General features: G+C 45.8%; 2 protein-coding genes and 1 pseudogene across 4 annotated transcripts; all 3 read right to left on the bottom strand.

Moving 5' to 3' along the window:
* Positions 1-2,922: 2,922 nt before the first annotated feature.
* On the bottom strand, positions 2,923-3,755 carry Gm11434 (predicted gene 11434; annotated as a pseudogene).
* Positions 20,458-50,575, bottom strand: Heatr6 (HEAT repeat containing 6). 3 transcript variants are annotated; one of them, NM_145432.3, is made up of 20 exons: positions 50,271-50,575; positions 48,395-48,502; positions 46,762-46,902; positions 45,808-45,923; positions 44,794-44,908; positions 43,212-43,313; positions 39,189-39,326; positions 38,052-38,359; positions 36,957-37,134; positions 34,950-35,156; positions 34,445-34,544; positions 31,612-31,967; positions 30,220-30,342; positions 29,704-29,790; positions 28,377-28,511; positions 27,476-27,598; positions 26,850-26,974; positions 25,271-25,367; positions 24,607-24,811; positions 20,458-23,061 (listed from the first exon to the last, which is right to left on the bottom strand). In NM_145432.3, the coding sequence occupies exons 1-20, from the start codon at positions 50,487-50,489 to the stop codon at positions 22,490-22,492; spliced, it is 3,555 nt and encodes a 1,184-aa protein (NP_663407.2). In that variant the 5' UTR covers positions 50,490-50,575; the 3' UTR covers positions 20,458-22,489. The 3 variants fall into 3 exon arrangements, with proteins under 3 accessions (NP_663407.2, XP_017169957.1, XP_030101703.1); XM_017314468.2 differs by having other exon boundaries at positions 38,049-39,326; positions 50,271-50,361; XM_030245843.1 differs by lacking the exon at positions 50,271-50,575 and adding an exon at positions 50,067-50,155 and having other exon boundaries at positions 38,052-39,326.
* Positions 50,576-51,565: 990 nt separating this feature from the next.
* On the bottom strand, positions 51,566-57,272 carry Wfdc21 (WAP four-disulfide core domain 21). The gene is made up of 3 exons (NM_183249.2): positions 57,089-57,272; positions 54,879-54,979; positions 51,566-51,718 (listed from the first exon to the last, which is right to left on the bottom strand). The coding sequence occupies exons 1-2, from the start codon at positions 57,183-57,185 to the stop codon at positions 54,885-54,887; spliced, it is 192 nt and encodes a 63-aa protein (NP_899072.1). The 5' UTR covers positions 57,186-57,272; the 3' UTR covers positions 51,566-51,718; positions 54,879-54,884.
* Between the last annotated feature and the right edge of the window lie 13,792 nt (positions 57,273-71,064).

The raw sequence follows: 71,064 nt of genomic DNA, 5'->3' as shown, positions 1-71,064 counted from the left end.
GAAATGCAAATACCTGTTTTCTGACTGTCTCAGGTGACACCTCTGTGAAGGGGTTGCGGCCCACAGGTTGAGAACCACTGACCTAAGGCCTTCAGACACTCACTGATCATTCTTTGATTTTTATTTTATTATTTTTTTAAAATTACATTTGTTTATTTGCCTTTGTGTATGGAGGGGGCCTGCCACAGAGTGTGTGTTAAGGTCAGAGGACAACTTGTTCTTGCCTTCCACCAGATAGGTCCTAGGGATTGACCTCGGGTCCTCAGGCTTGGCAGCAAAGACATCCTGCTGGCTCCCTCAGAGACCCTTCTTATAAGGCTGGTAAGCAACATATTCCTTTAAGTCCCAAAGTTTTCTAAGTGTGAGTCTAATTAATTATCAGCCCCTGAGAGGAGATGAGTATGTAGCTCAATGGGAGAGCATTTGTCCGGCATGTGAAAGGCCCTGGGTTTGGTTCCCAGCTCTATAAGGAAAGGGAAAGAAGGACCAGGGGAGGCACAGGAATGTGTGCCTGTTCCACAGACGGCAACCTCGTGATCTTCTCTAAAATCCTGAGAGCCCGAAACCTTAAACAGCTTGTCATCACTCGACCAAGAGGCCCCTGCGCCACCAGAGCCCCACTCCCTTGTCAAATGAAGCTTATCTTTCTTTTTGTCCCAATATTGAAAGCAGAGTCCTACAGGGCTGTTCTACTTTGAATGGGTTTCGGGACACAAGCAAGTGGATTCCTCTCAATGTGTCAGCAGATGTATGCGGTAAGGGATGGGTGTTCTGCCACGCATCCTGTAAGAAGGCAGACATAGAAGCTTAAGACTGAGGCTTCTGACCCTCCAGCTTTCCTCCTCTTTAAAGGAGAGTAGTCCTGTAGCAGAGCTGGCGTGACTAGGTGACTTCCCATGGGCCCCTTCCTGGTGAATTTTCTCAGCTTGCTTCTTCTGTCTTCTCCTCTCTCCTGCCACACAGTGTTCACACAGGTAGAGCCTGCTAGAGTCGCACCTGTGACACATGGTTGTGTGGGCAGTATAGTGTGAGTGACCCTGGGTTGGGGTGGGATGCTGTGCATCTGAGGCTGTGTTGTAGCGTTGGTCTTTTCTAATGACGCTGCAGAGATCCTGTGGTCAAGGAGGGAGAGTAGCCGATGCATGTGGAGAAAGAACCCAGGCTTCAGGTCAATTTCTTGCTTTATCTACTCCCCCCCTCCCCCCATGAAGTGTTAAACGTGAGGCTGGTCAAGAGGCTGGCTAAGGGCAGGTATGGGCTACAAGGATTTACTTCGGGTGCCATTTCCATTTTGATCAACATAGACTCTTTCTTACACAAGACCTATCTATGCTGCTCTCTGTCAGACTGAACTGCAAGGTTGTGGGCCTCACACTAGTGCAAGAGGTGTGAGGTAAACTACACCAAGATGTTGCCAAAGAAAGCAAAGGAGGTCAGTGGAGCATCCCAGACCTTTGCCTTGATTATACAAGAGATGTAGTCAGGGCGGGAGCACAGCGACAGGAGATGAGGCGGGAGTAGAGGGTTAGGGTGTGTTAAGGCTTTGGGACACTTGAGATGTCACACAATAGTTGTGACTATATTGTCATAGTTGCTGGCTTGCCCATGTCACTCTGAATGCTTTTTTTCAAGCACACCATCCTCAAATCCTAGCAGTAGGAGAAACCGATAGCGATGTACACGTAGCCATAGTTGTCAGCTGACTTCGAATTTCAGGTGAACATCTAGTACATTTTTTAGTATACGTAAGTTCCAAGTAACATTTTGCCTATTTGAGATTCTAGTTTAACTGGGAGCCGTATTCTTTAATTTGCTAAATCTGGTGCACAGCCCCCACCCCATTCCCTTGGATTGACTTCTAGTAGAGACAAAAGGAGTCCTACAAAAGGCTAACTTTTGGAACGTGCGCCACCTAGAGGTTATAGGAGCAAGGAGCTGACCAAGAGAGCAAAACCCAACTATAAACAGCAACAGAAAGATGACAGGAAAACAACAACAACAACAACAACAAACAAACAAAACAAAAACACTCCTTAATTGAAAACAAGTCTAAACACTTTTCCTTACTTTCTTCTTTGGATTTATATTTTTCTTTATTTATTTCATATGGCCTACAACTTTCTAGGTAGACCAGGCAGGGCTTGAATTCACAGAGGCCTCTGGCTCCTGAGAGAGCTGAGATTAAAGGCGTGCAACTCCTTATCTGGCTTTGGCTGATTAGATCAACATCTTAGCTCAAGCAGTGAATAAGTCAATCCCTTATGGGCCAAGTATTTGAACAGCCAAAGGCCTTGGGCTCTTCCGTTGGCATACAAAGGGTGGCACACAGTCTTGGGCCATGTTCTACTAGGGCTCTTAGCGATTATCTTGCAGGAAGTACAAGCCATCCCCGATGTAGCTGTCACATACAGTGTCAGGCAAGCGTGATTTTATTAAAGCTGTGGAGGTGAGGAGGAAGACAGAGAAGCAAGTCTATCCAGTACACTGTCTTTCTGTACTGTGCTGGGGTTTGGGGTCAAACGCCTTGTCTCTGGCTCCTAGTTATTGTCACCTGGAGTAGGAAACAAGTGCTGGCAATTAGCCCTAGTGTGTGGTGACGTCACTGATCTTCACACTGTAAGAGCAAAATTACTTTTTTTTTTTTTTCCAGAATCATCACTGTTATTTATTTCCAATCCTTTCTACTTTCTAGCCCGGGAATAGTGGCAAATGGTGTGTTCCAGTTTTCCGAACTGGAGCTGTGGCCCAGCAGGGCTGCAAGCTCAGAGAAGGGTCTGAGGGGACCGTGCTGCTATCTGTCTGCTGACTTCCCTCTGACAGGGAGCAGGCGCTGCAGGCCTCACCCCTAATCCCCTCCATGTATTCCAGGGCTGGAAGTGAGCTCACCCGAGCACTGCCACGGCTGGCGGTAGCTTAGCGTCACACAGGGCCTTCTCAGAGATGGAGGCTTCTGCTCATCTTCAGGAAAAACAGGAGGAAGAGAAGAGAGGAACAATGGGCGTGGGCTTCCGTTCCTCCACTGAGCCTTCTGAGTAGCGGCAGCCCCTCCATCCCACAGTATGCCCACCGTCAGCCTCTATGCGGACAACCACACCTTTGCAGGCCAATAGCTGGTTGCCTTATTTATTAGCTACAGCAGAAAGCTGGTCCCGAATGCGACCCAGACCATCTAACACAGACCATCTAACATGGTGTCCAGTGTCTCTTTGCTCAGCTCCATGGTCATAGCCGAGATGGAGGGTTTCTCTCCACACAGACTAGGATCCTCCTGGATCTTCATCTGGAGCAGGCAGGCGGGGACAACCTTGCGGCTGATGTTGTCGGAGGAGGTTTTGATATCCACTCTCCAGTCCAGGTCCACCAGGTGTGGCAGAGAGATCTGGTTTGCTTGGGCTTCAGCTCTCCAAGTCGATATGTGCCCTAGGATGATTTTTGTCAGCAGGTTTTTGAGATTTTGGTGGAACTTTTCTGGAAAGAGAGACAGAATCGCCTCAGCAGAGGTCAGGTCACGGAAGGCCACCAGCCTAGTGAAGTGGTGCAGAGCCTGGAGCAGTTGCTCTGCCTCCTGGGTCACAGACAAGCTGGAACATGTATTATCTAGGAGTTTTTTTTTTTTTTTTTTTTTTTTTTTTGAGTCAAGGGATGAACTAAAGAAGCTTTCTTGGCACAGTTGTCTGATGGCATCTTTTGAGGAGGCCTTCAGTAGGCTCTGGAGCGCCACGAAATGCTCCGCTGTCAAGGCCGCCATCTTTCTGGAGTCACGTGACAGCGAGAACTGCGAAATTGCTTTTTTTTCCTTCCTTTTTTCTCTTTTTGTTTTGTTTTGTTCCTTGAGGCAGCGTCTCCCTATGCAGCCCCAGTTGTCCTGAAACTCAACCGATAGATCAGAGCTAGCCTAAAATTCACAGAAATCTGCCTGCCTTGGCATGCTCCAGGAAGGCCATTCACCACCACGTCTCTGTCTTTCTCTTTAAACGGGTTTCCTAGAAGCCTTTAAAATGAAGCTGAGGTTGAAGTGTCACGGACTGGAAAAGAGGTGTGATCTTTGAACAGGGTGCTCAGCCTCCCTTGGTGTGATAACTGTGCTCACTGTTTAGCCGGAGCACAGGGCAAATTCTCAGAAAGTGTGGCTGTGCTCTTCACTCTCAAGAGTGGAGGGATAGATTCCTCCAGGAAGCCACCCCATGCTGAGGCGGAAGTGAGATCCGCCTTCCGGGCTGCGGCAGCAGCAGCAGCAGCAGCAGCAGCAGCAGCAGCAGCAGCAGCAGCAGCAGCGAGGTGGCTGAACTGGGACAGAGGGAAAGTAACATGGAAACTGAGTTTGCCTGCGTGTCTCTCCAGCCAACAACAGAATCTGCGGACTGTCTGCTAAGGAACCCATTCCCAGTTACCACGGGGCAGTTCAGCAGCAGACCACGGGCGGGGTGCGAATTCTGCAAAATACGAGGGTGGGTTAGAAACAACAACCAACCATCTACTCCCCGAGTTAGCCTCATGGTTTGTCGAGTGAGTTAGGCAAAGCCAAAGCATGCTGGGTATTCTGCCACTATAGAACCAGGAAAGGGAGGGTTTGTTCCTTAAGGATGGCTCAGATCCAGAAGGCAGGCAGAAGACAGCTTCAAACCTGTGGCGATTTGTGGAGAAGTGCATGCTAATTGGTTGACTTGGGTAAAACCAACCTGGCAAACCTGGTTCCTGGAATTCTGCCTGTGACGCATCACCCTTGATTTTTCTGGGAACATCCAATATTATATAGATGTTCTTCACAAAGGATGGCCAGGGCTTGCCCTCACTCATCTCTTTGCTTTCTCTTCCTGTTCAAACCATGTGCATTTCCACATATTTAAAGTGTTGTTTCATGCAACGTTGAAGACATAAGAAGTGGACATTGAGGAGCGGGAGAGATGGCTCAGTGATGAAGAGCACTGGCTGCTCTTCCAGGGACCACAGTTCAATTTCAGCACCCATATGGCAGCTCACAACTACCAGTAGCTTCAGTTCCGGGGCATCTGACACCTTCACACAGGCATACATGCAAGCAAAACACCGATGCAGATAAAATAAAAATAAATCAATCATTAAAAATAATTTTAAAAAGAAATGAACATAGATATCAGATTATGCTTTAAAACTTGAAATATTGAGGGTCAAAATCCCTCACTCCAACCATATCTACCAAGAGCAGCAGGGTTTGTTTTATTTGCTTAGTTATTTAATTTTTGAGACAGTCTCTTGTAGCCCTGGAACTGGCCATGTAGCGGAGGATCAGAAGTTCAAAGCCATCTTTAGCTACCCGGCTAGTTCACTCCTTCATTTATGAAGCGGTGGGAACCAACCCAGGTCTTCATGAATACTGAACAAACCCTTCCCGCTGAGCCACACTCCCAGTCTTCTTTTGTTTTATAGACAAGGGGAAAAGGCAGAGGGGTTTTAACACCTAAAATTCAGCTGATAGTTTTAGGCTTTTCTTTCAATGTATTCGGTACGAATAGTTCAGAAACTTCTTTGCCATTTAGTTTATAATTAAAAAAACAAAAAACAACAAAAAACAAAACACAACAACAACAACTCAATTGCTTCTATGAATAGTTTTTATTTTGTTTTGTTTTGGTTTGGTTTTTTGAGACAGGGTTTCTCTGTATGTGAATAGTATAATAAATTGGAGAGGGGAATTAATTTTTAAGCCATGTTTTCATTTAAGTTTTGTGTGTGTGGTTGTGCGTGAGCATGTGAGTGTGTGATGCACATGTCACAGTGCTTGTGTGGAGGGCAGAGGAGAACTTGGGGGAGTTGCTCTCTCCTGCGTGTGGGTCCTGGTGGTTGAACGCAGGCTTGGAGGCCAATGCCCTTGCCTGCTGAGCCGTCTCAACAGCCCCAGGGAGGGTTTTCTTTGATGAAGATTTATTTTTATTTTGGGTTTGGGTTTGGAAACAGGATTTTACTATGAGGCTGAGACAGACCTGGAACAGTCTATGCAGCCCAGGCTGATCTTGAATGCAGAATCTTTCTATAGGTGTGTACCACAACACCCAGCATGGACATGCGTTTTTAAGTGATCCAAACTTACAATGTGCCTTTTAATTTCAATAATGATGAGAAATATACCCTTAGCAGATTGAGTCTCCTACTTGGCTGACATCAATCAGGATGGTTTTTTATACATTCTCTCCCTCCCTCTGTCCCTCCCTCCCTCCGTCCTTCCCTCCCTCTGCCCATCTCTCTTTCTTGAGATGGGGTCTTTCTATGTAGTCCTAGCTGTGGACTAGATAAACAACTAAGCCTTTAGTTGACACACAAATGTGACTTGATATTCATTCTTGTTCCTCTCATTGTCTCTTTGGGGTGATATTAGGCCAGTCCAGGTCTCTCTCTTGTCTTCTATAGAACTGGGAAGTTGCCTTCATGGTAGGCCTATTCCCCTTCCATACCATGCAGCTTATGTACTACGAAATGTCCCCAGGTCCCCTCCATGTCTAGAGGCTACCACAGCGGGGTTCCCTTTCCTTCTGTGTTAACCCAGGCAATTGTATTCAGGTGACTCCAACTTCACCCTGCCCTCATTTCACAAGAGAAACAAACCCCAGAATGTGGCTCCCCACCTCCAGGGACCCAGTGAGCATCCCAGGGCAACAGCACCCAGATTAGGACCCATGTCTTGGCTGTCCCCACACCCCTGCTGACAGAGCACAAAGGGCAGTGTGCCTCGGGTCACAGACGGATCCACGCACATAGGGCACCACAGTGGAGACTCTTTCGCCCTAAGGGGCTGTTTTGGTTCAGCAACTCCTGGGGCTCAAGTAAGTTAATCACTGATGACACAAGATTAATTTATAACTGGACAGCAGACAAGATAGTTCAGGTCTCAGCGGGCGGCACTGAACTGTGGCGGGGCATGGCTCAGGAGACACCTGGGTGTGCAGCTCGGTGCTGAGGCTGGGAACTCCCAGGTCCTCACTGTTTCCTCACTGGCACCTGCTGAGGCCTCTCCCTTCCTCTCCCCAGTGTAGTTGTTTTGTCTTAGAAAACCTGTCCAGGCAGCAATCAGTACTGCTAGGTTGGCATGCTAGCCTAGCCAGACATAGGGGCCACCTGTGTGGGACTGAGTGTGGAGAGAAAGGAGGTGACTAGAAGATGTGGCGGGAGGGATGGGAGGCAGACAGCTTGCAGGTTCCCCAGGACAGCAGGTCTCTGAGGCCATGTGTCCCCTTCCACGGGTCTCCCTGCTCTCTCCCCCAGCCTCGGCTGTTTTATGCTGGCTTCCCCAAAGACAGAAGTGAGAACAGATGGGCAGGTCTGTCTGTGGCCTGCTCTCATGTTGAATAAAATGACTCTTCTTGCCACACTGGAGCTGTGAGGCTGTGGGTGTCAGGAATGGCTGCCACCATACTGCCAACTCTGGCCATCTCAGATTCATTACCGAACAGTCCAGGCTGGCCTCGAACTCACAGAGATCTTCCTGTCTCTGTCTGCCTTCTGAGTGCTGGGATTAAAAGGGCATGCCATCACGTCTGGTAGGTTTGGGATTTTTAAGTCAGGCTTGAACGGGTAATGAGGGCCCCAGGTTAGGCTGGGCCAGAGGGCCAGGCTGAGCTTTGAGTGAGAGGGACCCTTTTGGGGTCTAGTTTTTGGAGGCATCTGGGAAGAATAAGTATCTCAAGGCAACCAAGACTACCTTTACAACAGCATCTCGTATACACCTCACTTTGCCTGGGTTTCTGGTTTCAGCCTTTGGGAAACAGCACATACATTAGTAAGCAAAGATACATTTCTTCTTGCTGGAGCAGCCTGCTAGCACACACAAGCGCCCCTGCTGCGTTCCACCAGTACCTCCCTCCGAATGCACAGAACTAGATGCAGGGCTTGGCCGGTGGATCACACTCCCTCTTCATGGTCTCCCATTGGCCAGGCACCAGCTTCTGTGGTGGCCCTGCATAACATGTTGTCTCTTGGCCCTTTGCCACTACTGGAGAGTGCTTTTATCTTACACAGACATAATTATGTCTTCTATGGGCCTAAATTGGTTTGGCTATTTAGAGAGGCATTTATATGTATTTTTCCGAAGAACTAGTTTTTTTTTTTCTTCACTAAGTCGAAATGGTGATTCTTTTAAATGGGGTCCAACTAAGTTCTTTCATATGGTAATTCATACACTCGCTGGCTGATAAGCCTTAGATTTGGCATAAGGTTCAAAGTGGAAATTGAGTTCAGATGAGGAAGAGGGTTGCTTTTGGTCACTGGCATTAGGACCAATTTGGTCTCTGTGGTAGGTACAGGGTTGGGGAAGAAAGATCTTGTAAAACGAGATTTTGTTAAAAAGAACCTAAAACACGGTACCCAGAAAGCATAGAAGAGGCGTTGCTCTTTGGGAGGGATGGAGAAGGAAACACTTGCTGGAGAAAGATGGCACTCTTCAGATAGTCACCAAATCTGAGGCTTTGCTAAAGTGACTTCTTCCAGATCCATCCATCTAACAGTGGAGAATCTGTGGCCCAGAGAGACAGGGCTCGGCTTAGGTCACAGGGTGAGTGGCAGAACCAGGTTGGTGCCTAGCAGGTGTTTGCTTCTACTCCTGAACCAGGTGCTGGTGGTTTCTTCAGAGAGAGGCCATCATATCTGTCCATCAGATGGGGGTGGTGGGTGCTCAGACTGATGGCTTGTCAATCTCATTGTGACATCAGGGACAGAGTGCCCTCTGGGAAGGAGCGGGGGGTAAGACAGAGGCTACCCTCACAGACACAAGAGCGTCTGTGAGTTCTATGATATACCCAAACCCTTCTGTGAATTAAGCAATACAGCCATCCCCATTCTGTAAGTTCTATGATACACCCATCCCCATTTCCCAAGAGACTATAATGGTTGATTCTGGGATGCTGGAGGCTTGGAGGAGTCACGATGGCACCCAGCCATGAGCCCAATCATGTATGGAGAAGCATCTACAGTGATGAGCTAGCACCCAGCACCTGTGGGTGCTTTGTTATCCGCAGCCATAGAAACCCTGTTAAGGAAAGAGACAGAGGAGCTGCAGAAGCTACAAACAATAATCCTCCCAAAGGCGCTTTAGAAAGTATTATTTCCCGTATCTCACAGGGGAGCACACAGGATGTATCCCTTGTCCAAAGTCAACCTGCCCCTCCTGGTTCAGTGCCATTTCTTCAGGGACAAGCCAGTGTCTTTTAGACTCAGCTGCTGTTTCCCACTCCCCAGAGAAGCTGCATGCATTTGGATAGGAGTGTGGGTCAGGGAGACAGTTACCCAGGTGGCTCCAGTATTTGAGGATGCTGAACATGGGAATGGCTTTCTTAAAGCAGTGTGATCAGGGAGTATTGTCAGACAGCATCCAGGCAGGCATCTATTTTACACCAGTACCATCCTGTTTTTGTAGGTCTGAGCTCCATTAGTGAGCCAGGACCCTTTGTAAGCCATGCTTTGAAGTCAGTGCAGGGACTGGGGGAAGTGGCTTGGTGGTAGAGTTCTTGTCTGTATGCACAGGGTCCTGAGTCCAATCCAGCACCACACACAACAAACAACCACTGGGTCAGCATAGGCTCTTCTGTGAGGCCGCTTCCTGTCAGTGACACTGTCTCTTGTAGCCAGGGCCTCTTCTTTCCCTTGTCTCCTGGTTACTGTATGTCCCAGGGAGTGACAACTTCAAGTGAAGACCACTAACATTTTTTTTTTTCAGCAAAGCGGTCTGAGAGAAGAGGCAAGGCTCATTTCAGCAGGGAACCCTAAAGCCCAGCATGCAATATTTCCAGCCTATTTAAGTGTCTACATAGACATGGACATGCAGAGGTGTAACATTGAAGGGCACAGGCAGGAGCGTTCCAGCCTAGGACGGAGGAAACTTGCATTAGGGGTTTGATTCAGCAGGTTGCTTAACTTCTCTGGGCCCAAGTGCCTGTTAAAGATCCTTCTTATACAAACCTAGGCTACGAATGCTGATAGAATCTTTTCCATAGTCCAGTTCCTTTGTGATACCAAGCTTCATACATTTCAGGTATGCTTAGAATCTTTCTTAATTTTGTTTTGTTTTGTATGTTTTATTTGTTTGTTTGTTGTTTGTTTAGGGCAGGGTCTCACTATGTGCCCTGGATGCCCTGGAACTTGCTTTGTAGATCAGACAATAAAAGAACCCTAGGGCCTGCCTGAGTTCAATCCTCAGGACCCGCATGGTGGAAGGCAAGAACTGACTCCCAAAGGTTGCCTTCTGACATCCACGTGAGTGCTGTGTGTATGAACTCCTTATGTGTGTAACTGTAATTCAAAAAAAAGGAAAAACATTCAGTAAGGCAGAATCATGGCCATCTGTAGGATTTGGGTTAGGTCAGGCAAGAAAGCAATGACCACAGTAAGATCCTAACTGTCCAGAGAGGACCAAGAAAGTAAAGAATATTTGTCAATTGTTGTTTCTGGAAAAAGAAAAAACAAAAAACAAACAAGCAAACAAACAAAAATCAGTAAGAGAGAAGGCACCCCGGCCCCTGCCCTCACGTTCTCCATTTAAAAGAAAAGCCCAGGAAATTCCAAGCAGGAATGCCTTCCCAGATAAGACAGACGACGAAGACAACCAAACTTTTCAAAAGTAAGCATTTTGATCTTCATGCAAACATGGAGTTAACCCCGGGACAGCTAAGCACAATTGTGCAGATGAATTCGGTGTGCGGAATGGTCACTGAGCTCAGAGAATGCCAGTTCGGTCCAGAGTCCACCCTCCATAGGGGTCATACCTGAACCTGCTGAGCGAGGCACATGGAAGCCTCCGTGTGCAGTCAGCCTTGAGCATCCCGTCGGAATCTGTTCCGCAGCTGCTCACCTGGTGGTTTCAGGAAATGCAAATCAGGCATCCAGAGCGGTATTCAAAGATATGTGTTAAACTGAAAATGTAAACCAAACTCTTAGGGCCTCCATCTACAGCAGGGAGCGGGGCAGCGCTGGCTGTGTTGCCTCCCGCATCCTTTGCCCCTCCAGCCAGGGACATTCGGGTTATGCAGGGAAGCCACTGGCCTGCTATGTATATATTTCTGCTTCAACTGTGTCTTCACGTTCATAGCTAGCTGGTGAGATACCTGCTCTGGGCTTTCCCGATGGTAGGCACCATGTAGGGAGGAGGAGCCAGTAGACAATCCAAATGACATGGCCGTAGCACGATCCATATCAGCGGGGCCTACTCTGCAGGGTCTCACATCACCTGTACCCCAGTTGTTGGGGAATCCTGCAGGCCCACGGTCCTTGGATTCTCAGTGGTGCTCTGAGTGGGATAGAGTGTTTCCCACCTAATCCTAATCATTACATCAATGAAAAGTAAGGAATACACATCCTCTGCGGAGGGTCCACAATGAAAGAAGGCCAGATTCTGAGTAAGTGATGGGGCAGAGGCTGGGGAAGCAGTGTGGCGTGGCATGAATCGCAGCCTCGCCCGCAATCATCTTTCATGGTTAAAGGTTGCAAATGGCCCTGGCTATTTCAAAACCCCAGCAGGAAGCAGAAGCGTGCTTTTCACCATCCTAGAGGGTGAGAAGACTCAGGGTGGCCTTGAAAACAAACAAAACTTTTATCTAAATAGGAAGCTGGATATTTACTTATGCTCTGGATGCTATAAAAAGGCTGCATAAACGGAGACGTGGCTCTTGAGCCTTGGACTGACCCCGGACACGTTCCAGAGGCTCCTTCTGGAGGAAGGAGGAGTCTAGGCTCTTGTGTTGAGTGCTGGCTCAACAGCATGTTAAGAGGACACAGCCTAGCAAAGGTCACAAAGACAGCTTTCTTGCACGAGTGATGGTCACATGTGAACACCTGCAAAACTACGGAATTACTAGGCCTGTGCCAGTTCTGAGTCTAAAACTGCTCAAGTGAAGAAGAGGTCACTATAACCTGACTTCAAAATTTATTTTCTGACATGTTAAAAATTGGACAAGGGGGCTGGAGAGATGGCGCAGTGGTTAAGAGCATTGGTTGCTCTTCCAGAGGACCCAGGTTCGATTCCCAGCCACCCACATGGTGGCTCACAATAGTCTATAACTCCAGGTCCAGGAGAGTCAATGCCTTCTGCTAGACTCTGCAGGCACCAGCATGACTGAGTGCACACACATACATGCAGGAAAAACACCCAAACACATAAAGTAAAAAAATTAAAATGGACTGGGCAGTGGTGGCACATGCCTTTAATCCCAGTACGTGGAAGGCAGAGGTAGGCAGATTTCGAGGCCAGCCTAGTTTATAGGTGTCCTGAATTCCAGGACAGCTACGACTATATAGAGAAACCCTGTCCCAAAAAAGAAGAAAAAGAAAAAACAAAAAGGGAAAAAAGAAAGAAAGAAAAGAAAAGAAAAGAAAAGAAAAGAAAAAACTTGCTGCCAAGCCCCCCAAACCAAACCAAACCAAACCAAAACCAACCAACCAACCAAACAAACAAACAAAACCAAAACCAACCAACCAACCAACCAACCAAACAAACAAACAAACAAAAACCCTGAAGACTCTATATAAAAATATTAATGATGTGGGTTCTGCACAGTGTCGGTAATATCCTGCAGATGCTTCCTGAATTTAGAAGACACCAGTGGTGCCCCTCCCGACATGGGTAGTGCAGTGAGACCCACCGGGCTCTGACCCTTCCCAGTAACTCAGCTCTTGCTCTTTTAAGATAATTACCTTTTCCTTATCACTTAGGAATTCAGAAAAACATTAGTGTAAGGGAAAAAATGCAGGGGCTGGTGCGTTGGCTCGGAGGTTAAGAAGCCTGAAATAAGTCACCACATAGAGTTCCAGGCCAGCCAAGGCTGTGTAGTGAGACCCTGTCTGGACAAACAGACAAACAAGAGCATCGGCTGCTCTTGCAGAGGATCCAGCTTCCACATGGTGGTTCACAGCCCAGGGGACCTGATGCCCTCTTCTGGCCTTCCTGGCCTCGCACATAGTACATAGATACACATTCAGAACACTCAGACATGTAAAAATTAAAAAGAAAAAAAAGACAAAATTACCCATTGTCTCAGCTTGCAGAAATAACCTTCTAATACAATGGAAAAAAAACTCTTTGCAAACTGTCAATTGTTGTTATAATATATATGTATATAAATGTGTGTATATACATTATTATATTACATTAATACACACACACACACACACACACACACACACATATATATATATATATATATATATATATATATATATATATATATATATATATTACTTTTTTCCTTAACACTATAGTCCAAGCATAGTCCCCCCTTTTTAAAGTTTATAAACGGCATCTCACTGAATAGTCCTGGAACCCTCTATGTAAATCAGGCTAGCCTTGAACTCACAGAGATCCTGCCTGCTCCTGCTTACAGAGTACTGGGATTAAAGGTGTGCACTATCATGCCTGGCAATTTAAAAATTTTCTATATCTAAACCATTCTCTAACATTGTTAAAGTAGAGAAACCTATATAAAGAGTTTAACCCAGCTGTTGGTCTGCCTTTGATTTCATCTTGTCAAACACAATGAAGTGTGTGTTCACCCACATGTCTTGGTCTCCATTCCTGGAGAAGGCTGGACAAAGTATTTCTGGGTTGGAGGCTTTTTTTTTTTTTTTAATTTATTTTTTTGCATTGGGATGCTGGCAGGCTTTTCTCAGAAGGATGGAACCTGAGTTTCTTCAGATCTAAAGGTCGTGGCAGGATACATTCTGTATGCACGTGGGGCTGGGGCTGGGGCTGGAAATGGCTCAGACTCCGAGGCTTTGGCCAGTCCATCACCTTCATCATTTCATGCTGACACAAAGCAAAACAACGCAACAACACAAAACCAACCTTCTCAGAAGTCCTATCCTGTCTCCTGTTACAGCTTGGAGAGTGTCTGTCATCAGGCACATTCTGGGAGACTTTCCCTTTATCTAAAGGGGTCAAGAGAGACTTCTGGAAAAGCACCTGTCATGGCCCAAGATGATTCTGGGTCAGCTGATTGAGGGAAGGTTTGGAAAAGCTTCCTGGCTTGGGGAAAAAGGTGGTGCCCACTATGCTACCTGCAGTCTACTTAGCATATCAGACCCCAAGCATCATGCCTGCCCTGTGTTACAGAGAGCACTATTACATAGGACACCAAGGGGGGGGGGGAGAAAGAGAGAGAGAGAGAGAGAGAGAGAGAGAGAGAGAGAGAGAGGCAGAGAGAGCAGAGAGAGCGAAACAGAGACACAGGGAGAGACAGAGTGTGTGTGTGTGAGAGAGAGAGAGAGAGAGAGAGAGAAAGAGAGAGGCAGAGAGAGCAGAGAGAGCGAAACAGACACAGGGAGAGACAGTGTGTGTGTGTGTGTGTGTGTGTGTGTGTGTGTGTGAGAGAGAGAGAGAGAGAGAGAGAGAGAGAGAGAGAGAGAGAGAGAGATGTTTGGAAAAGTTTGTGGGTAAACTGTGCCAAGCCTGATGACCTAAGTTAGATCCCTGGGATTCACAAGGTGGGAGAGAGCTATCCTCTATACATTGTCCTCTGACCTGTGCAAGCGTACTTTTAAGCTCTCCCTCCCCTAAGCAAAACTGATATTAACAAGCTCTATGCTTTAAGAAATAGCCCTGCCCCAAATCCCTGTAATTTACTCCCCATCCAAGCTCCATTCAAGCAGCAAGCAGCTGTGTCATCTGCTCTGCTTCCCAGCCCCACTTGAACCTGCGCTGCCTTCAATGCTAGCTAGCATAAGCTTCACTTAGACGCTTCAGGGAGCCAGCATCGGGCATTGACAGGAAGGCGCATGCGTCCCGACCGTGATCTGAGCATGTTACTCAGAAGTTTCGTAATCTGTGAGTCACAAAACAGGAAGGATAACATTTGCCTCACTGTTAAGTATTGTTCTCAGATGACACGATGCTAGCGAAACTGCCTCATGTATAGAAGATACTCAGGAAATGCATCAAGAATCGATGAGCCCCTCCCAGATGACTGGGGCTCGCGTTCCCTTGTCTCCAGCCCCTTACCACTCCCCTTTTCTATACTCTTGCCTTGCCATGCTTGTGAGGCAGGGCCAAAAGCTCAAGAGATTCTTCTGGTACCTTCTCTGGCACCTTACATACCGTTCTTGTTCAAAGCATTAAGCGTAACCAAGGGTGTTGCTTTTTTTTTTTTTTTTCTTTACATTCATTCCAGGGTGGAAGGTTGTCTCACTGCACGAGAGACATGTTATCCTACAGGTGTCACGACCACCCCCAAATCCAGCCTTTCAGACCAGAGCTCCCTGAACCCATGCCCCCTACAAGCTAAGGCTCAGAGAAGAGCGATGCTTCTCCACTTTGGGCTTCTTAGCCCTCCAGGGCACATTTTCCAAAGCATGAGATATGTTGGGTTGTCATAGTTAGGGGGATTCTTCCTGGCGTCTGGTTAAGTAAGGGGTTTGAGATGTTGACAAACATCCCACAGTGCACCTACAAGGAACCAGCCTGCCCGAGGAATTAACAGTGCCATGGTTGAAAACCTTGACTTAGAGGGGCCCTTCCATAAGGTCAGGGCAAAGCTCTGCTCACAGCCCTCCCCACCCATGGTTCCTAAACCCCTCCTCTTTATGGTGGGGGGACAAGGCCAGGAAGGCCCCACATCCCAGTTACCACGCTCAGCCTCCTCCTGTTTCCACCTGCTGTTCTGCTCTGTTACCTCCTGCCCCTCTAAGATAGCCTGTGTGTCCTACGTGCCACCTGCTGTACAGCTCTGTGGTCACCCCAAGGGTCACCCCCGCCTGCCTCTGCTCAAAGGTTGTCTTCCCAGGGAGAACTTCCTTCACACCTCGTGCCAAACTATAATCTGCCCAGAGCTTTCTGTCCGGCCATGATCTGTTTTTCCTTGCCTCTGGCCCCCGAGACCCCAGGTCACTGACGGTATTAGCTTACCGTCCTGATCAAGTGTGATATCTGCAGGACTTTTTTTTTCCTTGTTCCCTGATATTTTCTTCTGCTTGATTCTTTTTCTTTTCTTTTCTTTTTCTTTTTTATTTTTGAGACAGGGTTTCTCTGTGTAGCCCTGGCTGTCCTGAAACTCACTCTGTAGACCAGGCTGGCTTTGAACTCAGAAATCTGCCTGTCTTTGTCTCCTAAGTGCTGGAATTAAAGGCATGCACCACCACTGCCCTGCACTTGCCTGATTTTTATATATTATATCTTATATATTTGATAAATTCTCCAGATATCTTCTCCAGTGAATGGATGAATGAATAAATGAATGAAAATCCTACTGTTCCAGAGCTGTTCCGTTCTTATGAAGTCAAGCTGACCTGACACTTGTGTCATGTGAGTGCAGTTGCCCTCATAGACCAGAAGAGAGCGCTGGATCCCCTGGAGTGACAGGTGGCTGTGAGCCATTGGACGTGGGTCCTGGGAACCCAACTCAGGTACTTTCCCTTATTATCCCCAACACCTGTTCAGGCAAACACTTAAATGTTATTCTGAGCATCTCATGTAAATGAAAACCTACAGTATACGTGGCTGTCTTCTTTGACTTAGCATAGCATTTAATGGCTCACCCACGATATGGAGTATATTGATATTTCACCTTTTCTACAGCCCAATATTATTCCACCGAGTAGACACACATCATGCCGTTCTCTGGTCGCCAGCAGAGCCGCCGTTGCTAGTTAGGGGCTATCCCGAATGCTGCAGCTGTGGGCACTGCTGTACTTGGTCACATCATTTGTTTGGGGTGTCACCTGGAGTTGCTGAGTCATGTGGTGACTGTGTGGAAATTTTGGAGGGACTGCCTGCTGCGCTTTCTTCCTGGCTTTGTGGATTCACACCCAGCATTGTCTTTCCTCGAGTTATGCCGAGCTTCTTCGGTCCATGCTACCTGACCTCCTCTGCATGGCATACCTGGGAGGCTCCTGTGCCTCCTGAGGGGCACCCTCTATGGCCAACACCTCAGTCACAAGGAAGGGAGTTTCAATATCCCAGGGCTCAGGTTACACGGGCAGCAACTACAATGAAGCCTCGAGTGAGAACCCTCAGCTCCTCCCTTCTGTTCGTGCTCCATCTGCTACCTGAGTGCTCCCTAAAGCAAATCTATTTTGCTTTAGGGATACCTACAAGTCTAGTAAGCCTACCGACACTGCCCATGACCTCTCTATGGGCTCACCATGCTGAGCGTCACAAGCTAACCCACCAGAGGCCATCCGCTTGGCTAAACCTCCCTGCCTTGGGTTAGGCCACTCCCTCCTCAAATGTGATTTCCTCCCTTTCCTAGTCAGGAAGAACAGCCTGACTGGCTTTCCTCTTGTGCTGGCCTGGGTCCAGCCCTCACCACCCTCATCTGGGAGTGCCTCTTGGCTTGAACTGGCTTAGCGTTCACCTTTGAATCTGAGTGATAGCCATGTGTGGAATTTCAAATGTGGTAAAAGCAAAAATAAAGTCCCAAGCTTGGAAAGAGCGTTCTTTATATGTTAATTTCCCCCACATCTGGGTTTCACATATGTACAGTAGCAAAGCCATGTAGGAGACAGTATAAGATAGAGAAGCCTCCAAGACCTGAATTCCATTCCCGCTGTCCCCTTGGTGAGCTTGGTCATGAGGGCTACCATCTCCCCTCCGAGGCCTCGGTGCTCGTCGATACGAGGGGGTGTTGTATTCCTTTCCAATTCACTCAACAGACTCTTGCCAGGACCTGTTCAGGCGAGGAAAGGCCAACAAGACAGGAAGTGACTTATATCCAGCAGGGAGGGCCACAGATAAGCAGGCAGGTGACCATAAAAGAGTGGTAAAGCGTGTTCTGAAAGATGGGGCTAGCAAGGAGAGTACGTTTTCCCTCCATCGGGAGTTTTCAAGCCAGTACTGAGCATCCAGTGGTAACTACCCCAGCAAATGGGGCCAAGCAGAAAAGGGTCCAGGAAGAAAAGCCTGCAACCTAGGAACAAGGGACATCCCGGAGACGGAAGGATGGTGTGAATACCACGGACAATCGCTGAAGCTCTTAGGGCTTCCCTTCCATGTCAACCTCAGTTCATGTGCTGAGAGATCCAAATGCCTACTGAAGAGTTACGTGCTGGGTGTGGACCTGTGATCCCAATACTGTGGAGGCTAAGGCAGGACGGTTGAGAACGGAACTCCAGCCCGTGCATTTGGTGACAGCTCATCTCAAAACAAAACCTACCCCCTAAAAACAAACAAAAAACAAGAGACACAAATAATGGAGCTAGAGAGGAGGCTCAGCAGTTAAGAGCATTTGCTGTTCTTACAGAGAACCTGGGCTTGGTTTCCAGCACCCACATCAGATAGGTCCCAATGCTCTCCCCAGTTTCAGGGGATCCAAGACCCTCTTCTGGCCTCGGGTATCTGCACACATGTGCACACACAAGCAGGCAGATATATACTGATTTTCCAGGACAAAGACTACATCAGGGGTTCATAAATTCTCCAGAAGGTTCTGCAACACACTAACCAACCCTTGTGGCGTGTTCTGAAGTCTGAGACGTCGCTGTAAGTAGAAACAGTAATACAACTATTATAAAACTCCCAAAGGCAACACACCTCAGACCACTCAACTCAGAATCTGTGAACTGCCATAAGTCATTGAAGTTGTCCCAGGTGACTTCAACGTTAAGCCTGCTCCTCACCCTTGTTTCTAATGAGAACTGGATACCCACCCCCACCCGACTCCACTCCACCCTACTCATGTCCAGTCTAAATGACTTTGTGATCTCTGTCTCCACCTGCTGGCCATTATACCAAACTGCAGGAGTTCAACTGTGCTATCTGTAGATCCAAGACCTTGCAACTTTTTAAAAAAGTTTGCTAAATGGATAAAAAAAAGAATCAATGAGATGAAAATATTAAGTAGTTAGAGCATGTAAAAATAATATTTTGCTGGAGAGATGGCTCAGTGGGTAAAAGCACTGACTGCTCTTTCAAAGGTCCCAAGTTCAAATCCAAGCAACCACATGGTGGCTCACAACCATCCATATGAGATCTGACACCCTCTTCTGGTGTGTCCGAGGACAGCTACAGTGTACGTACATATAGCAATAAGCAAATCTTTTTTTTTTTTTTTTTTAAAAATCATATCCTTTCCTATGACGAGGTTGTCTAAGAGTCTTACATACATTAGGATAAAGCGTGTGAGAGCCTGGGGAGTATTTGCAAAGTAAAACACAGCCAGTATTACCTACTGCTGTTAACTAAGCATAAGTTATAACCCCTGTTTTGTACCAGTGATTCATTGTCAAGGAATTGTTTTAACTTAGTCAAGTCAAAGTATATTTAGTCCTATTTTCCTGATGTTGACTATGGGTACTTAGTGGTGAGGGTTAGTGGGAAATACAGGCCTTTAGGCAGGAAGAGATAGCTTAGTGGTTAAAAGCACTTGTTGCTCTTACAGAGGACCCAAGTTTAGTCCATACAAAGCAGCTTGCAACCCCTTGTAACTTCTGCTCCAGGGGGAAGAAATCTGATGCCCTCTTCTGGCCTCTACAGGTACGGCAAAACTGGTCACAGGCATAGATAGGCCGAACACCCACACACATAAAAAGTAAAATGGAAAAAAAAAATCTAATTTGGTGGTGGAGAGATAGCTCAGTGAATAAGAACACTTCCTATGGGATCTTGAGGACCTGAGTTCAGCTCCCCAGCACCCACATAAAACAGCTGGGTACGCCCGGCGGTGGTGGCACACGCCTTTAATCCCGGCACTTGGGAGGCAGAGGCAGGCGGATTTCTGAGTTCGAGGCCAGCCTGGTCTACAAAGTGAGTTCCAGGACAGCCAGGGCTACACAGAGAAACCCTGACTCGAAAAACCAAACCAAACCAAAACAGCTGGGTATGATCACGGGCATGTAACCCCAGTACTACTCGGAGTGGAGAAAGGATAGTTCACTGGGGCTTGCTGGCAGCCAGCCAAGCTCCAGGTTCAGCAACTGACTCAGTCTCAAAGGAATAATGCAGCAAGTGAGAGAAGAACAGTGGATGCCCTTCTCTGAACGAACTCTGCAGGCACACACCCACGGATGCAGATACACACACATGCACACAGACAGACACACTTGCACACACACATACACACAGGCACACATTCATGGATGCACAGATACCACACACATGCACACAGACAGACACACATACACACACATGCATGCATACCAAGGCACACACACACAGATGCACAGCTACCACACACCCACACATGTGCACACACATACACACACCCACAGATGCACAGCTCCCACACACACGCACACAGACAATGTTCACACACACATACACACTGTCGAGTTTAGTGCCATGAACAGGATTCTGACTCCAACGCCTTTCCGCTGTTTTTTATATCATAGCGAATCTACAGCTGTAGCCCTGCTGACCGGGCAGCCTGAGAAAAGCAAGGCCCAGAATGCCTCAGTGAGAATCTGTCCCTCAAGTCAGAAGCGGGGACCAGGACACCTATAGTATCTAGAGGTGTTTCTGTATATTCCCCTTTAGGTGAACCCTGACATCCATATCAGAGACCCAGAAACCAACGGTTACAAAGAAATGCCAGGTTTTATTCAAGGTAAGCAAAGGACAGGAGCAGATCGGCAAATGAACCATCAGATCCGGTTTTGCAAGTATTTTCACCAAGATACAAACTGGCGAAAATTCAAAGAACCAGAGCCTGTCAGATCCTCTGGCCTAGGGAAGTGTGTGAAAGAAGCCGTAGCTGAGGATGCAGAGGAGGGTGTGGAAGCCATGCAGGGTCAGGGCAGGGTCAGCTCGATGCCTGGGCCCTCCATTTCAGAATCACCCTGAAGGAATGCAAGCTCACACAATGTTCTGTGTGGACCCCTCACTGTGTAGGCGGACCCCTTTGGACAGGCGAGCCCTCTACCATTGGAACATGAAGACTTTAGTCAGTGTGAGTGCGTGTTCACCAGTCACTGTCTACACAGCAGTTTCTGAACCACCATGATAGAAAAGAAAAAAAAAAAAAAAAAGAAGAAGGAAATTAGGGGCAAAGGGGAAAACCTGAAGATCTATGCATGCCTTTAACTGTGTACTGTGTACTTCAAGTGACAATTTTGGTTTCTGTTGTATTTCTCGTGTGTGCGTGTGTGTGTGTGTCTGAGGTGGTTGTCAGGATTCAGTCTCCATTGTTCTCCATCTTATATTCGCTGAGGCAGGGTCTCTCAACTGAACCCAGAGCGTGCTATATTTGCTCATACAGTGCCCATCTGGCTTTTTGGCAGCTTCTGGTGATTCAAATTACAGTTCTCAGGCTTGCACAAGTACCTTTCCCACTGTGCTATCTCCCCAGTGTCTGCTGGGCATTTGTTTGAGATAGACTCTCCTTATGTAGCTCAGGTTTGCCTGGAACTACACAGCAAAGGAGAGACTTACAAACTCCTGGCCCTCGTGCCTTGACTCCTCAGAGCAGGGATTTCAGGTGTGGACTGCCACGCCTAGCATTACTTCAGTTTTCTGAGACTGGGTTTTGCTATATTACCCATTGCTCGCTCTTCTATCTCGGCCTACAGGGTACTGGGATAACAGAAATGTTAACCATGCCTAGCTTAAATCTCACAATTAAACAAATATCACTAGAACCAATCTTTGCATCTTTTAATTTATCCCACAGCAAATATAAGTGTGAAGTACTTTCTTTCTTATATAACCCTACACTTTGGATGGAAATAACTTTATTAAATTGATTGTGGTCAAAAGTACAAAATCTAAATGTAAACAACTGATTGGCCAGAAATTACTTTAACAAGTGTTTGACATTAATAACCATTTAAGTTACATGAATAACCCAAAATACACAAATTAAAAGGTGGCTGGCCAAACAGCATATTTAATGTACGGGACCATGTCATCCTAAATGTCATTTGTAAATTTAGACAAAAGTTGGTGCTGCTGTGGCGCAGGATCCTGGACTGTGGGGAGGGGAGGAGCCCTGGGGTGCACGCAGGTGCAGGCGAGCAGCTGCACATTCATCAAGGGGGGCTCTTGCAGGGGTCTGCAGCTGCTGCAGCTGTGCCAGCAGACACTGCATGAGACCTTTGCTCCGATTGGTGCTGGGCTTTTTTTTTTTCTTTTTCGAGACAGGGTTTCTCTGTATAGCCCTGGCTGTCCTGGAACTCACTTTGTAGACTAGGCTGGCCTCGAACTCAGAAATCTACCTGCCTCTACCTCCCAAATGCTGGGATTAAAGGAGTGCGCCACTGCGCCTGGCGGTGCTAGGCTTTTTAAAAAACACTCTTGAAAACACAATTCTAATAAGATTCTAATTTCTAAATTTATTTATTTTTTCTTTCTGAGACTAAAAGACCTCCAGTTGTTTGGGCCCAGGCTACATAGATCCTGATTCCTTGTTTCTTGGTTGTCTGGGTTAGAATGGCCAGTAATGGAACCACTCTCCAAAGTGGCGAAGCCCTTTGAGAAAAAGTTAAATAGCCACTAACCCGTTCTAAATAAACGCTGCCGGATGCTCCTGCCCTAGAATGAAACTCCATGTATCAAATGCACAGGCTTGGTGTCTGATTGCCACTCGTGACCTGTGAGGGGAGGGTGGGAAAGTCACTGATCTGAGGGCCCACGAAGCATCACCTGTTCTCCTGAGGAGTCACAGTGAACGGTCAGGATGTCCTCTAAGAATCCCATGATGGCCCCTCTGGCTGTGTCTCCAGCCAGTGTCTGCACTCTGTGTATGTGCTTCAGGGCCACTCGGACCATCTGGACTCTTTCCTGTGGGGTGTGGACTGCTCCGGGGTCATCTCCCTCTGCTCCTGATTTTAAGAACTGTAGGATGTAGGACCGAATCATATCCCCATGCAGCTTAAGAGTTTCTTGAATGCCGGGCAGGTCTGAGGCACTGGCTAGGCTCAGGAGGTGAAGCAGCGCCTGGCAGATGTGAGTCCGCAGGCTGGCACAGTACTTGAACTCCAGGAAGTCTGTGGTGTCTTCGCTCTTCTGCAGGGCAGTGACCAGCGCACTCCAGATCTGGATGAACTGTTCTAGGGACCCGTACTGTCCTCTCTTGCTCGGAACGGAGAGGGCTGCGGCAGATCTGATGCGCACTTTGAAGTTTTTGCATGACATCACAACTGATGTCAGGGCTTTGTAGGCCTGGGAGGTCCACGGAGCTGTCCCTAGGAAGAATTCACAGTCACTGCAACTAGTGAAGGTTTAGAGACAAACAGGTGGGCAGGAGAGGGTGGAGGGAGTTATAGCAATAATGGCCCCATAGGCTCATATATTTAAGTGCTTAGTCATCAGGGGAATGGCACTATTTGAGAAGGATTAGGAGGTGTGGCCTTGTTGGAGGGAGTGTGTCACATGGGGTGGCTCTGCAGTGCCTGTGTCAGGCCCAGGCTCTCTGCTTGTGGATCAGGATGTAGCACTCAGCTACTGATCCCAGCACCACCTGTGCCACCACGATCCCACCATGAGAATAATGGACTTTAGCCTTGCTCATAGTATCTCTTCACAGCTACAGAACAGTGACTAAGACTCCTCACTAGACCAGGGCAGCAATAGCTGACCTGCGGGATCCCAGGGAAGGGACTGAGGACTGACCCCTGGATTCCCTATTTCCCTAGGCAAACCTGAAGCATGACCTCTGCTATCTGTCCAACGGGGCAAGGCCTGGCGAGAGAAGCAAGAACGGAACTGCACCCACCTGCTCCTGGCAGGGTGTGGCTGTGGACTATAGGCAGCAGCCCCATTCTTGCTAGTACCGGGCAGCAACCTGCCATAGCACATTGTGCGTTTGTTGTTAAGAGGTTAAACACACTTCTAGCTTCAAGACTAAGATGTTCGCATCTGTCTTCTTCCCATTTCTGTGGCCACCCCCAGATCAGCATGTTGTCTGACTCCTTAGAAGTGCTGCTAGCCACTCTGGCCTGAGCCACTCCCTCCTCCTCAGACAGATGTTCTCTCAGCCTGTCCCTTTCTTGGTTGCCCCCAGAAGAGCAGACTCTTTCGTCCTGTGAATGCTAGTGACATTTGCAAGGGCTCCGTCTCACTGTCTAGTCTGTCTCTGCTTCCTCACAGCTCTGCAGCCCAGCAACTCCTCCAGTCTCCCTGGGCTGCTCTGCCGACTTCTTGGGATGCTGTGTCAGCTGCCCCTCACATGGCTCCTGCTCTGCTGGTCTATATGATTGTTCCCCCTCTCTCAGGGACACACCCTTAGCTCTCCCATGTGATGAAGGCAGAGATGTAAAGCCAGTGGTGTCTGGCATGCCCAGTGGCTGGGGTGGTACACAGAAGCTACTGGTCCCAGATGATGCATTGAGCAAGGCTCGGGGTGTTCAGGGCAGCATGATGGAGTCACACACCCTGAGCATCCATTTCTGAACCCACAACTTGTGAGATGTGAACCCGTCCCTCTGCTCCAGAGGCAACTCTGTGGACTTGGCCAATTTCCTTTCTATCTTCTCTCCTAAGTATTTAATGAGCTGATACAATAGAAAGTTTGCTTAACACAAGTATTTTCTCGGCTTATGAAAAACAGTAAATACACTTTTTAAATGGCAATAAAACACCCCATCAAACACTGACTGATTTCATTGTTCCGTCAAACCTGGTTCCTGCTGTTTTTCTACTCCTGTGACGAATACCTTTAGCAACAGCACAGACTGGCCTACTCCGTCCCCAGAGGCTCCTGACAGACAAGAGGAGGGAAACCATCTTACCAAGTGGAAGAGCAGGGTTTTTAAAAACATTTCCCATCGCGTAACAGGCATTCCATCGCACTTTCATGGCGGCCTCGTTTACAACAGTGGAGATCAGAGCCTGTATGGACTCCTCAATGATTTCAGCGAACCTGGGCCTTTCTACGTGAGAGGGCTGGAGAAAATGAAGCAGGTTCCCCAGGGCCCGGACCGCATTGCTTTTGACCTGGAACGAAACGTAAACGGCCTCAGAGTTATTTTACCAGAGATGTTTCAGAAAGTATAAATGCCACCTTTAAAAAGACTCTCCCACCCCCGCCCCAGGTCATGAACCCCAAGAGTTGAGTCTGAGAGCTGTGTGTGCTCACCTGACCTAACACCAGAGCCCATGCTTTTAAATGTCCCGTGTGACAGGTACATGCAGGCTCTTTATCTTCCTGGTCAATTCCACTTAAAGATGCATGCTTTCTTTTCTTTCCTTCTTTTTAAATAGATCGCGCAGTAATATCAACAACAAAGGAATGCTGGTACTTCCCACGGGACACAAGCCAGCAGAATCAACTATCTGAGTGTACAGTGGGCAAGCACCCGCCCAGAGCTTCCGTGAACACAGGACGGCTGACAGTCAGACAGCCCAGCTGGAGCAGCTGTGCCCAAGTGTGCACCCTCGTCATCTTGCGCATACCTTGTCTTTGTCTGTGGAGGCTTGTATTGCACACTGCAACATTTTCAAGAGCAGGAGTCCAGAGAACTCATCCTGGAAACTTGGGTCTGGTGTGTCCCTGTCCCACCCCAGGCACAAGGCAGGATAAAAAGAAAACACCACTTAAATGTGTGCATACAGAGACAGAGTCACCACGTACAGACGGTAAAAACTTGAGGGAAAACAGCTTGACAGATCTTTTCAGATCACATCAAGAACTCATATATCTTTCTTGTTTTTGTTTGTTTGTTTGTTTGTTTTTGAGCCAGGGCTTCATTACAGAGCTCAGACTGGCCTGGGACTTGGTATGGAGCCTATGTTGACTTCAAATTTGTGATCCTCCTGACTCAGCCTCCTGAGTGCTGGGATTACAGGCAAATGCCACCATACCTAGGTGTCAATCCTGCAGTTCCACACTTAAGAATGCAATCACAGGGGTATGTCAAAATGGACATTTTATGCCTGGAAGTGTTCACTGCCTGTAGATACCCACAAGTCCAAGGCCTAAAATGAGCACTCAGCAAGGGGATGGAGAAGGATACATCTCTTGGTGGGGTTGGTGTAGCAGGTGTTTATTAAACACCCAGTGCAGAGAATGGCCCTGTGTGCTACACATGCCTCTTATACAGAATTAAGTGACAGAAAGTATGATGGCTGCCAGTTCTAGTGATAGGAATGGGGCATTATGGGAAGGAGGCGGATTCTATACTGCATACCCCTTAGTACTGTTCAAAATCTTTTGACCTGTGAATAAATTCCACACACATACATATATATGTATACACACACACACACACACACACACACACATACACACACACATATATATATATATATTTAAAATTTATTTATTTTTCTTCCTCCAATGGAGTGTCCTGGGTATATCAACTACACTCCAGGGCAGGCTCCTGTTTTTTGAGGGAGGAAGGGAGGGATAGGGGAAGAAAGAAGGGGAGAGAGAAGGAGAGGGAGAGAGATCGATCGAATATGAAGTTGGATGGGTAGGAGGGTGGGAGGATCTGAGAGGAGTTAAAATATATGTAAAAATATTTAATAAAACAAATCCAAAAAACCCCCTCTGCATCCTAAGAACAGAGCAACTGTTACAAAGGTTTTGGATTCCTACTGTGACATTTTCTACAATGTGGGTATACACTTACAATAGCACATGGTATTGTTGAAGATATATATACTGTAATAGAGTAATATGTATTCTTTTTTAAATTTTTTTTTTTTTCTGAGTCAGGGTTTCTCTGTACAGCCCTGGCTGTCCTGGAACTCACTCTGTAGACCAGGCTGGCCTCGAACTCAGAAATCCGCCTGCCTCTGCCTCCCAAGTGCTGGGATTAAAGGCATGTGCCACCACTGCCCAGCATATGTACTCTTAATACATTAAAATAAACTACTGGGTTTATTGCTTAGAGGAATATTAAAACAAAGTAGCAAAAACGCCCGCATAATATGAGGGGATTCTTGCCAATTCTTTCGCAGTAGGGATGAAAGACACCTTTTAGGGATTCTGAAAAAGATGCCACTCAGGGAAAACAGCTGAGTCACTTACATGTTGACAATCAGAGTATCTGTCAGGTTGCCCAGGGACCAGGCTGCTTTGGCGCGCACGTTTAGTGACTTATCTTGAAGTGACATCAATATAGCATTTGCTGTGTCTGCAACAAATATGACGTCCTGTACAACAAACCAGGCTACATTACTAAGGAGTTTACACTGCTGCCTCTGAACCTTACAGCTTATTTTCACAGAAAGCTTTAGGCCTTTACGGTAATTTTGATTTTGATTTAAAAAGTTTGCTATGGAGCCAGTGTGAGCCTGGGACCGTCACCTGTGCGTTCAGTGCTTGGGCTGACTGCCACCTCCCTCAACAACGTCCTGACAGTGAAAGTAGTTCCCAAAAGCACCGTTTCTCAGTCATTACTTCCATGTGGTAACTTCCTCTTTTTCATCCTTAGACAATTATTCACTAATTAAACATTTGCTGCACACTACAGTCCCAGGCAGTGTGTTGAACAATTAGCAAAGGAAGCGCAGGTGCTGTGCAGCGAAATAGCACCTGAGGAAATCTGACCACATAACAGGCTAATTTCTTTCACTGTCAGCGCAGAAGCCTCACGCCCACAAACGGTATAGGTGCCGAGGAACTGGGGGAGGGCACGCCAGGCTTCCTCTTACCTGTCTGAGGCACGGGAAAAGCACGTAGACTCCAAGGGCCCTGGAGGTGGCGGCTTTCACTAGATGGTTCTTGCTGTCATTCAGGCCGAGCAACACTGTAATGCACAAAATCTGCTTGTCGTTCTGCAACGAGAAGGTTTGAAACAGGGAAAGTGAGAAGGAAGAACAGTGAGCCAGTCTTCCAGGAGCAGCTGTGGGGAGAGCGCCTGTGCAGGGTTCAATCCCCACTGCGACCTGCAGCGGACTCCTGTAAAGGGCAGGTGCCTGACACCGGGGCAGGTGTGTGAGCAGGGATTCTGGGTAAGGCGCACGCAGAGCATCTTATCACACTGCACCTTTCAATGACGTGAACAAGTTCATTTAATCCTTCTGCCTCATTACCTGCCTCCCTTATAAAAGCTAATTTACATAACTAAGAACAGTTAAAAAGCCACTGAGGAATGAACAGGAGCAGCCAAAATCAGACAAAGGATCCTCACCCAGGGCGATGGATCAGGTATGGGCTGGGTGAAGACCCCAGGTGGAGGCCTCTTAACAAGGATTTTTAACAGTCACCTCTCATCTGACTCCTCTGATAAACGGATGATACAAAGCTTTAAAGAAATTCAAGGAGCCAAAGAGCTGGAGGAATGGCTGGGATGTGGACCCAAGACTTTCATCTCAGGACACGACATGCTTGTGAAATCCGCCCTCAGAGCTGTGCTGCCCACACCCACACCCTCTAGGGCCCAGGAGGCCAGGCTTTCCTGGAGGAGCAACACTTCACTGTTCTCGCCACAAACTCAACAGAAACAGCTTCTTTATTAAAGAGAGGAGGCTGAAAAGGTTTCAGAACAGAGAATCACGCTGGTGCCCTGATGCCCAGGGCATGGTCAAGGAGTGAGGGTCCGTGGCAGGTTACCGGCAGACTGCTGAAGGCCTCTGGCAAGATGGAGGACAGGGCATCACAGGCGCTCGCCTGGAGAGTCGGGTGCTCTGCAGACTGCAGGGCTCGGGGCAAAGGACCACTCAGCATCGCAGTCCAGAACACCACCACCTGGAATACAGCAAGTTAGAACCAGAGGTGATTTCCTGTAAACCTGCTTCCCACCTTAATTTGTAAAATAAAGGAGAGCTGATGATTGGGCAGATAAAAGGGAAGGTGGAGTGGAAGGAGAGAGAGAGAGAGAGAGAGAGAGAGAGAGAGAGAGAGAGAGAGAGAGAGAGAGAGAGAGAGAGAGAAAATGGAAGTGGGAGAGGATGCAGAGGAGGAGGAAGAAGAAAAGCAGAGCAGAAGCACATGGCCTGGAGAATCCGAAAGTTCTAAGGGGTCTCAATAAATGTGGAAGATGGCAGTGTAGCAGTAGATCCGCCCAAACTAGGCGTACAGCATGTATTCATATTGAGTTGTGTTTTCACTGCAGGGGCATATTTGGGTGGAGATTTACTGCAAAAAGTGGCTAATGTGGGACCTGTGAAGCCATGCCCTCTAGATGCAGCCTTGCAGATGAGAAGAGTTTGGCTGAAGTGGTAGCTTTTTATAAGTGTTTTCACTGTTCATCTTCCAAAGTAATGGAAACAACTTCTGAAATAACCAGCCACATCCAGTAGGACACTACAGTGTAACTGAGTTGACAGAAATAGTGACAATGATGGTGGTGGTGGTGATAGAGAGCAGAGGTAGTAGCTACAGGGTTAATCAACAGTAGCCGCTTATAGTTCAACAGGGGTAAGAAGTCCTGGGGCAGATGAGATGGTTCAGTGTGTAAAGGCACTTGCTGTGCAAGCTGGTGACCTGAGTACAATCTCTGGAACCCAAATAAAAGTGGCCATAGAGAACCAACTCCACAAACTATCTTTTACTCTCCACATGTAGACATTAGCACACATGCCATATCCCAGTAATAATAAATTCTGGTGTGCTTATTCCACAACCGGAACACCATAGATTTGTTCTGAATTTTATCTGTTATTAGTGTGCACATGTATGACCTTTGTGGCCACATCTGTCATGGTGCACATGGGGATGTCAGAGGAAAACTTGGTGGAATTGGTTCCTTATGTGGGCTCCAGAGATCACACTCAGACTGTCAGGTGTGCAGCCTTGGGCGGCAAGCATCCTTCCCGCAGCGCCATTTCACTGGCGCACCATAGTTTTCAACACTGGAGGAAATGACATCACCTGCTCCGCTTCATTACTGAGCCCAGTAGAACAGAGGAGAAGACACGGGGGCTGGAGGTGGGCTTACCAGGTGGACTGGCACTCTCTGTTCAGGCGCTATGTTGGAATCTGGCTTGTACTGCTGTATCAAGCCTGCACCCAGTTCTTCCAGGAGCTGCCAAGATACAAGAAATGACGGTCAGAGCAGAGACTCGGTTCTACGGAGGCCGCAAATACCCTGCTTCAGTCTGCATCATCTCAAATCAACAGCAAAAGTAGTTTCTCTTCCTTCCTTTTCCTTTTTGTTTGTTTCTTTCAGACAGGGTCTCATTATGTAGCCCTGGCTGGCCTCGAACTTGTGAGATCCAATGACTTTTGCCTCTCTCATGCTGGAGTTAAAAGGCGTGCACACAACATAGGAAAAGTAATTTCTAACTGGTTTTTCTTTTCTCAGCGACTCTGACAGAGCTCTTCTTTCAAGGAGCAAAGCTGACACCTTATGCTCAGCTAACTCTCTGCAGACGAGTCAGGAGAGGGACGTGCCCCTCCTCACCTGAAACCTGGGAAACCACAGAAGCATACGTGTCACTTGTAGCGAGATTACCTTCACGCCGTGGAGCTGAATGGATGGGTTTGCCTCACACATGCACTTACAGATCACCTCGCCCAGCTCCATCAAGTACAACTGAGCCGTTGAAAAATAGCCCCTCGCCAGGTGAGCCAAAACCTACAGAGAACAGGCGACTGATTAGCTAAAGGCGGGCAAGGCTGCACGATCCAGAAGGGTTCCCACAATTCTGCAAGCACTCACAGCTAACACGGACTGTAAGTCTGAGGCCGAGCAGCCGTTACCTAGCTATGGCTGGCATCAGCTCTGTGACACTTTATTGGTCTGCGATGTCTCACTCAAGACTCAGAAGCCTTTGATGTAGATTTTTTTTGGAATTTATAGCTGGAAGAACAGAGCTGGAAGGGTAAAGGGTGTATTTGGTGTCCTCAGAGGATCCATGCAGGCCGGAACTGAGCTATAATGGCTACTATTGGCATCAACTTGACTACATCTAGAACTAACTAAAACCCAAGCAGCTGGGTACACCTATGACAGATTTTTTTGTCTTAGTTAAATCATTTGAATCGGGAAGACCCACTTTTAATCTGGATCTTTTGAGGTGGTAAGGTTTACCTTTGGTCTGGGCCACCCCTTCTGCTGGCAGCCTATATAAAGGACATGGAAGAAGGAAGCTCAGGCTCTTTGCCTGCTTGCTGGCGAGTTCACTCCTTTACAGGCATTAGCACCTACTTCTTTAGGATTCTGCCATATACTAAAGAGCACCTAAGATACCCAGCCGCATGCCCTGAGCAACTATTAGATTATTGGACCTTTCACTGGTAGACAGTCATTGTCGGGTTAGCTGGACCACAATGTGTAAGTCATTCTATTGAATCCCCCATATATATCCCCTAGAGAACCCTGACTACACACAAGCCTATGTCTTAAAACTACATCTGAGTACAGGCATTTTTTTTCCAAAAATCTTTCTTTCTGTCAGTCAGTCTGTCTGTCTTCCTTTCTTTGTTGAGATGAGTTTTTACTATGTAGCCCTGGGTGACCTAGAACACGCTATGTAAAACAAGTTGGTCTTAGATTCACAAAGATCTGCCTGCCTCTGCCTCCAAGTGTTCCCTGCAAGGGATATTTTCTTCCTTCGAAGCAACAATCATTTTGTTTCAATAAATAGATATAAGATGACAATGAAGACTCTATAGAGAATGAACTTGAAGTTGCAGAAGTCTATCTTAGTCATTATGTCTGTCATACAATACTTGACGTGGCTACAACCGTCTGGAGCAAAAGAGCAAAAGGGAATACACTCAACACTTTACAAGGAGCCAAGGTCACACCAGATGGCAAGGCCATCATGCATCTGCCCCTCAGTCACCCTCCTGAGAAGGAGTGGTCCCTTCCTTTCAGACAGGGAGACATGGCACTTCCTACCTGTAGAGCCTCCAGCCGCATGGGGGATGGTTCATAGGTGCTTCCCAGGGCGGAGCCAGCATCGCTACCTGAGCAGGAGTCCTCCTTGGGCAGCACCACAGTGGAAATGCAGAGTCGGATGAGCCAGCAGGGCTCCGATGACCCCTTTGGTGAGCTGAGCGATGCTTCTTCCAGAGAGGACCCTGCAGGGAATGTCTTCCAGCCATCAGGAGTGCTGAGGTGAGGGGTTGCTGAGCTGCTGCTGCTGAGTCCAGAGGAGCAGGGCTGTTGAAGAAGCAGCTGGACTTCCGGCAAAGGAGCGTGAGTGGACACTATAGCTCCTAGGAGCGTGAGACTTGACACTCGGACATTAACATCTGTCCAAAGAAAGGCAGGGCCTATCACCATGGAACCACTGTCACAAGGGCTGCAGTTATCCCTGCCAGCAATTAAGAACTGCTAGATTCTTTTGAAATTATATATGATCAAGCTTCTGCTTTCAGTTCATAGATAGGATGGGATAATATCATGAGGAAACAATCTGAAAAATCAAGAACACTAGACATTCTACAAGACAACTGACTAGGAGCATCCAAATGTCAGGTCTAGAAAAAAATCCTAACAGCCAGTGGGGCTCCTCCATTTAAAAAAAAAAAAAACCCAGAACCCAGGCGTGGAGCTGGATTTGTGGGATCCTAGCATTTATTCCTGTAGAGCACTAGAGCTTGGTTCCTGGGGACTCCGGGTCCTCTGCTGGCCTCATACACACCATATACCTACCCACAGTCACAAAAGTAAAACCACATAATTGTTACAACCCTAGCACGCAGGAAGCTGAGGTAGGAGGACATGTGAAGCCAATCTGGGCAACCAAGCCAGGGAGACCTTATATCAAAACCAAAACACTAGAGCGCTTCACACAGCAACAAAATGGTATTAATCCATCAACCTGAATGATCCTGGGAGTTAAAAGAAAAAGCTATAAACAAACAAACAAAACAAAATTACAAAAACAAACTAGGGCCAGAGGGATATCTCAACAATTGAAACAACTGACCATAAACACAAGGCCTGGAGTTTTAATCCCCAGAACCCATGACACTGCTGAGTGCGTATGTTTGTCTACTCCTAATTCCAGTTTCAGAAGACAAGAGACAGGAGCCTGGGAGGAAAATGTCCAGCCAGAGCTCTGGATGCAACTGAGAGACACCATCTCAATGAATAAAGTGGAGAGACTTCAGAACACGTCTGATGCCAAACTTGGGCCGTCACATGCACACGCTCACTCTCATGCAACGGTCCACAGACATACATACCCACGCCACACATATAGACATACTCACACCACACAGACCCACACTCACACTCATACCACACAGACAAATGCACCCAAGCTACACATACATAATAAGAAAAAGGAAAAGCTGAAAGGCCTGCATTTGGGCTCAGTTTTTTGCATGTGGCTGTCTAGCTGGTCTATCACCATTAGGTGAAGAGTTGTCTTGGCTCTTTTGCTGTGACCAGCTGCTAAGGATGAATGTGGGTATACTTCTGGGCTCTCTACGTTCTTCTACTGATTTGTGCTCTCTAGTTTGCTGGCCTCGAACTCTGAGATCTGCCTGCCTCTGTCTCCAGAGTGCTGGATTAAAGCTGTGTGCTACCATGGCCCAGCTAAGAGTTGGGTTCTTAATTGTGCTTTTGCCATCACTGATGAGCGGCCACAATACAGGCCTTATCTTTTTGTCTCCTCACTTACAGACTGGTGTAAGGAGTAGGTTGAGCTCAGCCTATCATTTGAGCCGTAAGAGAATCTTAGCGAACAGGTACGAGTCTTTCTGTTAGGAGGAAATCGGGGTTCAGGGTTCTGAGTTCTGAACAAGCCATGGCTGTGAGGATGAAGAAGTGAGGGCTGTTGTAGATCCTTAGGCTGAGTCCAGAGCCAGTGTCCCTTCCACAGCATTCCAGAAAACACCCACACTGCCTTCTTACTCTGAAACTCTGAATGAAAACTAGACTAAGAGTGAGTCTGATCTGAAATCTTGCAAACAAACAAAAAGGAAAATTCTAAAGGCAGGTGCTCACAGCTCATATACCGTATGTGTGGGGAAATCCAAGAGTCACAGCAGTAAGTCAACACTTAGAGATGTGAACTAACTTCACAGGGCTTTACATGAACGTCACAGACCACGGTACAGAAGTCAGGTTCTTGTACTACAGTTTTTCTTCCCAATACATGACACCATCCACCCATCCACCCATCCATCCACCCATCCATCTATCCACCCACCCACCCACCCATCCATCCATCCATCCATCCACTCATCTACCCTCCCTCCCTCCCTCCCTCCCTCCCTCCCTTCTTCCCTCCCTTCCTTCCTCTACCTACTGATGTTGATTATTATACACTTGATATAGCCAATTGTACTTGGCTCACTCCTAATCTGAGATGTGGTTTCTTTACTGTGGAGAGTCAGGCTCTCAACTCACGGTCAGCCCTCCTGCTCATTCCCTTCCTACTTGGCCTTCTAGCAATGGCTGACAGCTTTGAAAGGCTGAGAATTTCAGAGACCTCAGAGCTGGAAAAGGCACTAAATACTTACTTCTCTTTCTTTTAAACATTGCTACTCAGGCCGGGCAGTGGTGGCGCACGTCTTTAATCTCAGCACTCAGGAGGCAGAGGCAGGTGGATCTCTGAATTCGAGGCCAGCCTGGTCTACAAAGTGAGTTCCAGGACAGCCAGGGCTATACAGAGAAACCATGTCTCGAAAAACTAAAACAAACAAACAAACCAACCCCCAAAACCCATTGCTACTCTACATGTGATGGATAGAAAGCAGCAGTCTGAACTACCAACCTTTGTGGCGGATGTAAGGCTTTATGTGGTTCCAGACTTTGGTTAGCAAGCTGAGTTTCAGACGGTTGTAGGGGGCGTTTGATACTAGGTTTGCAAGGCACTGCAGCAGAACAGAAAGACACATTTACAATATTTACTTTAAAAGGTCTTTAAAATAAATTTTTTTTTTTACATTTATTTTTTGAGTGTGCAAGTGTATGTGGAGGTCAGAGGGCAGCTGTGGGAATCTGTCCTCTCCTACCACAGAGTTTCTGGGGATTAAACCTGGCAAGCACCTTTACCCACTGAGCCATCCCACCAGCCCTCCCTCCCTTCATTTTAAATGTCTTTATGCTAAGTGAAAACCAGTCTTTTTCATGTCTATAGTTAAGATAAAGAGGTATAGACTTCCAAACAGGTGTCTTTAATATAATTATTTCTTATACTCTTAGGTCAAATTACTTTTAGTTGAGGTGTGACACAATACACTACATAAACTAAATTCCAAAGGTAATCAGGGACTTACCTTAATTATCTGAGTAAGGGTCTGGGACGAGGACTCTGCCACCAAAGCTAACAAAAGACATCTGTGCAACTCTCTAATGCTGGATGCAATTGTGACTGAGAAGGGCGTGAAAGCCCGTTTGTGGTCACTAGTGTCTTCAGCAACAGAAAGGAACTGCTTTGAGCCTTCCAAGATGGCAGACAGGACTTGAAGAGCACAGGCACGGGTCTGGAATTTCAAGATGGTTCACACTGATGAGTCACAAGTTGGGATCCAGGCTCCCTTCCTAATACACACTCAATGTTCCACGTGTTCAGCGCCAGCTTATTAGAAGAACGAAGGCAATGGAGGGTGTATTGGGTACTGAGGGTAGCTACACGGTACCACACTCAATGAAATCCTCTATCACACGGCCATGGGACAACTGTGAGGCAGAACTCCAAGGCCTACCACAGCACACAGATCTGCATCCTAAGCGTGGAAATGATGAGAGATTAGAGTCCTACATATCTAAGCATGCCGCCAGTGGAAAGAGAGCCCAACAGCTCCTGGGATGGAAAGATACAAATCTAGAGTTCAAGTCAAGGTTCCCAAGAGTATCTGCTTACATTCTACTCTGAAGCATCTGAGTGTGTGTTTGCGCATAACACTTAACAATGTTAAGTCCATGTTTAGAAACACTTGGGTGTAGGAACTAACACCTTAGACAGGTGGCATATGTGGTAAAGAATGTAAGTGGTATGTGTATATGTTCATGTGTGTTTTCACACGCATGCACATGTATGTGGAGGTCAGAGGGTGATGCCAGGTGTTTGCCTTAGTTGCTCTTCACTTCATTTTTGGAGAGAAGGCCTCTCATTGAACCTGGAGCTCACTGACTTGGCTAGGCTGGTTGGCCAGCGAGCCCTAGGGATCTATCTGTCCCCAGCTCCCCAGATTCTTGACGGCTGTGCTACGGATCTGGGGTCATTTCTTCATGCTTGCACAGTAAGCACTTAAACACTGAGTCATCCTGCTGACCCTAAACATCATGTTATGGATGGAGTGGGAAAAACAAACAAAACAAAACTCCACATCCTTACCACAGACTGCTGTTTATTAAGGAAAAGTCAGTTACAGAAGGTTGTGAGCTGTCATGTGGATGCTGGGAATTAAACCTGGGTCCTCTGGAAGAGCAGCCAGTGCTCTACCAGGAAGCCATCACTCCAATGACACAGATTATAATTAGGTATTCAAATGACTTTGGAGAATCCCAACCTACTGTGGATTACACTATCATTTTAGAAAGAAACCTTAAAAATAGGTAACACATCGATAGGCCTTATTAAAATACTCACTTTCAGTGGGTAGCTGGGCTTCCTAAGGAAAGCCAGGAGCTACTCAGTGTGAGTTTTAACAGTCACCGCTGTAAGGCTGAGAACAGAATCCTTTTTTTTCCTTGGTTGAGAGCTAGATTAAAGAGGAGTGAACATGTCTGAACAGAGGCAGACACTCCATCTGCCACGGGGTAGTTGCCGATGCTATCAAGGCTGCCAAACCATTGTTTTTCTTTCTTGAAGTTGCCTTTTCTCATTAAAATATGTGAATCATCCATGATTCTTTAAGATTTGGGAAAATTTGTCAGCACATTATTTTATATACAGCAGTACCTCCTGCTCTCACAGAACATTAGACACCTGTCTAGCTTTAGCCAGCCTTTACAACTATTACGCCCTACAGTCCACGGAGCTACGTCACTTCCTCATTGTACCTTTTATAAACACCACAGCGTCAGTGGGGCTCACAGGAGACACGGAAGTTACAGCTCAGTGGGCTCTGACTTCAAGCAGCCCTGGGCCTAAGATGTAATCCTACCACGTGGTCCGCAGAAGCCGGACCCCTTGTCATTTCCTGCCTATTAGGGTTCTCAAGACAAGACCTGGGATGGTATTAGTGAGAGTAGAGTTCAGAGACGATCAGATAGCACAAAGAAGAAAGAGGACACAAAATGTGACTTGTTCTCATAAAGCTTTGGCTCAGCATCCTCACCTTTGGAGACGGGTCCTTTAATGTGAGCGTCATTAAGGACACTGACTGTGGGCTTCCGAGCTCCGGCGTGTCAGGAACAAAGGCAGACCAGTAGCCGTATAGAACTTTCTTTTCTATTGATTTGATAGTAGAAAGAAAACAAGCTAGTGCCCCTTGGCGAACCTTGGCCTGGTATGACCTTTCAGAGTAGAAAAAAAAAAAGTTTTAGCACGAAATTTTAGAAATGTGAATGGAAAGGCTGTTTACTCTAACCACTTCAAATGCTTTGAGAAGCTAAGCATCCTGAACACCCCTAAGGATGTTATCCCTTTTAGAGTATGATCAAAACATGTTAGGTATTTTTGCTCCCAGCTATTAAGGGTGATAAATATGCAAGCAGGCGGAGAATAAGAGAGTAACATTTTGACTAGGAAACCAGAGTTAGACAAGGACAGCGCTGGGTATCCTTGCATCTGCTCAGTGGAGACCCCAAGTGACCTTATATGGGTCACAGCGCTTGAGGTGGCTATGCACAAAGCCCCTGCCCTTGATGCACTTTTTAGTGGCAGTGACGGATGGTTCAAGAAAGAACTGTCAGGCTGGAGAGATGGCTCAGAGGTTAAGAATACTGACTGCTCTTCCAGAGGCCCTGAGTTCAAATACCAGCGACCACAAGGTGGCTCACAATCATCTATGATGAGATCTGGTGCTCTCTTCTGACATGCAGGCATATATGCATGCAGAACACTGTATGCATAATAAACAAATAAAATCTTTACAAAAAAAAGAAAGAACTGCCACACACTTTCCATGGCACTAGGGCAAAGATTAATGATGGGGTCATGTAACTGAGAGCTTAGGCCAGAGGGAGGTGTCAGAAAAGTTTTCCAGAACAAAAAGACTTGTGAGTGCACTCTGGAGAGGCCTAGAGGCTAATAAGATGAACAGACCAGACAGCAGCATTCACAAGGCAGGTCCAGCAAGTGGCCAGGAACCCAAGTGGTACAAAGCCACACATGAAAGAGACGTCAAGGCCAGTGCCACATGGCAGGCACGTTCTAAAAGTCACATGCAACTAAAAATGTCAGGTAAAATATCGTAACAAAATACTACTACCTCATTTTACCCTGCATGCCTCCTTCTGCATCCGAATAGTCTGACTCACTGCTGCTGACTCTCTTCCAGCTGGAGGAGGCGAAGGGCAAGGAGGCCTGCTCTCTTCCGGCAGCTCTGCCTCCATCCACAGGCAAACCCTGGGAGCCCCACGGGGAGGAGCACCAGGCGCTCTCGCCACTCACATTCGCCTGGTCCATGCTGAGCCCTGGTGCTGCTTCCACTTCACCACAGGGCTCCTCCTCTTCCTCCTCCGCTTTCTCTCCTTGTTGAGTTTTCTTTGTTTTTACTTTGTGTTTTTTCTTTTTATTCTGATTTTAAGAACAAACAAAGACAAAATACATACATACATACATATATACACACACACACACATGCCTATGTGTATAAATAGATATTTGCACATATACATTATGATAGTCATCCAAAAACTACTTTTCACTGAAATCACTGGTACTTTTTCATTTGAAACTGACTGGGGATGTTCACACATGCTGTACGAGGAAAAGTGACAAGGACAAAAATCAGAGAGTGGCGTGACATGCCCGGCGTGATGCATGACGAACACTACTGGACATACACCTGTATGCTTCAGAGTGGCCAAGGGAACTGAGGGAAGAGACAGCCGTCTAGAAAGGCAGGGAAATATGACAGTAGCATGGTGGGGACAGTGACCTGACAGGCTGGTGGACTTCACAATGGCTCTAGGGAAGAGCTGCCACATTATGACCCAAAGGCTTCCATTTCTAAGGTTTACTGGAACACAGCCACACCCAGCTGCTTCTGTGGTGAGTCCTTGCCTGTTTTTGCACTCGGGTACCTGTGACAGCCGGTCCTTTACACACAGGAGTGTATTGATTCTTCTTGGTTTGGAGAGGCCGAGCAATGAGCTCTCAGTGTTGGATGTAAAGGAAGTGCTTGTAGCAGTTATACTGCCCAGACAACGGAAGCACAGCGTGCTCCAACTGGCACTCTTAGAAATCTGACTGATTTAAAATTTCTATATTAACCACACTAACTTGCAAACAAGCTCTCAGTGGCTTCTTGAGGCAGCTGGGAAGCAAATCACAAAAAGCATTCATAGCTACAGGCAAGCACTCGAATGCTCCACAGCTGAAATCTCAGTGGACAGACACATACCGCAGATGATCGAGCAGTAGTGGATTCTGGCTGCTGGGGTTTAACAGGAGATCGCCCATCATACTGAGGAAGTGGAGTTGGGTATAGCACTGCGGGCATCTCTATGTTTAATCCAGGGAGTCCGTGAAACATGGCTTTCTAACAGTGGAAAGTGAGGGAAAACAAACTCCATATAAATCACATGTTCTCATCAGAACACAAGCAGATTAATGTTTCAAAACTATTATAGAATAAGAATGAGACAGCAAATACTGGAAGGTGGGTGCTCTAAGGAGTGTTGAATCTCATCCTCCCCTACCTCCATGTTCCTGACTTCATCTAATTTCAGAAGCCAAGCAGGGTTGGGCGTGGCAAGTACTGGGATGGGGAAGAGCTTAGTTTTATCTAGCTGCAGCTGGGTCTGCACTGGCCTCACCAGATTAGACTAGAGCATCTATGATTGTTTGTTTGTCAAATCACTTTTATCCAGTTATTTTTTATTAATCAAAAACTGTTTAAGCCAATTTATTCTTCTTCTAAATCCCAATCCTTTATTCCTCTTTAGATTTATGTGCATGAGTATTCCATCTGCATGTATGTAGACCATGTGGGTACACAGAGACTGCAGTGGTGAGAAGAAGGGGTTGGATACCCTGGAATTGGAGTTGTGAACGGCGTGAGTCACCAGGTATGTGTTGGGTCCTTTGTGAAAGGAACAAGCACATTTAACCACTGAGCCATTTCTCTAGCCATTAATATATCATTTTTATGTATTTTTATATATTTTGTATGTATTTTTATGTATTTCCATATCCGTCTTAGTTGGGGTTGCATTGCTGTGAAGAGACACCATGACCAAGACAACTCTTATAAAGCAAACATTTAATTGGGACTGGTTTTCAGAGGTTCAATTCATTATCGTCATGGCATCGCATGGCATCGGGCAGGTAGAGGTGGTACTGGAGGAGCCATGAGTTCTACTTCTTCATCTGAAGGTATCCAGAACTGTCTCCCAGGCAGCTGGGGGGGGGGGTCTTAAAGCTCACCCCCCACAGTGACACACTTCCTACAAGGTCACACCTCCTAATAGTGCCACTCCCTTTCAAACACATGAGTCTATGGAAGCTATACCTAGCTATAGTATAATGCAACTTCAAAACTCCCCATAGTCTATCACAATCTCAACAATGTTAACAGTCCAAAGTTCAAAGGCTCCTCTGAGATTTATGTAATCTCTTAACTGTAATCTCCTATAAAACCAGAATCAAGAGGCAGATCACATACTTCAACATCAGAGGATATACACTACCATTCAAAACGTCACATTGAGAAAATACTGGACCAGAGCAAGACAGGAAACCAGCTGGGCAAATTCCAAACATTGCATCTCTATATCTGATATTAATGAGCTTTTCAGATCTACAGCTCCCTTCATCTTTGTTGACTGCAACAGCTTCTTTCTCCTGAGCTTGTACCACTGTTAGCAGTTTTCCTCGGCAGGTATCCCATGGCTCTGGCATCTTTAATATCTTGACGCCTCTAAGGTAACTTGAACTTCATAGTTTCTTGTTTTAATGTCTGGGATCCACACATGATCTTCTGGGCTCCTCCAAAGGACTTGGGTCACTTCTCCAGCTGTGCCTTCTGTAGCACTCCAGGATCTAGTTGACTCCACTCCATTGCTGCTGTTCTTGGTACTCATCCCATGGTACTGGCATCTCTAATACACTGGGGTCTTCCCTGCAACTAGGCTTCACCAATAGCCTCTCATAGGCTCTCTTCATGGTGCCAAGCCTCAGCTTCTTTGCATGATCCCTTTAGTCCTGAGCTGTCCACTGCAACAGAGGCTGCATCTTCACCAATGGCCTTTCCTGGACTCTCACAGTGCCGAGTCTCAGCTTCTCTCCATGATCCCCTCATGACTTCAAAACAGTACCATCTGGGTGACTCTTACATGTTACCAAGTCCAGCTGCAGCACGAGGTGCAACCTTAGCTATTTCTGGAACATGGCTTCTTTGTGCTCTCAGAAAGCACTTCCCAGAAGATTTCATCTCAGTGATACTGGCCTCTCCTTAATCACCACTAATTTCTTAGCTCTAGTTAACCAGCATCGATTGTCCCATTAGTCCCTTCTATTCTTGACTCTAAAGCCAGAGCCACATGGTGAGAGCTGCTGAGTTCTGCTGCTTTCCGGGGCTGGAACATGGCCCCTTGTTCTATACATCATCACCAGCTTTGTGTACTCTGTCACTGTCTAAGCTTGGCTGTCTTGGAACTTGCTCTGTAGACAGAACTTGAACTCAGAGATCTGCATGCCTGTCTCCTAAGTGCTGAGATTAAAGGCGCTCCACCAGGCTTGGACCTAAACTTTTCATGGCCACTATGCCTCAAGATTCAGAACAAAAGCCCCAAGATCTGGATCATATAACTATCCCTTAATCAACTGCAAACACATAAACAATAAGCTCAGCTGGGAGGGACCTTGTCCTGAGGTCACCACTCCCTAAAGTCCATTTAATATCCTTGAACACAGGACTTAGCTCCGTTGCACTTCCTGCTGCCCATTTAATACTTGAACCATAAATTTTGTATTTTTCCTTTCTAAGCTTGCTACGCTTGATCAAAATGCTCCTTACAAAAGTGAACCGCAGGACAGAGTCTAAACTTGATTGATTTGAGATGTCCTTTGTCAATGTAATCAATCTGAATCTTTTCACCTTAGCCTCAGGCACACTTTTCAGACAAAGGCAAAAAGCAACCACATTCTTCACCAAAATATCACAAGAGTCTCTAGGCCACATACTAAAATCCTCCTCTGAAACATCTGGAGCCAGGCCCCACAACTCAAATCATTCTCAGCATCGATGTCTTCCAGATTCCTACTGAACTAGCCCACTGAGCCCCACTTAAAGCATCCCACTGCTTTCCAAATCCAAAGTCCCCAAATGCACATTCCTCCAAACAAAAACATGGTCAAGCCTATCACAGCAATACCCCAGTCCTTGGTACCAACTTCTATCTTAATTATGGTTTCTATTGCTGTGAAGAGGCACCATGACCAAGGCAACTCTTATAAAGGACAATATTTAGTTGGGGTTGGTTTACAGGTTCAGTCCATTATCATCATGGTGGGGAAGCACAGCATCCTGTAGGCAGACTTGATGCTGGAGGAACCATGAGTTCTACATCTTGATCCAAAGGCAGCCAGAAGAAGACTGTGTCCCAGGCAGCTAGGAGGTGCGTCTCAAAACCCATCCCCACAGTGATACACTTCCTACAAGGCCATAGCTACTCCAACAAGGCCATATCTCATGATTGTGCCATTCCCTGGGCTAAGCATATTCAAACCATTGTAATATCTGCCTGTCCTTATTCAGGGGTTAAGAGAAAATAACTAAGATATTGGTCACGAAGCTAGACTGTAACAAACGTCTTTGACCTGAGGTGAACACTGAGGCTCTGACTCCCTGGATGAATTGAAGGGTGCTGGGCCTCTCAGGGTGGCCTGACTTTCCTACTGAGTGTAGACTCAGAGGCTAATCATGACAGCTCCTTCAGAACACACAGATGAAGGTGGGTTCACGATAATCTGTAATTAAATTATCTACAGCTCGTATCTCATCATAGATTTGTAAGATTCAAAAGTACTTCTTAAAACTTTGATATATTTGCTTGATAGTGGTTGTCTTCTGCTCTTAATCTCTTTTATCTGAGAATGCTTGAACATGAATATTTTATTCTGCTCTTAAAATCCATGTGAGGAAATCTTTTTTTTTTTTTTTTAAATTGATTTTTTGAGATAGGGTTTCTCTGTGTAGCCCTGGCTGTTCTGGAACTCACTCTGTAGACCAGGCAGGCCTCAAACTCAGAAATCCCCCTGCCTCTGCCCACCAAGTGCTGGAATTAAAGGTGTGCGCCACCACTGCCTGACCCATGTGAGAAATTCTTATACCCCACAGTTAGCTGAAGAGAGGAGAGGATATGGGCAGCCCCACACTTGAGGTGTGAAACAGGAAGTGAGGACCCTCGGACCCCTGCCTCACCTTCAGCACAGCGAGAAGCGCTCCCAGGTGCTCGGTCTGCGTCAGCCTCATCTTCCCACCATTGAGAAGCGACTGTATGCCTTTCAGTGCATTCTGTAACAGCTGAGGGTGGGGAGGCAGAGATGCAAGTTAGAAGGAAGGATAAAATCTGGCTCCTCTGGGACCACTTAGAATGGAAGAGGAAAAAGTCCCCTAGATGGTGAAAACTTTTTTGGAGCACTCGGCAGAGATGAGGACCCTGAGAACAGACCCATGAGCACTCTGGGCCACTTTCCAGGAGAGTTCTCTACTGAGTAGTCTTACTGTACACACACATAAACCAGGTATAAATGATGAGCCAGAAAGGGAGCAGCGGAGAGCATGGGAAGGGTGCGGAGGGCCCGTGGGACGGCTTAGCAGGGACAGTCACCTGCTTCCAAGCCTGGAGACCTAATTTCAGTTCCCAGGACCCACATGGTGGAAAGACAGAACCAAACAACTTCTCCAACGTCCTCTGACCTCAAAACAAGTGCTATGGCATGCCCACATGATCACATACACATATTAAAGTGCCATTAAAAACTTTTAAAGGACCAGAGAGGTGAAGGGAAGATCTCTGTAAGAAAGCACCCTGAGTGGCTCGGGAAGGCGAGGCATGGGAGGGTGGAAGGGCAGCTCCGATCACCACAGATTTCTCAGCTCAGTAACCTCATCTCCAGGGCTCTGTCCTTCAGTAATAATCTGTTCAGGGCAGGGTGTGACCTGGAGACTTGTTAAAATAGTGGGGAAAGTTAATTTTCAGGATTATAGTTACAATGATGATACCAGAAGCTAATGCTTGCTAACTGAAAGATAACAACAAGGACATGACTAGGTCACACACGTTAAATGCTGTATCTGTGCACCGCATAAGAGCCCCGCAATATGGTTTTATCAGTGCAATTTTAGGGTAGAACATGGAGGCAACAGGGCATAATCTGACCAAATTATTCCATTTGTTGCCCTTAGAAACCATGACGCATATATAAATGTGCACTGGAAAGCTGTCCAAGAGGCATTAAACCTTCAAAAAGCAGAGGGCTATAAAACAGCCCACGAAATGGTAAACCTGCTGCTCATTCAGCCCAAGGAATGAAGCTTCCTGGGCTTGGGTATGGGCCAGGTGCCCAAAATAACTTTTATTATCTTGGATCTACAGTGTTTGAAATGTATGCTTAATTTAAAATATGCCCACACATTATCGTAGTTGTCATTAGAAAGGATATTGTTGAGCAGATTTCCTCCCTTTTAATAAAATCAGTCATAATCATTGTATTGTTTTTAGACAGGGAAGGAGAAAGAATATGGGCTTTTAAGTTGTCAAAACAAAACTGAGAGCAAACCAAAACAAGTAAAACTGATCCTTATCATTTGAGTCCAAAGGTGTGACTTCAGTGCTGCTGACATATAGACACCATTCACACACACACAGATCTGACTTCTGCCACTGAATAGAGACACCATTTACACACACACACACACACACAAACACACACACACACACACCCTGAAGCTTCTGTCCTATGCCTGCAATACTCTGATGCCAAGTAGCAGCCCCACCTACCATGCAAAATGTTATATCATCCATATCAGACGATTTTGGAGACTGTAAAATGGTCAAGAAAGCTTGGAAGCAGACATGCTGGTAGGGCTCCTCCAAGTATGGCTGTCCTGGCACACTGAAACACATGTAGAGGAGACAATTCAGTCGCCTTTGAAGTGGTGCTTCCAGAAGAGCGAGCATTAGCAACGGCAATGCAGACCGCTAAGTCTGGAACACGCCCTGAACACTGCTGTACTCCAGAAACGGCACTCTTGGATGACTAGTTACTGCTGTCCTGCATGACTAGTTACTGCTGTCCTGCACAGGCTTGAACACACATGAAGAAGGAAGAGAAATTTCTATAGGAAAACGTCACAGAAGTGTAGTTCAGGAAATGTGGGGAAGAAAAGATCTGTTTTGGTTTTGCCCTTCAGTCACAGGAGGGAAATAGTGCAGACAGATCTTTTGGAGAAAGACTGAGGCTGCCTTCCTAGGCACTGGACGGTGCAGTGCTACCCAGAGACAAGGTCAAGTGTGTGCTGCCTGTTCGCTATTGCATACTACAGACCTGCTCCATCTTCTTAAAGAAGAAACTGAACTTAACAGAAACTCACAAGAGCCTAAACTCACATGAATATTCTTTCTAAAAGAATATGGTTAAAATTTACATTGGCGGAAAATAAAACTGACATATTACACGCCTTTACACTTCCAGAATGCATTTCTCCCTTCACTTCTTGATAGTTTTTAAAAACAAACAATAAGATAACCTTGTTGAATGGCATGGGGAATGTAAATTAGGGTCCTTTTCTTTCTGTCAAAATAAAAGCTTGGAGCCCAAGCTGGTCTGGGACTTGCTATGCGGAACAGCATCCTCTTGTCTCGGCTCTTTAGTGCTAGGTTTACAGGAATGTGCCACCAGGCATAGCTTAGGCTATGTCACTTTTCTAAGTTGGCTTCAGGCAGACAGAACAACCTACAGAGGGCCCAGGAGAGGTCTTACCTTCTATTACTGGGAAACCTGGATCCACATACCTGAGACATAAGTTTGCCATACAGTGTACTGCAGCTCTCCTGACTTCAGGGTCAGAGTGAGATAAATCACTCAATTTCATCAAGAGGCCACTCTTGCCCAGCAAGTCTGGGAGATGCTGAAACAAATTATCAACAGAGTGGGTCTGAGAACAGCTTCTAGGAAGAATGTACTTGTTTAGACAATAGTTTCATAACTAAAAGGCAGTTAGCTATCAAAAAATGAACTATTAGGTAAATCCTTCAATGGCTACCCAAAACGTATGCCAGAAATCAGTGGTAAGAATCATTACTAGGTCATTGCTGGGGTTCTTTAGTCTTGGCTACATGGGCAAAGGGTGATGATAATAATGGTTGACAGTTAATAGAGTGCCAAATACTATCTCACTTCATCCTTGGAGCATCTATTTCATACCTGAATAAACAAGGCTCCAGGGCATTCAGTAAGAAATTCCCTAGGCTATACACGCAATTAGAGACAGGATGGAAACTGGAAAATAGGCATCTTGGCTCTCAAGTCTGTGCTACTAGCCTTTCAAAGGAAAGACATAATAGTTTGAACTACCTGTCATAGTTAGCTTCAGTAGTTAACCTGACACAAACCTATAGTCACCTGGGAAGAGGAAACCTCAACTGGGGAATTTTCTCCATCAGATTGGCCTGCAGGAATGTCTGTGGGGCATGTTCTTAATTGCTAACTAATGTAGAAGGTACCAGCCCACTGTGAGTGGTGGCATCCCTAGGACTAGGCAGTTGGGCCTGTGTTGTATAAAAAAGCAGCTGAGTAGGCTAAAGAGAGCAAGCTAGTAAGCAGCATTTCTCCATGCTTTCTGCTATAGTTCCTGCCCTGGCTTCTCTTAATGATGGGGCTATAAGCTGTAAAATGAAATAAACCCTTTCTTCCCCAAGTTGCTTTTGTTCATTATGTATATCACAGAACAGAACCTAAGACACTACCTTTTGACATTTTGAGCCATTGCAGTAAACCAGAGCTGCCAGGGCTTGAAGAATTTCCATGTGTGTCCAAGAGCTACACTGTTGAAGAGCGGAGATCGTGTAGGTCAACAGGAAATCTAAGTTTGGCTCATCCACAACCACCTGCCGAGAAAGGAGAAAACAGAGATGCTCTCACTTAAGAGAACGCATGGGCAAGTCTGATCAGGATAGGGGAGACCTCCTTGCCCCACTGTCTCCTTCATTCTGCCCCTGTGATCTCTCCAAAGTAGAATCTGGTAGTCCTTGTAACTTTTCCTGGAACCAATCAGAAACTGACAGATATAAATGCAGATATAAGAGTCAATACACTGAAATGTCTTAGTTCAATTAAATTTGATTAATACATAGTAGTTACTCAACTAATACACAGCAAATAAACATGTCTGCTAAATAACCTACTCTTTATCTGTCATGATGTGAGGAACATACCAAGAAGATATGACACATTCCTGCCCCCACAGAGTTTATAATCCTCTTGAGAGAGAGAGTAGGCTAACCAAAAAAACAAATTACAGACACTTAAGTTCATATATAGTATCATCGAATGCTAGAAGTTGGCTATGGGCGGCAGGTGCCACAGGTGATGGGAAGTTTTCCAGCTGCCAGTGTCACAAAGATGAAGCACACTGGACAACAGTAAGAACTCAGAAGCCACCCCACCCCCCACCCCCCACAGCCACCTGTGACATTCTGGAAACTCCTCAGCTCCTGTAAGACATGCAGCTGGTTACACCTCAGCACGCATCTTACTCCCTGTCCACAGGGTTCTGGTTCTATTGGATGCCCTCTTCTCTTGCAGTCCAAAGGATTCGGGCTGACACAATGCTGATATCCATATAGTCATCTACTCAGGGACTCACTCAGAACTTTTACAGACGGAGAACTGCAGAAGAGACCTTCACAGAAATAACTATGGACTTTTTATCCTGCGGCTCTCTGATCCCAAGATACTTTGGGGGTTTTATGTAGATTGCAAAAATAATAATTTCAGGAAAAAATATTGGTAGGAAAGAAATGGGGAATCATGTAATTTTGTTCTGGGATATATCTTGGTCAATTCTATTTTTCATGAGAAAACAAAACAAATAAACAAGACCCCAAAAACCTAAGATGGCATGAGTGATGTTAGCTTATTGAACCAAACATAAAAGAATATTTCTCATAAGCAAAAGTCTACAATTTCTCAAATCAGAATATATATTTGGTCAGTTGCATTTGGATATAATGATGTACTCTTACTAAGCACTGGTTTTGTTTTGGTTTTGTTTTGGTGGTACTGATGCTGGGATTGAACCCATGGCCTCATGTCTGCCAGGGGGCTAAGGCTCTAAGTGAATGTAATTCACTGAGTTACATTCCCAGCCCAAGACATTTTGCTTTTCCAGGCTTTTCAAAAGATTAGACAACTGACTTGGGTGTAGCAACAAACATCTGCAATTCCAACACTTTAAAAAGTGAACACAAAGATCAGAAAGTTCTCGGGCCAACCGGAGCTCAGATCCCGTCTCAGAACAAAACCAAAAGGTGAGCCTATCAGATCTACAACGGGTGTGGTATTCCCTGATCTGAGCCTTCAGGTTACATACAGGATTACCTGTAATCTGTTAAGCAAACGATGGATCAGTTGACACACTTTGCTCACAAGGTGATTCTGGTTAAGAGGCACCAGCTGACAAGCTCGCACAAGAAGAGCACTGACATCCTATTAAAAAAAAAAAGGAAAACAAAGATAAATGCACCTGTTAGCCAAGTGAACATCCCCAAATCCCATAGTCAAACGGAAAAGCTCACTGACTGTTCCACACTCAATGAGAAAAAAAAAAATATCCGAGTCAAAGATGAGGCAGAAAGTGGGGGCTGGAGGAATGAAGTTAACAAAAATTTGTTAGGACTAAAGGAAAGGAAAAGCGCTTTTTACCATACAGTGCTATTAAATAAATGCCAACACAGAAACGCACATGCTACAGCTACAGCTAAAAATACCAAATGAGCCAAGCATGCAATGCTATTGGGCAAATCAGAAATAACACTTACACACACACACACACAGAGAGAGAGAGAGAGAGAGAGAGAGAGAGAGAGGGAGAGAAAGAGAGAGAGAGAGAGAGGAGAGGATGCTATCCACAGATTACACCATCTACAGATGCTTAATGAACAGAAAGGCTCTGGGCATATAGTACGTGTCAGGCAGTAGGCTAGGTATTTTTTTTTTTTTTTTTTTTGACTCCAAAGATGAACCAAACACTTCCCTGAACCACAGAGAACTTGTCTCCTCGAGAGGGAGACAGAAAGATAACAAAGAAGATCTGAAGAACAAATAGAACTTTGCCAGACAGACAAGTAATCAAAGAACAAGGGGAGGGGATGGAGTGGGGGAACTCTCAGAGATGCGCAATGTCCTCAGGTGCCTGAACCCGAGGCACCAAGTGCCAAGTGACTGAACCCAAGAGGAGAACAAGGAGAGAAGAATGGAAAGGCACACATTTTGTTGTTGTTGTTGTGCAAAATAGCCAAGTATATAAATAAAAAGCTCCCTTAATTTCACTTAGTTCCACTCTGCTCCCTTATCCGTGGTGAGCTGCTCGGGATTCTTTTCCCCTTTACATCCTTAAGCCCCATATTTTTCTCTTACTGTTTGGCCGCTTGCTTCTGCCATTTGCCAATATACATAGAAAATCTCTGATTATGCGTACACTTGTATGCGTTTTGTTTGTTTTTTGTTTTTGTTTTTCCAATAGCAGACTCTGGCAAAGAATAGTCTGGAATGGGGCTAGAATAGAGGAAGATCAGTGAGAGACTAGGGAGAGAAGAGTGTGAACTGAGAAACATGTTTGAGACAGACTGAAGAATTTTAATCCAACAGGCTCCAGGGTAAAGAAAAGAAGCAGTGTGCATGCCTTGTGTGTATTTGGGGTGGGGTAGGGTAGAATGAATAGGGGATTAGGAGTATGGGAGACAATGTATTCATCTATACGAGCTATCAAGTTTGAGATGCTCGCAGGTAGGACTGGCTCAGGGGTTCTGGGAATCAGTGATATACAAGAGCGGATGTGTATGAATGAGATGATCCTGACAGGAGAAGTGGAAGCAAACGAGAGCTAGTGCCGAAACAAAACAGAAAATACAGGCCTTACGACAAATTTAGGTTCCAATCTAGCTCTGCCATTTGCCCAAACCGTGACGCTGGATCTCTTGTGAGCTTCAGTGCGTACATCAGCGAAATCAACTAAGACTACCCTCGCTCCGACATTCCCGGAGTCGCTCACCAGGGATGGCAGCTGAGGGCGTCAGAGCAGAAGCCTTTGAAAAGATGCTGGCTTGCAAGCTTTCAGATGGAGGGCAGAGAGATATGGCACGGACCGAGGGAGAAAGCCAGCCTGGAACTAAGTCATCCGGGACGTGGGTGAGAGCCGGAGGGGCCGGAGGGAGGAACCAGCCGTTGTCCGGGCAGGATGAGGCGCGCCGCCTACCTCGGGGGCCACGCCGCCGCCCTCGCTGTAGTTCTCGGAGATGAGCTGGTCGAAGAGCAGGTGAATCTCCATGCGGGACACGGTGCTGTCATCCGGCTGCAGCGCGCGGAGCCTGGCAGACAAGCGGCGGAACCCATCGTCCTGCTCCGGCGACAGTTCCCGCGGGGCCTCTCGCGGCTGCCCACAAGGAAGAGAGGCGGCGACCTGCACCGCCGCCATTTTTCCTCCGTGAGAAAGCCTGGGAAATACTTCCGGGGCACCGCTTGGGGCAGGGCCTGGGTGTGTGCTCCAGTTCCGGAAAGCCATCATTTGAACTGTAGGTTGCAAGTCGTTCTGTGATTAGGATAGGTAAAAGGCAGCAGAAATAAGGCCACCCACCACCCCTTACCCTCTCAGAAAGTTTGCTCTTGGGCAGGGCTGACGTTGCTAGAGTTTCAGATTCTGGCTGGAGTTGGAGAGCACTCTTCTACATGGCAGTGACAGAAAAGTGAGCTATATGGCTTCCTTCTACTCTTGATGTTCTGATAGGACACAAGCTGGAGTTATCACAGAGAAAGGAGCTTCAGTTGGGGAAGTAAGTGCCTCCATGAGATCCAGCTGTGGAGCATTTTCTCAATTAGTGATCAAGGGAGAAGGGCCCCTTGTGGGTGGGACCATCTCTGGGCTGGTAGTCTTGGTTCTATAAGAGAGCAGGCTGAGCAAGCCAGAAGAAGCAAGCCAGTAAGTAACATCCCTCCATGTCCTCTGCATCAGCTCCTGCTTCCTGACCTGCTTGAGTTCCTGTCCTGACATCCTTTGGCGATCAACAGCAATGTGGAAATTGTAACCTGAATAAATCCTTTCCTCCCTGACTTGCTTCTTGGTCATGATGTTTGTGCAGGAATAGAAACCCTGACTAAGACAAAAACTTAACGTATTGACATTAGTAGCTTTTTCACGATTAGGATTAGATAACTGAGAGGAACAGTTTAAAGGAAGGAGGATTTATTATTATTATTATTATTATTATTATTAATTTTTTGGTGCACTATTTTAGGTGGTTTAAGGCTATGCTTGACTGAATCTGCTGCTTTGTAGTAAAGGAGAATGATCGTGACAGCAGGGGTATTTGGTTGAGGCTTCTCACCTAAAGCAACCAGGAAACAACAAGAAACATGTCAAGCCCAGGACAAAATACCCCGTTGACCTATCTCCTCCAGCATGGCCCCTTCTTCCCAAACAGTACAATCAACTATGGACCAGGGAGACGTGTCATATTCAAACCATAACAACCTCCAAGAAAATAACTCAAGAAGTGTTGAGACTTTTACATTAATGATTTATTAAAAGAAACAACTCCTTGTCCCACTCCACTGTGCTGCTTGTAATCTCCATACATGGCCTCCATTTTCAACTGTTTTCTTGGTCACAGAGCTCCAAACAGACACATTTTTTTTTCCAGGTAGAAGCTATAGGAAGAAATGAACAGTAATCAGGGAAGATGGCCTTTGAGAAAATTCTTTGTTGGAGAAATAGATATAAAAATTATACACGAGACCTGCTGTTTTGGGTACCTGGCTACTGCCCAGAGTGCAATGAGAAACATTAGATCTTGATGCTGGAAATCCATAGCACCATCAGAAAGCCAGAAAGCACTACAGGTGGGCTGGATAGATAAATACTCTGAACATGAACACTTTGGTGCTGGGGGCCAGCCCCGGTGGGGTCTTCTTTCTTGTTGGTTCTCCTTGAGGTAGCAGAGGGGGGAAGATCACTGGCGGAGGGTACGACTTTTGTCTTGTGAGATATTTAGGGTTGTAGTATAATAATTAAAAGTTCACTTATGTAAGTCCAAGTTACTGTGCTACTGTAGCTGACCTGCCTTCTATGTTCCTGAGGCCAGAAACTGCAGTCTCTGGCACTTAGCACCTCATCCTAAAACAGCAGGAGATTAAGTAAAGGATTAATTGCTAGAACCTTTTCCCTTTTGTTCAGATGCCTCTTGCTTGTCAGGCTATTGAACAATAAACTTCTATTGAACCAGAAGAGAATAATGCTTGCAGAAGGAAAAACTTTTATATAAGCAAATATGCATAAACTTACGTAAATTCATACACAGAATCACATATGTGCATTTATACACTTCCATTAAAACCAGTTGTGTCCAACTTGCATACATTCTCACAATTACATACTTACACACACATGTCTATACTTACATATGCATTTGGAGCAAAAGACCAAGCACAGGTTTCAGAAAGAACTCACTGATTCTACATGGAAAAAGAGCTCCAATCTTTATTGCATAGGGAAAGAAAACGCTTCTAGCCTTTTAATGCTAAATGAGTTAAACCCAAGTTTGTAAGAAGAAAGCTTTGTTCCTTTATAAGAATAAGCCTGCCTTGCTATTCAGAAAAGACCTGTTCTGTTCCATGGTAAGGAGAAGCCTGCCTGCTCCTTCTGCTCTATGCAGCTTCTTTTTTCCCCTCTTTCCCTCTGCATTCTGCACATTGCTCTCTTAGATTTTTATGTTACCTATAGTTTTTAAGTTATTCCACTCTGCATTCTCCTCATTTTGCTCTCTCTTCCTGCTCTGATGTCACAGCAATGCTCTTACTCTCAATGCCTTTTCTCCCAATGATATGCCTTTACTTCTAAGTTCTTCTTGAGTTCAATTCTGTCTAAAAAGTTCTCTTGTGTCCTGACTAAAAGAATTATCCTCAGTTCTATTCTAAAAAGTTCTGTTCAGATCTGTCTAAAAAGTGTTCTGTCTAAAAAGTTCTCCCCAGCCCAGTTCTTCGTTTTCTTTTTTGTCCTTAGCACTAATATATCTTTCAGAATATATGATCAGATGGTAAAAAGTTCATCATAAGTTTACACAAATTCAAATCATAAATTGAAGTTTACAACAGAGAGTGTTTACATGCATATCCATTAGGAGTAATTATCCCACTAAAGATTCATCACCTGTTAAAGTTCCACAAGTTCTTTGAGAGTTAAAAAAACATAACTAAGTTATTAGTGATGTTTTGTATAGATAAATCCAGTCAATATTTTATCTTCTGTCCTAGCATCTATAATAAATCATTAGTTCCCTTTTTATGACCTTTGGTTAATGGTTTTACAACCTTTTGGAATGTGCTTTGAGTAGTAGAAAGTCTGGTTACTATCTAGAAGCAATTCATTGGTGACACAATGGAGACTGACAAAGTTCTCATTGCAGTTTTAACTATCAGAAAAGTATCTAATAGCAGTCCCACTATAAAAGAGCTTAGTAAATAATTTTAGTAATTCTTATAGGATCATCATAAAGAATTAAGTCATCTATTTGTCTATATAGCATCACTATAAGGCAGTACATCTTTGTAGATCTGCAGAGATCTGCTCAAAAGGATGGGCTAATACCCAGGGATTGTTAAATATATTTAATAATAACAGGAAAAACATAATAGCAGGAATACTTCCTAAAGTGATTTTCTCCTGGGCCATGCAAATCCAATCGGAGCAAATCTCTCATGGGTTATTATACTCCGAGGCAGACCATTCCAGGAAGATCACCTGCTAGCTATTAGCTTGTCCTGTGATGGCTCCTGACTCTTTGGGTTTTGTTTTTAATTTAAAATGTGGTTTCAGGTGTGTATGTTTCAATGTGTGTGTGTGTGTGTGTGTGTGTGTGTGTGTGTGTGTGTGTGCAGTCATGTGCCTGCCATAGCACACATGTAGAGGACAGAGGACAGCTTTTGAGAGTCAGTTCTACCACGTGGGTCCTAAGGATCAAACTCAGATCACCAGTCTTGGCAGCAGGAACTTTTACCCACTGATCAATCTCGTTGGCTCAGACAGCTTGGTGTTTAGAGTATAAGCTAAATCTGCTAATACAATTTTAATCATATTAATACAACTTAATCATGGTAGCTTTTTATTCTTTTTTAAAAAATTAGTGGGTACTGAAAATTAAATAGGGAAACATGCAATAATATGAATCCCATCAAATATTTTTACAGAAAAAGTATCTGCTTAGGTTAATATGGGCCAACATGAGAGTATGCTTTGGTCATCAATTATACATGCTGGGATATATCCCAAAGGAATTAGTAAGGGTGTGCACATTTCAGTATTCAAAATACAGTCATGTTAATTATAAAATAAATATTTTAAGCTTACATTTATAGTGATTGCTGGTAGAAGAGCATACATTGTACATGCTACAGATAAAGCAAAGATGGAGCTGAAGATAAGTACTGAGATCAAAATTGTCCACTAAGTCTTTTCAAACGAAATAGTTAAGAAATCAAATAGGCACAAGATTTTCATTTTAATATATATTTGTACATAGTTAAATATATACCACAGTCATAAACAGACATCATTTGGGGGTGATTTTTTAACTTCTTGCTCAAATATAGTTTGATTTTTCTCCTGGGTAGACTGGTTTGGAAAATTATTCTAAAGGTTTGGGAAGCACCATCCTCTGGTAGGTGCTTCTTCATGAAGAAAAAAGGAGAAGATATAGGGAAACACATAGGTTTCATTTTACCAAACTTCTAGAATTCCCATGGAAGTCAAATGTACAACTTGCCTGGTCTGGGGAAGATTTGGAGGAACAGTAATTTTTATTTTTATTTTTACCTGTTTTTAGTTTGTAGTACAGATGTGACTGCATCCAATACTGACACATTGTTCCTCTGGCCCACAGTCCCAGTCACCACGGCAGAGCTCAGCACAGGTGCCTATGTCAGAAAAGATCAGTTGAAAGCAGGCATGGTGGAATAAACCTTTAATCCTGGACTCCTAGGCTAAGGCAGGCAGATCATCAGCTAAAGGTCAAGCTGAATTACTTGATGAGTTTATCCTCTCAAGGACAGACAAATAGACTAATGAAAACCTCCATGCTTTAGATTCAAGTGCTGAGGACGACAGTCCTCGATTAAGGAGTACATTTCACCAGTTCCTTTTAACTGAAGTCATAATACCATTTGTAAAGTGTTACTGTCTATTTCTGTTAAAACAAGGCACACACATAATCTCATTAAAGAAAGCCTACTTTAGAGACATGGATAGAGGGATTGCATCTGTGGAAAGAAAGGAGGAAGGTTGCTTAAATGAAATCATTTCCCCCCACATGACAGTCCATGGAGCAGAGAAGGGCATATTCAGACTTGCTGGTTACCTTACAGTCACTCTGTGCGGTTAGTCTCCCTAGCTCTGTTTTATAGCCCTAAGTGTTTCTGGTGCTGTTGTTGCTTTGTGGTGAGAAAGCTGAAGATCTCTTGTCCCTAATCACAGTCGTTGGAGCAATCATTAAATATTTATGGTATTTTGCTGTATATGAAGCATTTAGGAAGGACATGGATGTAAAAAGGGCCTCTTAGAGCCTTCCAATGCAAGTAAGACTTATGTCTAAGGTACTGGAGACAGAGCAGTGTTTCACAAGTGTCCTGCAAGGTAGTTCTAGAAGACTCAAAGGGCTCAGAGGAGATAAAACATTATTTGTTGTTCGTCAGAAAAAGTAAGCCTTGGAGTACAGGGATATTGTCAAGAAAGAGTAGTGGGGGAAAGCAGGAGGGGTGCTGTGTGGAAAGATGCAAAAAGTCACAAGGGGAAATGTAGTAGGGTGGAACTTTGGGGAGGTCCGTGTGTGACCTGGGACACAGGACCTACAGAGGCACTCCCAGGACCAGAGACTGACTCTTCAAGTCCTACCCCTTAGACATATTATCTGCCACTCCCAGTTCCCCTGGAATAGGAGGAGTCAGGAGGATTGGCAAGTAGAGGTCTGGGCGAGTTTGGGAACAGGAGAAATAAATGTTGCAAAGGGCAAGCAGGCCATCAGGACCTGTGGATTTGGGATTTCACTTAATAAACTGAGAGAAGGTCATTTGGGAGGATTATCTGCTGCAAAGGCATAGACAGAACCAGGATCCAACTAGTAAGCACATCCAAGAAGGAAGAGGGGGTGGAGAGGGCTTCTGGGAAGCTTTTGCAATGGCAGGGCTGTGGAGTAATCAGGGATGGACACAGTGAGGCAACAGAGGGCAAAGGACGGAAGAGATGCAAACTGTTTCAAAAACAGGTAGTTGATGGAGTGAAGACGAGAGGCTAAACTCTATCTAAAGACATTTAGGGGCAAGCATTCAGTCCAAGATAATCCAGGGCTGGCTGGCTGTAGGATAGGGGTTGTGGGGTAGGGGTGGGCAGACAGCATCAGTCTGCAAAGGCGAGACTTTATTACAGAGGAGAGTGTGTCAGGAGTTTGATGAGGCTGTGGTCACAAAAGGGCTAAGGGAAGAATGGGCAGAGGATTAAGAGTAGTCCTTTGAGGCCAAATAAGATGGGGTGGATTGTGCTTGTAATCCCAGCATAGCAAGATGAAGCAGGAAGATTGCCATGTTGTTGAGGTCAGCCTGGGTTACACAGTCAGTTCCTGGCCAGCTTGGGCAAACATACAAACAAACAACAATGAAAACCCACGGCAACAAAACCCTTTCTGAGAATAATATTGGTAAAGAAGATTGAGATTGACCTGTGTCTAGCATAATTACAAGAATATTTTCTGTAGACAGGTCAAGGTAGACGCCAGTAGAGAAGGAGACGTCTGGGAGAGGGAGCTTGGCTGAGGAGCAAGCAGGAGGGGGGTCCAGTCAGGTGACCCAGGGAATGGAGAGAGGGAAAGCAGAAGAGGGATTCTGTTCTGGGGAATTCAGAGGTGACCATCAAGGAGGATCCTAAAGAGAACTCTTTCCTCCAGTTTCTCCCTCCTTCCTGCACACACTGGTTCTGGATGTCTTCTCACCCCTCACTTGAGGAAGAATAGTGCAACCGTGTTTGCCCAGACGTACCTAAAAGCTGCAGAGGTCTCACTGCAGCCTGCAGCTCCTGTACCTCTAGGCTGAGGGTGATGAGGGACACCAACAGAAGGAAGGCTCCTAGCTTCATGCTGCTGCTGAAGGATGTTAGCCAATACGCAGCAGGGCCAAGAGCTGCCAGAATTTAAACCTCTTCACCCACTGAGCTAGGCAGCAAGGCTAGGGGCGGGCCTGCACACCACAGAAGCCAAAGCCCCGCCTGGAAACCAGCATTGCCAGGGACACACACTATGTATGTCCTGGGTAGTGCCATCTTACTCAAGCCAAGCTCCGTGCCACAGAACACCCTCTGTTCCACAGATAGTCCTCCTAAAGTTGGAAAGCTGGGGTGGTAAGGGACTCTCGTTCCTTTTCAATGAAGTATTAGAGATCTACTCTGGGCCAGGAATGAGCTGTGATAAGGAATGTGTCCTCAGGGAATGACAATCCAGGAGCTGGGTGTCAGCTAGGACACCATCTGCTTTTGTACTTCTCTCTCCTTGCTCTAGGACAGTTGTTCCTGTAACTGAGGGCAGGGAGAGACCGTGGGAGAGCCAGTGGGGTGCGGCCACCTGTTGAGGAGACAGTAAGCCAGCGTCGTTCCCTCTGCCTTGATGCCATCATCTCTGCTGTTTGGAGCCTTCATTTTGGGGAACCCCAGCTGTCAATATCTACATCAAACCCTCCCAGGATGCCTCTCAGGCTGCACCACTGCTGTGCGACTTGGAGAGTGAGTGGGGTGAGAGTGACAACTAGCCCAGGTGTGAGCTTTCACTTCTTCCTTCTTGTAGACACGCCTGCTAATCCAGATGAGTGATTTGTAACTCAGACCATCTGTGGTTTGGGTGCCAGGGGAGATACCCTCTTCTTTCCCTGGTGGTGGGGGAGGAGCACACACAATGTGTCAATTTGATACAAGCTAGAGTTCCCAGAGAGAAAGGAGCCTCAGTGAAGAAGAGGCCTCTATGAGATCCAGCTCTAAGGCATTTTCTCAATTAGTGATCAATGGGAGAGGGCCCAGCCCATTGTGGGTGGTGCCATCCCTGGGCTGGTGGTGGTCCTAGCATCTCTAAGAAAGCAGACTGAGCAAGCCAGTAATCAGTTTCCTTCCATGGTTCTTGCCTCCAGGTTCCAGCCCTGCTTGAGTTCCTGTCCTGACTTCTTCCAATGATCTGGCAGTGTAAGCCAAAAAGCCCCTTTCCTCCCCAACTGGCTTTCTGGTCATGGTGTTTCATTGCAGTCATAGAAACCCTAAGTAAGACAAATACTGTAACTCATAAAATACCTTAACATGAAATGAGCTGGAAGCAGGGGGTAAGAGGGAGAGGGAGAAGTCACAGGATCAGTTTGTTGTGCCTTTGTAGGTGTCTGGGAAAATGGTTTATTTCAACAGTAGAGGGCAGGGGCCCTAAGTTTAATTCCTAGGAACACACACGCACACACGCACACGCACACGCACACGAGGGGAGAGAGGGAGGAAGAGAGGACTATCATTTCACAAGGACTATGGTTCCTAATTCTGGAGCTACAGGAAGAGTCTCTTCCTTTCATTTGTCACAGATCTTACATGCCACAAGCTGGAGGTCCTCTGACAAACAACTGATGCCATACACTGCTAGCTCTCTCAAGGGGGTTAGAAGACAGAGTTATGGGCCGTGCAGAAAGTATTTTTGCAAGCTGCTTTAACTCCACTCTGCCTAGCCCACTGGTGTACAATTTCTGCAATAGTCCAAAATCTGGTATATTACTGACTTCTCGTCACTGTGATAAAATACCTGGCTAATGTAACTGGAAGGAGGAAGGATTTTTTCTGGCTCCGCCCGGTTCACTATTTGAGGGTGTTGTCATCACGGTGGGGAAGGCATAGCAATCTATGCAGCTAGGACGTCTCACAGCTTTGCAGACGAGAAGAGGGAAAGAGAGACAGAGATAGTGAGACATGAAGTGATCCGAAGAAAAACAGAGACCAGAGAGACAGACAGATGGAGAGAGACACACAGAGAGAAACAAACGGAGAGGCACACACAGAGAACAGGTCCTAAGTCTTCCATCCCATTCCTAGTACCCTACTTCCCTCAAACAAGCTCTAGCTCCTCAAGTTTCTGAAGCCTCCCCAGACAGCACCCCCTACTAGGGACCAAGTATTCAAGCATCCAAGCCCATGGTGGGGACATGCTATGCTTGAACCATAACAACTAATAAAGACTTTTTAGAGATCTTAAGCACTGAAGGGGGTACACAGTGTGTTTTCATGTAATTCCATATTTTCACAATACTGAGACTGGAAATAAAACCATTTCTGAAGTTACACAAAGGTCAAAGGTGTATGGAGATCATTCTCATCTCTCTTCAGATAGCCTTAATTCTGAGTTTACTTTTGATGCCCTAAGCATGCGCTTTATTGGGTCCTGAGAGATATTCAGAGATGAGTGGGGACTTGTGAGTTTGAGGGAAACATTCCATCCTGCCCCCTCATGTCTTCTCTTGGGCCCCACTTGTCTCCACCATCCAGGCACTCCCGTCCGCTCTGCTTCATTCATGATGCTGAGTACAGTAACCTTTAAGCTGTCTGGCTCAAGCTCTGCCTGGAACACGGAATTCCCTTTCCGTTCTTCTGTGAATGTGGGCATTCTTGTCTGTCAGAAGTCAAGTCCTCTATCAGCCATCCTAGCTTAAACTTCATCTCTGAAACTTTTCCAGGCCCAAACCCTGGGAGAGTAACTTGGTCTTCAGACTGTCATAGTCCATAATGAGCTCTGTTAGCACATAGTACTTAATTACTGCTGCCTTACATTTCTCTCCTGGGAGGATTTGATAGCGAGGAGGGGTTTGTTTGTAATGCCCCATGTGGGTGTTTATTGTTCTCAGTGACTCTAGGGAGTGATGGTGTAGATTTTTCTAGCCACATGATGATGGGGGAGAGAGAAGATTGAGAACGGGAGAGGTTGAGGGGAGGACAAGATGCTGGGGTGGACCTACCTAGATCTCATACTGAGTTCTTGAAGCTGCTAGACCGGGTATTCAATAAAGGTACACACCTTAAGATGACAGCATTGGAGCTCAATAAATCAATAAATCAATCAATAAAGGTACACACCTTAAGATGACAGCATTGGAGCTCAATAAATCTCCACTGGAATCCCACCGTGTACCACTGAACATGTGACTGTAGGTAGAGAAGAATTCATTTTAGTCAATAAAGAACCATGCTCATTTTGAACCCAGTTTATGCATCTGCTGGAGTGTGCCAGAGCTGGTGTTCAGTGCAGAGGTTATGGAGGCAACAGGTATGGGGCTTATTCTTAAAGAGCTTCCACTTTAAAGGGGGAAGCTAGAGAGGAACAAAGAGCCCACAGAAATCCCGCTGGCTGAGAACCAGAGTCTCAACTTGCCACAGGCTTGAGTCATTTTGGAAGAGGGGACCTCAGTTGAGAAACAGCAGTTGAGAAAATGTCCCTACCCAGATTGGCCTGTGGACAAGTCAGTAGGACATTTTAAAAGTTAGTGACTGGTGTGGGAAGGCCCAACCTATGGTGGGTGGTCCTACGCCTGGGCTGGTGGTCCTACGTGCTGTAGGAAAGCAGGCTGAGCAAGCCATGAGGTACAAGCCAGTAAGCAGCACCTCTCCATGGCTCCTCCATCAGCTCCTGCCTCCATACCCCTGCAAAACTTCCTTCAGCAATGGAGTATGACCTGAGATTTGTAAGCTGAAATAAACCCCCTTTCTCCCCCCAAGTTATTTATGGTCATGGTGTTTCATCACAGCAACAGAAACCCCGACTAAGACAGATAGTGCTTTGTTTACATAAATAAAAAGTAGAAACCAAAAGTCACCTTGCTTGCCCAGGACTACCAAGGGTGACTCCATTTGCATTTTGCACGGGTGACCGTGTTCTCCACCAGCTCTCAGCTCTCAGTGCACACGTGCCCTGGCCAGATTTAACTTGTGCCAGATTATTTTATGCTGCCAATTAAATAGAGTGTCTAGTGCCTCAAGAAATTTAATTTCCTCTTGTGTAGACCGAGAGGCCAGCAGGACTGGTACTTGAGTAGAAGCACGCTGCAGGCATGAGCCAAGGGAGCGAGTGTTCACCTTCCTTCTCTGAGAGCTGGCCTTACTGCAGGCTGAGCTCTTGGGCAGCTTGTTGCAGACACTCCTGTGTTTAATGCTCCAGCAGGCATGCAGGTGGTTTACAGTTACAATGTTGATTGCCCCAAAGGAGAATTCGTATGGGATGTGGCAGAGCCATCTCTGCTTCACTGCCACTTCAGCTCTGCCTTTCACTCTCCGCTGACCCCCATCCTCTGTCTTGAACCATGTGAGGGAGAGAGTGATCACCAGGATACCAAAGGGGAGAATTTGAGCCCTGTGGTGTCAGCCAGACATAATAGTACAGGCGAAGCCTGTGAGCTACACAGAGAAACACTGTGTTCAAAAAATGAGAGAGAGAGAGAGGGAGGGAGAGAGAGAGAGAGAAAGAGAGAGAGAGAGATTGATTTGCACTCATGTCTCTGTCCTGTACTATCCCTTTCTGTCCATCTCTTTGTCTAAATATGCTCTCTTCTGACTCACCCTGAAGTTCTTTTCTGTGGTTCAGTCAAAGAGCTGGCTTTACCTGAGTAAACACCCCTACATGGAAGAATTCCTTAGGTTGCCAATGCCAGTTCTGGGCTGCTAGCCCTGCTGCACTGACAGGGGTCTTCCTGTATTGGGTATATGAGATGAAAAAGATAGTACAGTATGTATGTATTCATACTCTTGGTACAGCACCCTTTAAACCATCAGCATTCAGTACTGTGAAGGTTTACAAAAGGCATTCCTGTTAGCTCAGTGATCAGACATGGGTTCATGGTTCCCATACCGAGGTCAGAAGCATAGCATCTGAGCAGTTTCTGATAAAAAGTCATTAGTTTGGGCATGATCAAAGAAAAAAGTTACAGGCAATACAGAGCACAACACTGTCAGGGGATGTGTGTGTGGTGGAACTGTCACCACCCAAAGGGCTCCCATTCTTGATAAGAATGTTTGCAAGGTAGAGGGATTGTTGACAACATTGATTAGTGAGAACCAGAGTGTTCCAAATGTCCTGTCCCTTGGTCTCTGAAACTAGAACGTTGAGACCTGGCGGGGCCGTTGGGTTAAGGTCCACCCCCAGGAGGATGAGAGGCATGTGTCCACCCACCTGTCACTTTCCTTCATCTGAACCAGATCTAGATAGTGCAACTGCTAAGATTCTGTTGAACGCCGGAGCTGGATCTTGACCTGAGTACTTGACCCCAGCCAAGCAGACACTGGTGCAACTGAGGACATGGTCTTAAAACTACAGCATCTTGTTGCTGATGAAGTCTCCTTAGTTATAGCATGGATGGGTCAAGACAGAGAAAAGATGACACATGTCCTCCGACTGAGCCAGGCTGGCATGTGCAACCTGGGTCAAGACAGGCAAATAGAGCCTAGCCCTGATAGGTATCTGAGGTTTCTGAATGAGAGATCTTTTCTTAGCATTGAGTAATGACATACTTTTATACCAGCATACCAAATGAAGGAAAGTAGCCCTTCTCCTTCATAATTGAGACTATTAAAGAATGTAGGCCACTTTGAGTGACAGATAGAAATGGGGTGGGGAGAAAGGAAATCAGTACACATTGGGAAGTTGGATGTGCTGAATTACATACACACACACACACAGCACAGCACATTTGTGCACACACACATGCGCACACACACATGCACACATGCATGCACACACACACCATACATGTGTATCTCCCATCTCTACTCCTGTTATTACACAAATTCTCAATATCTAGCTCCATCTCAAACATGGCCATACCTAGCCCAACTACACACAGCTGCTGCTGCCTCCTCCTCCTCATGTTTGTGAGCTGTGTGTGTGTGTTGGTGTATACCTGTGTGTATATGCCAGTGCACACACCTATGTGTTCTTGTAAACGTGTCATCAGGTGTCCCACTCTATGACTCTCTACCCTTGAGGCAGAGTCTCTCTCTGAAGTGGAGCTATGCTGACAGCCAGCCAACCCCCATGATTCTCCTGTCTCCATCCCATATGTAGTGCTCTAAATGTCTAGGCAGAAGGATGGCTTGCATTTTAGTGTGGACGAGGGACTTGAACTCATACTCTTATAGCTGTACAGCCAGAGCTTTTACCCACTGAGTCACTCCCTTAGCCAAGATTCAGCACCTCTCTCCAAACTCTCTCCTCCACACCTTCCCTCTGTGAACTCTGTCCACACCTCACCTGTGTATCTGCGTAGCTCCCATTTGTATTCACCTGGCATCCAAATCTCAGAGCACAGTCTAGGAATAGGGACTGGCTTCCTCTGTTTCACAGTTCAATCTACTTAACATTCCTTTCTTGGTTAAACTACTTGAGGTGCACTTTTGCGGGGAACAGGTGGCTTGGAGATTTTATTCTTGAGTAACAGTGGTAGGGCAGCCACTGAGGAACACCAACCACATTCTTACTACATTTAAATAGCACCAATCCAGTTTGTAATTCTGTCAAAACTTTGCGCCACCTGTTAGATAATTTCCTATGAAGTTATTACATCTCTAAGGTAAACAACTTACAAAGAGGCAAGGTTGGTTCTGGCTCCGGATTTCACAAGTTTCTGTCCATAGTTAGTCAGCTCCATTCCTTCTCAGGCCTGAAGCAAAACTGTGCATCATGATTGGACTATGGGGCAGAGAAAAGTTTACCTACCTCAGGGCAAGCAGCAGGTAGAAAAAGAGAGAGGAGCACTGAATGGTCCCCATATCTGCTTCAAGCTCATGCCTCCCAAAACCTCCTCCAACTATACTGCACTCCAAGATATCCCACCATCTCTGAATGGTGCCAGAGAAGAGACTGAAGACAGTGCCTTTATCACATGGGTCTTTGTGTGGACATTTGTCAAAACCCCTCACACTTTTAGCCTAGTGAGGTGGCAGGTGTTTGGGGTGGTGTGTAAGATGGGGGGTGATTTGGAGTTTTATATCTATCTATCTATCTATCTATCTATCTATCTAATCTTGTCACACAAGAGAGGGAATATTTGTGACTCTCCGGGATTTCAGCAGAAGAATGAGACAGTGATTTTCAGAGAGAAGGGTAAGGTTGACAAATGCTTTGCACTTAGCCTGAAATAAGTGCAGACTTACAGGTCACCAGCGTCTGTCCATTGCACAGATCCCTTGGAAGAAATGAAGACTCTTGGATTCCACGCCAGACCTACTGAAGCAGTAATCTAAAGTTTAATGAGACCACACACACACACACACACACACACACACACCCAGCAGCATACTCTTGCTGCACAGCAACCCATTAAAAACCATCTTACTCTCTCAAGTTAGCATCGTGGAAGATGTGTACTGGATTCTACACTCACATGTTAAGTGAATACATTGAGTGGATCTACTTGGCGCTGTGAGATAACTCTATCAGCAGGGTTCTTCAGCATTCTCTTCCCATTGCCTGCGTATCTAAGTTTGGCCCGTAATCCTGAGAGAATGAATATGTGCTTTCAAGATGTTCTTGGATTACATTCAGTCTCAGCTCCTCTGGTCTCAGGTCATTTTGACAGTCTTCCTAGATTTATAGTGGAAATATCAACTATAGGCTTTAGTAAAGAAGCAAGGGGTACAGAGGTGCAGCGACAGTCACATCCACCAGGTGGCAGCATGAACACTGGGATGTTATGTTTCACATAAGGTTTGGGGAGCATAGTTTGGGCTAACTTCCTTACAACACTGTAATTTCTAAGAGTATTTCCAGCTTTTTCAACTTTATAGTGCCTTCTAAGCAAGATATTATCCATCTGTGTCTTCATGGTCCTCTGGCCACGGAGGAACGATGTATTTCCTGATTCTCAGACACCAAGGCTGCCTTCTTTCTCTTTGCATCCAGTGTCAGGATAGGGCTACTGATATGGAGTTGGTTTTGACATCAATCAGGTTGGGCTATGTCTATCCATGGATACACAAAATAGGGTGTGTGGTGTGTGTGTGTGTGTGTGTGTGTGTGTATGTATGTTTATGTATGTATGTGTGTGTATGTGTATGTATGTTTATGTATGTATGTCTATGTCTATGTGTGTGTATGTATGTTTATGTGTCTGTGTATGTATGCACGTGTATGTCTGTGTTTGTATGTCTGTCTGTCTGTCTGTCTGTGTATGTATGTATGTATGTATGTATGTATGTTTGTGTATGTCTATGTGTGTCCATGTGTGTAGAAGCTTTCATTTAGAATGTCAATGTGGCTTTCTATGTGAGAAGACAGGTTAATACCGTCTCTGAATTTTCCCACTTTACATACATCTGACTTGTATAATAAGGCAAGAGCAGAGTGTTCTGTGCTCAAGAAAGGCTGGGAAAGTGTCTGTGATCTACTCTTCACAGACTTGAGAGCACAGAGCCTGAGCACTAACCATGGAAGTAAGGAAAGCCAGGGCAGAGCTAGGCATGCGCTCACTGGGCTGTGTGGGGTGGGGACCTGGGCAGGGCTTGGTGCTTCCACCTGGTTCCCAGGCTGGGGGAACAGACATGACCAGAGCAGACATGACCATGTCCTTCTTGATATATGATTCCACAGATCCAGGTCCTTTGGCAGCAATCTGCACAGAAATGACACCATGAACACAGACAGACCTCTGAGATATGTCCCTGGAAGGATGATTGGCAGTGAGAAAATGGGTCTGCTCCCAGACAGTATTATTATAGACTGTAGTGAATATATAAAATAATACAGTTACTGACATACCATAGAATATAAATGGGAATAATGCCTACCAAACTACTAATGGTATTTATTTCAAAAACATAAACTTACAGACAGAGCTGATCTTTTGACCTATAGTTTTGTAACACTTTAACTCTTGCATAAAATTGAAAGTTATAGATTAGCATGTATCATGTGTACATACTTGTGTGCACTGTGTGATAGTTCCATTCATATATACATGTAGTGATCAGACCAGGACCATCACCATGCGTGTCAAACACTGATCACCCTGTTTTGGGAACCTTCACTCTTTAATAGTCTTATAGTTACAGATAAGAAATTGGTGTGGACCTCAGAGTGAGGTAGTGTGCTGTGAGACCAAGGATTCAGTCTTCTACTGTGTTTTGGTGCTAATTGTCCAAACCCTTCCTCCCCTATAGTATTCCTAGATAGCTCCTGACAACCTCTGTTCTGCTCTCTACTTTCATGTTATCAACATTTTGTTCCTATAGTGAATGAGAACACACAGCATTTGTCTGCATAAGCCTGGCTTACTTCGATTAACACAGTGTCTTTTGGCTTTGGCCATGTCATTGCAGATAATAGTACATCAGTCTTTTCATGACTACACACAGTCCTACCACCAATATGTAGTTGTGTGTTTATCCACCAGTGGATACCTTGGTTGATTCCACATCCCGGCCATTGTGAATAATGCTGTAACAGGGACTGCAGATATGTTTTTGATATAATGATTTCATCTCATTTCAATGCCCAGCAGTGGGATTGCTGAATCTGATAGCAGTCTTGTTTCATGGTTTTGAGGAACTCTTGTGCTGTTTTCTGTAATAGCTGTACTAATTTACATTCCTACCGAGAGTGCCCAAATGGGAGTTCCCCTTTCTCCACAGCCTCACTAGTTTTGCTATTTTGGGGCTTTCTATAAAAGTTGCTCTGACTGGGGTGAGATGGTGTCTCCTGTGGTTTTGATTTGCATTTCCATGATTTCATCACTTTGTTTTGTACCTATCGATTCATTACCAAGGGCCAACTAAAGGCAAAAACTGCTTTGTGTCACTACAGCTCTAAACCCCAGTCAAGGGCAGACATCTAATATGCTGGGTCAAGGCCTCTGTCCTTATGTTGTTGCAATAGTAGAAATGCCGGAGTCTCTTCTTGGCAGTGGGTGCTAGGTAATGTATTTGAGAAACAGAGACAAGGGGCAGGGAGCAAGGAGTGGTCCTTGTGACACACATGTGTCCTCTTGAAGAAATGGCTTCCCTCGCTTTAATATTTGTCTGCTTCTGTTACTTATACTTAGAGAATCAACTATCAAGTTTAAGCCTTTCATTATCCAATCAGATAGTTATGGAGGCCCTACCAAAAAGAAAAAAAAACAGAGAAAAGAAAAAGATAAGGACTTTGCATCAATTTGATAGCATGAATGATATGAAGAAACTACGTGGGGCAGGAGAGAAAACCTGAAACATTTCCCGTGGACAGCAGAGAGTGACAATTGGGGATTGTAGTTTATAGAACAGCTATGGTTGTGGTGCATCTGTTCAGAGAAGGGAGGGGGAAAGGTACTAAAGTAATTGTATAGGGGTGTGGTTTCTGCCACACTCTTTCCCCAGTTAGCTCCCAAGTAAACAACACAAAGACATCAGAATTTTTTAACAACCTAAACTGGGCAGGTCCTGAGACTATTATAACCCTAATAGGCTATTAATAACCAGATAAATGCTGGATTACTTGCCAGCTGAGCCTTGATCTGTTCCATATTTGTCTTCAATGTGAGTTTCTTTTGGCCAGTTGCTAATGGTTCTTCCTCATGGTCTATCCTGCCTCATGACAACCGCCTTCTTAGCCTACCGTTTTCCTTCTCTCGCGGTCCCTACCTGTGACCCCCCCCTACTCAATCTCAAGTCCCACTTTTCTCTCTCTCCTGCCCAGTCACAGGCTCTAGCCTTTTATTATCAAATCAGAGATAATTCAGGAGCATTCTTTACAGCACATTGGTGAATAGAATGACCATATCCAGACTGCAACCCCATCGTGGGGCACAGAACTCAGCATTTGAATACACAGTGCACAAGACCAACCTCAACAAAAAGTTGCTGGGGAGAATGGGAACAGGAGGGAGAGCCAAATTAAAGAGGAGCTGCCAACCAGTCTTTTGGGGGTGCAGAGTAGGTCAATGTTTTTATGTTCCAGCATCAGAGAGCAAGCACAGGAAGTATTATTCTGATAGCATGCAGGAGAAGTGAGCACTGTGTCTATCAGTAGAGAGAGACACTGGCATCCTCATGGTGTTGGGAAACCAGAGTGCACACACGTGGTCCTGCCACACCCACCCGCCATGGCCTAGCTATGAGGCTCCTGTGTCTAGGGGGATGAGGCCCAGGTTTTCTGAGTTAATGCTCATGGCTAAATGATGGCTTCACCTTACACATACTTTTTATTTTTAGACTGACAAGATGCTTGAGGAGTGGACTTGTCATCTACAATTCCACTTTCCTGACCATGGAGAAGGAGAAAGTGTGAGGCAAAAGAGAGGATCTCCTTGTCATGGCTCCGCAGTGCTGGGGTGCTGCCTTCCTAAGGTATCTGTGATTTTCCTTTACACAGTTAAAGAGATGACCACGTAGAAGCCAGAACATATCAAACACACAATGCGCCAGGGCTAAAAGTCTAATCTGCTTCTCAATTTCTGATTCATTGCTTCCATCCAGGTGACAGCAATATCACTTCTGAGAAGAGAGGGAAGTCACAGCTTTCCTTGCATCCGAGCTCCCATGCGGACAGTTGCTATTTTAGAGGGGCAGAGGACACTCAATGTGGGGTCATGATGGATGGAGTTGGATGATAAAAGCTCCTATTAGGGTCCAAGAACTTAGTGTCTTTCCCAACACCTCAACCACTTCTAAACTCTTTCTGTGGGGAGGGGAGATCTACTCTCCTGCCTCAATTCTTGGCCATCTCCTCATTTCTCTTTTGTAAATCCCTTTATTTCAATGGTTTGTGTGGTTAGGGCAAAGTGAGCCCAGTTTGGTAACACATTCACAGCACACATGACACCATGGGGAGAATATTCTAGGGTTTAAGTACAGTGGGTTTTTTTGTTCTTATCTTTCCAGACTTATAGCTATTCTGTGGCTTTCCTATTCAGTGGCAGCTGCTGATGGTGGTGGTGTGCTATAGCCTGGAAACAAAGGGACCAGGGCTCAGCAGGGCATTTCAGATTAGGCTTGGCTAAATTAGACACCAGCAGGACTTATTGAGAAAGAAAGGGTTTTTGTTTGTTTTTTAAATCTGGGAAGCATAAGATTTAGCTGAGTAAAGGCACAGGAAGGATGCAGGATGTCATCAGGAAGGATGCAGGATGTCAGGAAAGATGCAGATGTCAGGAAGGATGCAGGGTGTGAGCCAGCTTTCATCCCAGAAAAAGGGGAAAAGCTTCCAGGTAATGAAGAAGAGGGGGAGTTACTGGAACAACACCATCAGAGTGTTTCATTTATAAATCCTCTGACTTCTCCCTGCAATGGCAGGGCTGAGTGGTTGCCAAAGAAACCTATGGTTTACACAACTTATCATCTGAACTCTCTGACATTTCATAAAAACATGCACTGATTCCAGATACCAATAATAAGGAAATATTTGAAAAACGTAAACATTGTATGGTGGAAAGTAAAACACACTTCTCTCTCTCTCTCTCTCTCTCTCTCTCTCTCTGTGTGTGTGTGTGTGTGTGTGTGTGTGTGTGTGTGTCTTCATGCCTACATTTACAAATACATTATTTGGAATGAGTATGGATAAATATGTATTCACTGAGAAATTCAAATGTTAACCACATCCAAAGGTTCTTATACTTGAAAATGATGGTTCTGAGACAGATCTTTCCCTTGAGAAGGGCAGGGGAAATCACAAGGATGCAGCTAGATTTCTGCTGCATTTTTAGTAACCACACGATTGGGGAACCATTGGTCTTGGCCAATCACCAGGTGGTAGTTCTGTAATGTTTAAGTAGGAGTTCATGTCACTATATCTAGTGTATGTAACTTAATAAAATGTGTTTTTTAAAAACAAAATCTCAATTGCTTATTTTTTCTGATGAAGACTTGGGAGCCAGATCTTGGGGTGAAAGCCTGCTAGCTCAGAGAGGCAGAGGAAGCACTCAGCTGACCTTCTGCCACAGCTGATGTCCCAAAAGGAAAAGTCTCCTTCTCCACACCATCTCAAAAGCCCCTCAAATTGAATAGCATCGTTCAACTCAGCTGTTCTGGCTCAAACTCCTGACCAAGCTGACTGATTCGATCTGGCTTCTCTCAGCTTCTCACTGAACTGCTTTGCCTGCCCTCAAACTAACTCTGGCAATTTGTTCTAATCCTTTGTCTCCTTCTCCTTCTCTAGCTCATTCTGTCTTCACCTGCAACCTGTCAACCGGTCTCTGTAAAACTGTCCTGGTAAAAATGCCTCCTTCTCCCTTGACCCCCCTCCCCCCACTGCTCTCTTAAGTAGCCCCTATTTCCTGTGCTGTTCTCATGATTCATTCTTTAATACCTTTCTATGATTTATCATTTTGTCTGCTTGTCAATTAGATGTCACTTTCAAACATGGGTGCTTCCTTGTAAAAACTAACTTTACCTTCATTGTTTGGGATTAAAGGGGTGTATAGGCATATCTTTTTCACAACATACTTTACATACATAATAAGGGTTCAACCTCTCTCTTCACCCACCATCTACCAGATGTAGGTAGACAGGTAGGAACAGAGTGGTTTTTAGGGTATGGTGGAAGTGGACCTGTTTAGAAATAGTTCTTTAGGGCAGTTCCAATCTTCGTTGTTCTCAGTCTGGCCCAGTCACAAACACTAAACACGAATCAGCAGCTACAGTCCAATCCACTTGGCAGACACCACACTTGAACCAGCAAGGTCAGTTCACTCCAGGAAGAACTGTGAGGCTCACCAATTGGCCCAAGTTGGAAGAAGCAGCAAGAAACTGCAGGAATCTCACAAGAAGTTCTTTGACAAGTTTCTCTCTATGAAGTCACCACAAGCTAAGCTCAGTGATACAGTCTAAGGGGAACCAATACAGTGTTGTCAGCGAAGTCTAGTGAGGCAGAGCAAAACGAACCAATGCTCTAGCTCCCCCTGTCTGTGGAATCATATTTATATTCTTTCTAAACATCATGTGTCCTTTCATGTGTTTGCTATTGCAAAACATCCTTTTTCTCCTGTATCAT

Source organism: Mus musculus, chromosome 11 (assembly GCF_000001635.26).
Source record: "Mus musculus strain C57BL/6J chromosome 11, GRCm38.p6 C57BL/6J".
Lineage (NCBI taxonomy): Eukaryota > Metazoa > Chordata > Mammalia > Rodentia > Muridae > Mus > Mus musculus.
This window is presented reverse-complemented; position numbering and strand designations above follow the sequence as displayed.

What these genes read in the sequence shown, in the direction of transcription:
- Heatr6 (NM_145432.3), bottom strand. Translation starts at nt 50,489, where the DNA reads ATGGCGGCGGTGCAGGTCGCCGCCTCTCTTCCTTGTGGGCAGCCGCGA. An exon ending in ATGGCTCAAAATGTCAAAAG is followed by an intron (nt 45,924 to 46,761) that starts GTAGTGTCTTAG and finishes AATTTGTTTCAG; the next exon opens with CATCTCCCAGACTTGCTGGG. An exon ending in CCCTTACTCAGATAATTAAG is followed by an intron (nt 34,545 to 34,949) that starts GTAAGTCCCTGA and finishes GTTCTGCTGCAG; the next exon opens with TGCCTTGCAAACCTAGTATC.
- Wfdc21 (NM_183249.2), bottom strand. Translation starts at nt 57,185, where the DNA reads ATGAAGCTAGGAGCCTTCCTTCTGTTGGTGTCCCTCATCACCCTCAGC. An exon ending in GAGACCTCTGCAGCTTTTAG is followed by an intron (nt 54,980 to 57,088) that starts GTACGTCTGGGC and finishes TTTCTGACATAG; the next exon opens with GCACCTGTGCTGAGCTCTGC.